Below are 72,089 nucleotides of genomic sequence, written 5' to 3'. Positions count from 1 at the left end.
TTAAATGTATATTACATATCTAATGTGGATATAGTAATAATGACATCGATAATTGTCGCGTCGATAAAAGATCGACACAGCGCGGAATAGATAGACAGAGATAGCAACAGAGCGTAGAATGAGGTAGAAACAAGCGCAGAATAGAAAGAGATAGCAACTATGCGTAGACAGAGATAGCGATACGCGCGGAGTCACGTACGCGTAGGTCAAAATCCGAACACTTCCGGTATCAAAAGTACATATAGAAAAAGCTGCTACGTCAGCAGTTCTCTGGTATAAATATGACCGTGCCGCGCAGAGCTACTTGACTTCGATTTTGATCGTATTCCGACACCGGTCCATGATACGATTTTTATTTAGAATTCAGTAACATTAGATTCTTTTGTCGGCAAGGCGGCAAAGGTTCCGCGTCGGACCCGGAGCGCTCAACTATCGGTTCGCAGCGGTTCTCCTACGTGTCAGGTTCGCAACCAAGCTTAACGAGCGAGCGAAAGCAGAAGCTCCTTGGATGCGGCCTACTAGTACACTGGCTCTAGAGCGACGATACCGTCTTGCAGTGTTCCCTACCAAGCTTAATGAGCGAGCGAAAGCAGAAGCTCCTTGGATGCGGCCTATCAGTGACGGCTAAGTTGCCCAGAAATCGTACTGCGGCCGAACGAACTAGCTCCTACAGTGTCAGAACGGATCCTAGCCAATTTTCCGACAAACAATCAATCATTTTATTTAAATTATAAATTCAAGTTATAGATTTAAAGTTTAATAATCGTATCTAGAGCCGCGTTTACTAATCAATTTATTTTTCTCTGTATTTTTATTTTAGGTTGAATTATTTTGTAACTAATAATCTGGTTTCTCGGAGTTGCCCGACCCCCGCAAGGGGCGAGGGGGACCAGGTCGATCTCGGTCGCACCAGGCCGAGCCCCAACCGAGCGCGTCTCTAGGTGGCGGATAGGAGGACGACCGGGGCTTGAAGCGGACCCCTTGAACCGCGGAACGGCTCGCCCACGGGTGACCGGGCTACGGAACGAGGCGCGTCTGTGGAGGGCACCGGCCAATGGGAGCTATAAGGGACCACCACGGAGTAAAACCCTTCGGTGGGGACCTAAGGCCCCGCCGCGGACCTGCTCCCCAAGCTAAGGTGGAAGCTATCGTGCCGAGAGCTGGATGGCACCGGGGTAATGGTGTCTCGAATGATGCCCTTGGGGTACCAGGCGATCCCCCATTGTATTTTAGCCTTACCCCCCTAAGCAGGCTCTGCGGGGGTGGACCACCCTTTTCTCTTCACTCGTGGGACATACATGGAAATACATACATTGACACACAAAAACACAAACACACATGCCGTAGACATGCAAAAGGGGGGGGAGCTCTCGAAAGAGGGACCCCTTACCACGGGGGAGGAGCTCTCAAAAGAGGGACCACTCGACATGGAGGAGGAGCTCTCGAAAGAGGCACCTCCCGCCACGGGGAGCTCAGATGTCAGGGTGGAGGGAACGGCCTCGGACGACGCAGCACTCGCTGCGGCGACTGAGGCTGGACTTTCGCGCTGACGGATGGCCCAAGGTAAGCGACAGACGAGGGCGCAGACAGTGATGCGGTGCCCACGCCTGCCTCATCGGAGAAGAGGAAGGGATCGCGCCGCTGCGGGGTAGCCAAGAAGAGGGCTCGAAGGGCCAAGTTGGCCGACGGGACCTCCTTGGAGGCACCGCGCGGAGCGACCACCTCCTCGGATCCAGCATCGGGGGACGGGACGGGCCCAAATCGTGGGCACGTCGCGAAACCGGGGCAAGCTGGTGGTGCAGCAAAGGGAAAAGGAGCCGCGGGCCTCAAAAGGGGACGACCGGTGGACGGCTCCCTAACGGACCACCAGGCAAAAAGGGGCAAAATCTTCCCTGCCCCGTCCAGTTTCAGGGAGGCGCTCGTGGCTGGCAGGAAGGTGGCAATCGCACCCTCAGGCTACCCCGAGGCCACCCTGACGACGGAGCAGGGGGATTTGGTGCTTAAAGCCCTCGAAGCTGAACTGGACGCCATACCAACCGGTAAAGAGGTCCCCCGTTTCGAGGGAAATAAGTATTGTTGCGCCGGGAGTGGAGCTCGCGCTTTCCATAGTTAAATGAATACACCAGGAGCAAACTAGACTGTCTATATTTCAGTTACACAAGTGGTTTAGTAATAGATCCGTACAGGTTGGCTTCCCGATACAATCTGATATTCAAAAGACGCGCGGTTGTCTAAGAGACTTCAAGCATCCGGTGACGTGTGTCCGCTCGAAACAAGGGATAGCTTCACGTTATGATTCGACGACAGCTTCGGACGGGGCAGTCGATGGCTCTTTCGATATATCAAGAAGCGGTCGATGCGTCGAAAGAGCGGGAACTTCTCACCGTCGCAACAGTATGAACAGGGGATAATATGGGTCACCTGTTCGGACGAGAAGGCCAGGGAATGGCTGAGGAGTACGGTGGGCAGGGTGAGGCCATGGGAAGGCGCCGCTCTCCAATTATTGGAGAGGGAGTGCCTTCCTAGGCTTCATAAGCTTATCACGGTCATCCCTGGACCACTTGCGGAGAGGGGTCTAATTCTGAGCCGTCTCAGAAGACAAAACCCGGGTCTCAACACCCAACACTGGAGGGTGTGGGACCGGAAGGAGGAGAAAAGGTCAGTGCAACTGGTCATTGGAGTGGAGAATGAGTCCCTCCAGGCCCTCAAAAGCTGGGGCTACGTGGCGCACGTTGGGCTTGGCTGGGTGTTCTTTAGAGAGCCCCGTGCGAGGACCGACGTGAGCCGTGAGGAACCAGCGGCAAAAGAGGGCCCAGTTAAGGAGGGCAACTCAAAGACCGCGGAGGCCACGGCGAGTGGGGGGGACTGCGGGGCCCGAGACACGGAGGTTCTATCCACGTCTACGGGCACCAAGGTCGCCCCTCCCGTGACAGGAGCCTCGGGATCTGGAGTGCCCGCCGAGACCATGGAGACGGCCGAAAAGACCGCGGAGGCGGTAGAAAGGGTGAAGGGCCCAGTCTTAACGACGGGGACCAAAATCCCGGGACCGGAGGCATCAAGGGACTCACAGACAGGAAGAGGCGGCCAAGGGCCCTCCGGAAAGGACCAAGGGGCAGGCCTCTGAAAGCCCACGCGATGGGTAAGGTGGGTCTGTCGGAGACCCGAAGTGGGGTTCAAAGGACCATCACTACGGGCCTCCGCGCGGACAGAGGAAGGGGGAGCGCCATGGGTGCCCCTCAATATAAGCGCGGAGCCAAAAGATGGGCCGATCACAGGACACACCAGGCGCAGGCGCGAAACATACGAGAGGAGATGACACTGCAGTTCCCATGACTGCAGGATGCCTCTCCATCTCGCAGATAAACTTGCAGCACTGCAAAGCGGCCACGGACCTGCTCCGTTGGCGACTTGCGGCGCAGCACACAGATATATATACATAAATATACAGATATAGCCCTGATACAAGAACCCTGGCTAATCCAAGGGCAAGTAGGGGGGCTAGATCTGAAACAAGGCTCCATCTTTCATGGAGACCTGGAGACTGGACCCAGGGCATGCGTCTACGCGAAAAGAGCGCTCGGGGCAACGAAACTGGCAGAATTCTGCACAAGAGACCAAGCAGTAGTCTTATTCCCAGCCGGGGCAGGAGGTAGCGGGGCGAACCTGGTGGTTTGCTCGACCTACCTGCCCTACGACTCTGAGGGACCCCCGCCCACGAGGGAACTCAGAGAGCTGGTGGATTACTGCAAGGTCAAAGGGCTGCAACTACTGATCGGGTGCGACGCAAATGCGCACCATATCGTCTGGGGTAGCAGCGATATAAACAAAAGAGGCGAGGCGTTATTACAATACTTCGCAACCACGGACCTGGAAATTCTAAACAGAGGCTCCAGTCCAACGTTTGTCACCTCCCGGCGACAGGAGGTACTTGATATCACGCTGGGCTCCGTAAAGGCGGCCAAGCCATACAGGATTGGCAGGTGGAAGATGAGGCTACGCTCTCTGACCACAGGCTAATCACATTCAAGCTAAAGACGGATGCAAACCTAAGGGCGTCGGAAACAGACAGGAACCCCAGGACCACCTGCTGGCCTCAATACCGTGAGAGCCTAGAGGGAGAGCTCAGGGGGCACTGCGTGAGACCGAGGACCACGGAGGGGATCGAGATGGAGGTCGCAAGACTGCAGACCTCGATCATCGGCTCCTACGGAAGGTCATGCCCGTTAAAGCAAAAGAGAGAAAGCAGAAGGGTTCCCTGGTGGAACAATGAACTGAATAAGCTCAGAGCCAGGGCCCGGAAGCTTCTGAACAAGGCGAGGAAGGCAAACACTGTAGAAGCCTGGGACTCGTATAAAGAGGCCCAGGAGGCCTACAAGAAAACGATCAGAGTATCCAAAAGGAAGACCTGGAAAAACTTCTGCCAAGAAACCGAGGCCCTACCGTTGGTAGTTAGGCTTCGGAAGGTATTTGTATCAGGGCCTCCACAAAAACCGGAAGGTCTAAAACTTCCCAATGGAGAAGTCACATCTGACTCCCTGCAGACGCTGAGGCACCTTGTGGAGACGCACTTCCAGGAGGAACAGCGTACGGGACTGGGAACTGGCCTCCAAGGTGGTCACGATAGACAGACTAAGATGGGCTATAAACTCATTTAGTAGATACAAAAGCCCGGGTGTGGACGGAACCTTCCCGGCTCTTCTTCAGGAAGCCGGAGAGGACCTGCTGAGGCAGCTATGTAAGATATACAGAGCATGCCTAGCACTGGGTTACGTACCGTATCAATGGAGAATAGCCAGGGTGGTCTTTCTGCCTAAGCCTGGATCGTCATGTTACGAACCAGGACTATAATAACCTCCTCCGATGGATCTTCGTTGAGGGCACGCATCGCAAGGGGTTGTCCGCAGGGGGAGTCCTATCTCCCCTGATGTGGACCCTTGTGGTAGACGGGCTACTCCGCAGGCTCAGCGAGGAAGGTTTTCTGGTGATAGGGTATGCGGATGACATCTGTATATCGGTCAGAAGCAGACACCCGCACTATATAGCGAGAAGACTGCAAGAAGCACTCACACTCGTGCAAAAATGGTGCCTATCCCACAAACTCATGGTAAATCCTACCAAGACAGAGATGGTACTGTTCTAGAGGAAAAGGTGCTTTGAATTCAAGGCCCCCTCACTGTTCGGGGTGAAGATCAGTCTATCCACCTCAGCGAAATATCTAAGGGTCACCCTAGATATGAAGCTAAACTGGAAACTCCACATCGAAAAGCAGGCACAAAAGGCAATTGCAACCTACTGGGCCTGCAGGAGGATGTTTGGAACTACGTGGGGACTAAAACCAAGAATGGTCAGGTGGATATACACCGCAATCTTGGTACCCCAAGTAACATACGCCTCCGTTGTATGGTGGACCTCTATGAGGAAACAATGCAACAGGAGGCACCTGGAAAAGATCCACCGCCTAGCATTGCTCGGGATGACTGGGGCCTTCCGCACCACACCGACAATGGCAATGGGGGCACTCATGGACCTGGCACCACCACACATCATGGTAGAAGCAGGGGCCAGGAGCACAGCCGCAAGACTATTCCTAGCAGGCAAATGGCAGATGGCGTCAACGGGCCACGCGTCAATCCTTAGGGAATTCAGGGAACCAGGAGGGGCCTTAACTCTAAGGGGAGACGCGTGTGACCCGACATACCATTTTAATAACAGCTTCCGGGTAAGTATCCCATGCAAAGAAGCGTGGGAAGCAAACCGGGAGGAACTCCTCACTCCGGGAGGGCTGATCTGGTATACAGACGGCTGCAAAACCAAGTGGGGTACCGGAGCAGGAATCTGGGGGGAGAGGTCCAGAGCGGAAATAGCAATGTCCCTGGACCCGCACGTATCCATCCTTCAGGCGGAAGTGTTTGCCATATGGGTCTGCGCCAAGCTGTGCTTGGAACGGGACTACAGGGACAAATACATCTACATCTATAGTGACAGTAAGGCTGCGCTTGGATCCCTACGTGCTACGATAGTGCGATCCAGGCTGGTACAAGACTGCACGGACATGTTGGAACGGTTGGTTAATAAAAACAACCGCGTCAACCTAATCTGGGTACCTGGACATGCAGGTATCCCGGGAAACGAGAAGGCGAATATGCTGGCAAGGGTAGCAGCCAGAAGGCCCGGCCCAGACACAGCATACCGCATAGGTGTCGACAGAGGAACGGTAAAGGAGATGGTGAGGGAGTGGGCGAGCACCCAAACCCACCTGACCTGGAACGGTACTCAAGGAATGAGACACACTAAGGCCATGTTCAAAGGGCCATCGTCACGGCTAGGCAGGACTGTCAGCCGCCTAGCCAGAAACCAACTGCGTTTACTCGTGGGGCTCATTACTGGGCACTAGTATACGAGGAAACACTTGATGCACCTAGAAACCGGCAGCGAACCAGGGTGCCCTAGATGTGGAGAGGAGGATGAGACTCCTCTCCACCTGATATAGCGTTGTAAAGGACTGGAGGCCCTAAGGCGATCCAGTTTTGGGGCTGCCGTCCTTGACGACGCACGTGTGGAGGACATTGGAGTGAGAAGGCTTCTGGGCTTTCGCAAAGAGGCCGGCCCACACAATATACCTCAATTTTAGTACTGCCCACAGGGGCTCGGGCACAAAGGTCCCGGGAGGACCGAGGGCCCGGAGACTGCGCAGTAATAATAATAATCTGATTTTCTTCCATAGTACTTTAAATTTAGCACAAACGCGATTGTTATTTTCTTTGTATTTTCTAATCCAGGGCGTACTCATTGTACTCAACTAATACAATTATTTTCTTTTTGTATTTCAAAAACAGGGCGCAACTTTTGTTAATTAATTACATTAATTCATTATATTATTTAATTACATTCAATACTTTTTATATTACTTACCTTTTTATATATTAAAAACAACACATTACATTTCTTGAATAAATACACATATTTTTGAGCAAGTAATTAACGTTGTGTTTTACTCCTTTACAGCGTGCCACCCGAACCTATAATCCCTCCTTTATTAATATATATAAAAATACGAGTCGCCTTCTCATAGGGAACCGCTCTCCATACGCGTCGGTGCAGTAGCGTGCTGGCGAATAACGAACGGAACGATACAGTAATAATGACATTGTTGTTAAATGTATATTACATATCTGATGTAGATGTAATAATAATGACATTGTTATTACATGTACATATAGTAATAATGATATTGTTTTTAAATGTATATTACATATCTGATGTAGATATAGTAATAATGACAATGTTATTAAATGTATATTGCATTATATCTCATGTAGATATACTAATAATGACATTGTTATTAAATGTATATTACATATCTAATGTAGATATGGCAATAGCAATATTGTTATTAAATGTATATTACATTATATCTCATGAAGTTATAGTACTAATGACATTGTTATTGAATGTATGTTACATATCTGATGTAGATATGCGAATAATGATATTCTTGTTAATTGTATATTTTGGATTTCAGGATCTGGCAGGCTTTATAAATAATGAAATATACGTAACTTTACTTATATATATATATATTTTGCGTTTATCTGTATCACACGTGTTTCTCGAGCTAAGACTAGTCCTATAATGGACGGCTAGTTTCTCTCCTCAGCGCCGCGCGTTCTACGTCTAGAACTACGTCATGGTAACCTAGAGAGGCGACTCTAGGGTAGCAATTGTCCGGTACTCTAACACTCCCTCCCAATTGCATCTCGCCTCTCGCCTCCTTCGGTTGCACCTTCTTTGGTTTTGTTGCTCGTCAGTCTTATCTCTCCTTTTATTGCTCGCCGTCCTCGATTCTCACCTATCACTCGCTCACCTCTTGCCATTCAGTTAGTCCCTGAAAATCAACGCCATATTTAGATTTAAAGAACACTATTCATTATCTCACCTAATAGACTCTTGTGTGTGCTGAAAGCAAGGGGTTTCGTGAATATGTCCGCTATTTGTTCCTTAGACTTAACCCACTTAACCGTCTTGATACACTTATTCACGCATTCTTTAACGTGGTGCTGTTTTACTTCCACTAACAATAAGTGCCTCAACTTGTTTCCACCGAAATACTCGCCGCTTGGTTGTCGCACCACAAAGTCATGGGTAGAAGTGGTTCCACCAGAATTTGCTTTAGAGAATTATAAGTGGACAGCATTTCCTTGCTGCTTTCGCTTATAGCCATATATTCCGCTTCACACGTGGACAATTGTCCGGTACTCTAACAGTATATTACATTATATCTCATGTAGCTATAGTAATAATGATATTGTTGATAAATGTATATTGCATTATATTTAATATAGATATAGCCCTAAGGTTATTGTTATTAAATGTATATTACACAACTGATGTAGAAATAGTAACAATGCTATTGTTATTAAATGTATAATACATATCTAATGTTGATACAGCAATAATGGTATTGTTATTAAATGTATACTACATATCTAATGTAGATATAGCCATATGGTTATTGTTATTAAATGTATAGTACATTATATCTCATGTAGATATAGTAATAATGACATTGCTATTAAATGTATATTACATATCTAATGTAGATATGCCAATAGTAATATTATTATTAAAGGTATATTACATTTTATCTCATGTAGATATAATAATAAAGACATTGTTATTACATGTATATTACATATGTGATGTAGATATAGTAACAATGATATTGTTATTAAATGTATATTACATTATATCTCATGTAGATATAGTAATAATGATATTGTTATTAAATGTATATTACATATCTGATGTAGATATAGTAATAATGAGGTTGTTATCAAATGTATATTACATTATATCTCATGTAGATATAGTAACAATGACATTAGTATTAAATGTGCATTATATTATTTTTTCATGTAGATATAGTAATAATGACATTGTTATTAAATGTATATTACATATCGAATGTAGTGTGACCCTTTCGGGGGTTCACTCTATACAATATCGTTCGTTATTAACTCTTTCACAATTATGAATGTTGGGCGCCAGCCACTCGCGGTGGCAATCGAAATTTGGAAAATGGGGCAGAATGGGGGTCGTTACAAGTGATGGGACACGGGCACTTTCGTCCTTACAATATCGCGGGGGAGTACGCAAGGAGGATTTGTCGAGGGTTAGGGAAGACCTCAGGGTGAGGAAGGGTTTCTGGAAGTTCGTCTACGTTACGCGTAGGAGGATTCTTGTGGACGGGATCAATAGGGGCTGGACAAAAGGGTTTCGCAAACGTGGAGACGTTGAATCGTCGGTACCATACGCGGACGCGAAGATACGCAGGCGAGAAGATTGCCGTTGCCGAAACTCAAAACAATATAATCGAAAACTAACGAAAGGGGCTTACCAAACTTCCCACGCTTCGCTCACAAGCTCGCAACTGCAACACAACTCTCTCACAAGGCTCTCTAGACGCTTTTTAGTATTTCGCTACTACAATTTTCGCTCGTGACAAAATCTCTCTTTTCTATTTAGATAGCCTAGGCTCAATGACGGCTCGTCGTCGCTGCCGCGACGACGGGACCGTCGCGGGATGATTTTCGGGGAGGGGATGGGGAATAGGAAGGGGGCCTTTTCTGGCAACGGAATAGATTGGTTATCGATTGTCGATCTGCCGGTGTTCGGGGTTGATGGGGCTGGCGGATCTCCGGCTGTGGCGGGTGGACTGAGGTCTTCGGGCTCGGCGACAGATGGCTCCTGGTGGACGTTCGTATCAGCTGCTGGGCCGCTTCGTCTATTTTTCCGAAGTCCCGCGTTGCTTTTCCCTTCTGGACGGGTTGAAGATCTGTCGCTGACCTCGGAGCTTCTTTTTGCGGGTGATCCTGGTTGCCTCCTTTCCGTCGCCTCCATCGGCCCGACACCGGCGGGCGGGGGAAAGGGGTAAGGTGTTGGAAGGGTTAAGGGTCATATTTAGGTGGGATGTGAGGTGGGAGAAGCGCAGCGATTGTAACGGGGGGGCACAGGTGTCACCACGTTACAGTAGATATGCCAATAGTAATATTATTATTAAATGTATATTACATTTTATCTCATGTAGATATAGTAATAATAATATTGTTGATAAATGTATATTGTATTATATTTAATATAGATATAGCGATTAGGTTGTAGTTATTAAATGTATATTACACACAACTGATGTAGAGATAGTAACAATGATATTGTTATTAAATGAATAATGCATATCTAATGTTGATACAGCAGTAATGGTATTGTTATTAAATGTATACTACATGTCTCATGTAAATATAGTAATAGTCACATTGTTATTGAATGTATATTACATTATATCTCATGTAGATATAGTAATAATGACATTGTTATTAAATGTATATTACATTATATCTCATATAGATATAGTAATGATGATATTTTTATTAAATGTATATTACATATCTAATGTAGATATGCCAATACTAGTATTGTTATTAAATGTATAGTACATTATATCTCATGTAGATATAGTAATAATGGCATTGTTATTGAATATATATTATATATCTAATGTAGATATGCCAATAATGATATTCTTGTTAAATGTATATTACATTATATCCCATGTAGTTATAGTTGTTACGCCCCGGCGGAAAATTTGAAATTTATCCGCCTTGCGTCCCTTATCAAACCCTTTTGGGTTACGAGAGTATCTCATGTAAGGGTTGTGAGGTGGGTGTTTCACTTTTCCGTCAATCTTCTCATTCCTCCTCTACCTTGCACATTCTTGTCAATCCTTTCGAGGTTCCGTGGATTTCTCATGCAGGGGTGTGCAGGGAAAAGTTTGAGTTTAATTCTTTCTATTTTGACTTCTTCTATCGCTTTCCCTTCTTCGCAATAGTTTACGTGACCCTCCTTGAAACTACCGTCGCCAGCCATAATAACATAATACAGGTTAATATCATAGAGTGCACAAAAACTCGCGTTTAGCTCGTAAGAGAGAGAGAGAGCCGTTAGCATAACACCAGCGCTACGTAGTTAGACAGTGCTTCGCATTCCGGGAATTTCCCTTGGTAACTACGTAGAAACGGGAAAACCGTAATAATTTCTTTGTTAAGAAAACTCTTTCTCTCTCATTTGCACAGAGCGTCAGGCGGTCTAGCCAGGATCATTATTACCTGATCGGAACGATATGATAGTGTGAAAGGATGGATGTATGAATATGTATTTAAACGACGAAACTAAGGAATGAGAACCCTTATGAAATTAAACGTCGCGAACGTTCGACCACCGTTCGAAAATCAAGGGGTCGTTCAAAGCAATAAACACTATTGTATTAGAAATTCTAAGAACTGCCTAGCGACAACGGCAAATTTTGAACCAAGGAACGTTCTCGAAGGAATGTTTAAATTCATAGGAAACGAAATGCCGAATCCACCGAAATAATTATGCGAATAGATTGTAAATGAATGCATAATCGGCATTGCGATTATCGTAAATGCATCGTCCGCTTTTGCACTGCTAAGATCTTTGTTATAAATCGGGAAAGTAAATAATTTTGATCCTGTTAAGGGAAAATATACGGATGACGGTTTCATCTATTGAAAACTATATATTTTAATCTCAAGTCTCATTTTAGATTTCAACTAAATCAATAGCCGCATTTAAAAATTATACATATAAAGAGAAATACTGCGTAGTTTCTGAAAACCGTTGAAACTATCATGGCAACGAAATAGAAAGGAAGAGGAACACCAAAGAAAGGGCATGAAAGATTTTCGTCTAGCTCGCGCGTCTTAACCAATCATCGGGCACGCGACACTACCGAAAACGTACCGCGATTTGTCAAACTGTCCCCTCCAAGGACGATGATCGCGCGACGGGCCCTTCGACCGTCGATCTCGCGCAAAATTTGTCAGTCTTGATCGATCAATCGTCGAGGTACGTGATCGGGAGCCCGTGTGTCCGAGAGACAGAGTTATTTGGAAGTTCGCGATATCTTCTCTGCGGTAAAGCCCTCCGCGTAGCGAGGCAGAGTGCGGGTTAAAATAATCGGAATTCTGAATAAGGACTCACTGACGCGTACGTAAAACCTTCCTTCTACCTAAATTCTCTATCTTTTCTTTCTCATTTTAAATCGTTTGCTCGCGTAGAATTTCGTATTAACTTCATCTCGCGTAATGAAATATATATATATTCTTTTTCCGTTCGTATTCGTCTGTCTCTCGTCGATGTCCTCGTCCGAATAATTCATTTCCGCCGCGACAAGTGCAGTGATCGCAAATCTTACCGTTCTTTGGTGTTCCAGATCATCAAGCGAATACACACAGCGAAATAACAAGCGAATATATTATCTTGTATTAATTATACAGCGTTTCGGTAAGTCGATACTATTACCATTTTTGAACACGTCGTCTAACTATTGGCAAACCGGCGATCTGGTCCAGCCTTCGGGGTTCCGAGAATTTCTCCGGTCAGATCGTTCCATCATACGAGGTATCGAGTAATATTTACGACAATTATTGCGTTGCAATTTCGTTTTCTATTTTCTATTTTCTAATTTCTATTTTCTATCATACAAAAGGGACACCTTAGTCCAGCCCTTTCGAGGGTGCCGAGAGTATCTCCGGCTGGGGTGTACCCTCACGGCGGAAATACGCCGATTTCACGGTAAATTGAAGGAAAACGAAATAGCAACAATCATTTCCCGCGACCGTTATATCAATCGTAAAGTTTCAAGTGTGATCTCATTGTCAGAACGTTTGCATATTATTATTATATATTTTGTCAAATTACATTAAGCATCTTTACCCTTGTTAAACGTTACGCATGAGCTGGTAATCTCAATAACGAGCTTTCAAAATTAATAGATTTCAATTTTTGGCATTTCATATTTTGTTGGTTTCTTGACTTTTATTCATAATTAAACCAGTTTCACCAGTTAAACAGTTTCAAAATTCATTTTAAACACACCTCACACTTTTCAGTTATACACGTCTACCATTCATATACAGATTCAAGGAGGAACCCGTACGGGACCTAAAGCGTTGAACGAACCCAACGAAGGACTTAAAAGTTAAATTCTAAATTCTAACATCTTAATAAACTTGTCTTTCATCTTTTAATTGTCGAGAGCGTTAACCCGTTCAAGACTGGTGGCAGCGATACCAACCATCGCGCCAGAATAGGGAAGAAAAGAATAGGGAATTGCCTTTCAATCATCTAATTGAAACAGCAGTCACTCTTTCTTTTCATTTATCCTTTTACATTGCGCCGTCGCACGCGCAACGTAACATAGTACTAATGACCTTATTATTGAATGTATGTTACATATCTAATGTAGATATGCCGATAATGATATTCTTATTAAATGTATATTGCATCATCTATATATATAAAAAGAAAAGACCAGACTCACTGACTCATCAACGCCCAGGCCAAACCCTTGGACCTAGAAAGCTGCAATTTTGCACAGAGGTTTCCTTTATGATGTATACAAGGAATAAGAAAGGATATTTCGAAATTCCACCCCTAAGGGAGTGAAAAGGGGTTGTAACCTTTGTATGAAGAATATTTTATTTGTGGTCAGATTTGCTTGAAACTTGGTCTTAACACTCTTTGATATATTTATTTAAACACCTATTTCAGCATTTTAAAGAATTCCACCCCTGAAGGGGTGAAAAGGAGTTGTAACCTTTGTATGAGGAATACTTTATTTGTGGTCGGATTTGCATGAAACTTGGTCTTAACGCTCATTGATATAGTTAATTAAATATCTATTTCAGCATTTTCAAGAATTCAACCCCTGAAGGGGTGAAAAGGGGTTGCAACCTTTGTATGAGGAATACTTTATTTATGGTCGGATTTGCTTGAAACTTGGTCTCAACGCTCTCCGATATATTTAATCAAACACCTATTTCAGCATTTTAAAGAATTCAACCCCTGAAGGGGTGAAAAGGGGTTGCAACCTTTGTATGAGGAATACTTTATTTATGGTCGGATTTGCTTGAAACTTGGTCTTAACGCTCTTCGATATATTTAATCAAACACCTATTTCGGGATTTTAAAAGATTCAACCCCTAAAGGGGTGAAAAGGGGTTCCAACCTTTGTATGGGACATATTGTGTTCGTGGTCAGATTTACTTCATACTTATTGTTAGTCTTAATGCTCATTAATACAATTATTTCTCTTTAAAGTTGCCTTATTTCCGTAAATGTATCTAGAAACTTCAAATTTAACATGTAAGTACGTAATTATTATGTTTTCACTAAACCGTTGCTTCAAAGTTATAAGGCCATTATCTTCCAACTGTAGGCGTTTAGTGGAGGGGGAGAGAGTGTTTCGTCTCCCCGGACGCCTTCAGTTCGGGTCGGGGTCCACTAGGTGGCGACGAGCCTAGGTGTTCTTGCAAGCGGTACCCCGGCATACGGTTCGGATATATATGAGTTCCAAACGCCGGTAAGATAGGTGTCTGGGGCAGGAATCGTCTGTTGCCAGCCCCACTGACGAGTCTGACAGACGATCCCGAGACGAAACACCTTTTTCTCCCCTCTCCTTCACACCACAGTTGCGCGCGCCGCCGCCGCTTCCCGGACAGTATATGAACAGCGAGCAAAGGCGGGCCAACTTCTATTATTACTGCAACATTTGTGACGATAACGTTTGAAATCTGAGATTGCAACATGACGAAATTAAAACTCTACAGGGGTGAACAGGGGGATAAAATGTTTTATGGAGAAACAATATCAATTTCCGAGGGCATTATACGGTTTCCTGTGCGAGCGAAGCCGCGGGCAAAAGCTAGTAGAACATAAATAGTAGGAAATTTAATTTCTTACAAAAAAGGTCTCTTAACATTTTACCATAGTTCGCACCGTTTCCGAGATATTTGCAGATTTACCTCAAGGAAAGGGGCGTCACGCACATATTGCGAGATACTTCTTCTTCTTGTTGTTCTTCTTCTGCACAGCTGCGCTGGAAGTGGCATTTACAGCTCGGAATACTGAATACAGTTTAGAATAGTGCAGAGTTACCTCAAAGAAAGGGGCCACGGTGTTTCTTCATCTTTATAATGTTGGTGCGGCGTCGGAACTTTTAAATATCTCGGTATATCTCGAAAACCACGCATCTGATCAAAAAATGTCGCAGAACATAAATAGTAGGATATTTAATTTCCTACAAAAATGGTCTCTCAACATTTTGCCATAGTTCGCACCGTTTCCGAGGTATTTGCCTTTATACTGTTGGTGCGGCTTCGGAACTTTTAAATATTTTGATATATCTCGAAAACTACGCATAAGATCGAAAAATGTCATAGAACATAAATAGTAGGAAATTTAATTTCTTACAAAAATGGTCTCTTAACGTTTTGCCATAGTTCGCACGGTTTCCGAGATATTTGTCTTTATAATGTTGGTGCGGCTTCGGAACTTTTAAATATCTCGATATATCTCGAAAACTACGCATCTGATCAAAAAATGTCATAGAATGTAAATAGTAGGAAATTTAATTTCCTACAAAAAAGGTCTCCTAACATTTTGCCATAGTTCGCACCGTTTCCGAAATATTTGCTGATTTACCTCAGGGAAAGGAGCCTCACGGACATATTCCGAGATATTTCTTCTTCTTGTTGTTCTTGCCCTGCACAGCTGCGCTGGAAGTGGCATTTATAGCTCGGAATAGTGAATACTGCTTAGAATAGTGCAGAGTTACCTTAAAGAAAGGGGCCACGGTGATTCTGTATCTTTATAATGAGTGATGCCCACTTGGAAGTCGACCGATTGGACGCATTTCTTTTGGACGCCGTGCCGATTGGACGCGTTCCTTTTGGACGCCGGACCGATTGGACGCCGTGCCGTATGGACGTCGTGTCATTTGGATTCGTGCCATTTGTACGCCATATGTTTTAAAATCATTGCTTTTGGGAGTCGGCAGATGGTGGTATTGTTCGTCGATTTAAATTCCTTTGCTATTTGAATGCGTATGCATGCTGAAGTATATGATTACATATATCTACGGTCAAATAGTTATGTGTAACGTTTGACAGGTGTAGGTTATAGTGAAAAACATGTGGAAATTGAATGCAGTGACTTTCTTGCAAGATATGTCTGGAAATATGTTTAAGGTGATGCGAGCGTCGAGGCCGAACTTCGAATTCCGCGTCGGTCAAAGAGTCAACGTTTTATCGAAAATTAGGCCGAACAGAAACTGATTTCAGCGCCACCTCAGTTATTGCATCCAACTAACGGCATGCTATTCTACGTCACTTTTCGCATATACCTAAATGACACACGGATGCTACGATAGCTATATTATGTATGTCACCGCTAAAGTATAAAATACGATACTGCATACATCACCTAGGAAATGTATGAATGACATAACTCCTTCACCCAAATATTATATATACATTTCTTGTAATATAACATAAGCAAGGGAAGAATATTCCTACAAATCGAACACCTAAAGTTAGTTTTTTTTAAAATAATATGTCCCGATATTGTACTCCGAATTCCTACAAATCTTGCCCTTTTCGACAGAATAGGAGAATACTAATGTATGCACTGTTGGAGCATAGGCTTATTAGCGAGGGCGTCAAGGCAATTAGTCCAAATTGTATCATGTTTGGTATCATTTTAATCAGAAAAATCTCACCAATGCATTAGTAAAAGTTTCATTGAGAAAAAGGCAAAAGTAAAAAGGTTTTATCGTTGAATTAGTATTAGTCACACCGATACGTTTCGGCTCCACTCTTTGAATTCTTGGACCTCTATCTCATCCACTATCTGTCCCTTTCTATGTTCACGCTTAGCTGGAGCCGCATGTAAACACAGATTAGAACTTCAGATTAAAACTTCTTTATTGTTAGTTCTTTTTTTATGAAATTTTTACCAAATTGTTTGTGAAAAACTCCTGATTAAAATGATACCAAACACCACATAGTTTAGTGCCACGGAACTGATTGTTTAGAAGACAGAGTTCAGAAATAGCAAGTACTGTTATAAGTAAAAATTGTCCAAACCATATCGTGTTTGGTATTATTTTACTCAGAAAAACGTCACAAATATCTTGGTAAAGTTTTATAAAAAAAAAAATGAATAATAACAAACTTCAGTCGTTGCATTAATATTACCTCACTGATATATCCGATCCCAGATGTGCCCAGATCATATTACACTACTCGGCGAGCGAACTTCCCGGCATCTCAAGGAGTATACCCTCCAGTAGTGGGGATGAGTTTTTCATTTTCATTGAATCTTTACTACATATTCACTAAAATGCCGGGGCCTATTGATTTTTGGATATATTATAGAAATCGATATTTTAAACAACTTTTTCCTGTACATATAAATGATAGTCCAAAAATCATCGAAATCGGGGAGGACGTATTTGTTCTGCAGTTTTACCAAAAAAAAAAATAATAATAGCAATCAAAAATAATGATAGAAATAATGATCTCGTGACATATGGGTTGAAAATCGCTATCCTAGTCGATAGAACGTCGCGTGGGAAAGAAATTCACGCGTCAAAGTATATCGCCTCTTCCAGGCTCGAACGTTCCATTCTCCACGATACATTATATCGTCGTCGACGGTTCGGTCGACGCACACAGATTCAGATATACGAGCTGCGAATGAGCGCGCGGTCATGCGTAGAAAACGAACGAACTGCGCTCTACAGAATAAACGAGGAACTAAATTTCTGGTCTGTTGTACCTTGTTGACGTCTTTCGCGAATGAACAGTCAACGAAATCGTAGTTCTCAAAATACTTCTTCCTGGAGACTTGTACATCATCCCTTGGGTGCTCGTTTTATTCTATCCGACCCAAAGAATATTAGTCTGGTGCCTATTTGGACAAACTATCGGCAGAAATGTTTATATTACGAATAAATCAATCTAGGTGAGTCCGATCCGCCACCCAGATAGCCAAACCTGCGCATAGCAGATTCTGTCGGATTCTTGTTACTAGGTTTTGTAAGCAGAATGGCTACAGATTTGATGCAGGATCTGTTAAATACAGTTATTGCAGCAGATTGGCGGCAGAAATGTAACAAACCCTGCGTAAGAAACCGAACAGATTCTGCTACCATAACCTGTTGCCAAATTGGAGGCAGAAACAGAACAGAGTCTGCGCGCAGAGTGTGATGGCAGATTTGCGGCAGATTGGCAGCAGATCCTGCAACTTCAGCCATTTAAATTTTAAACGGAACAGTGACTATACATATAAGTGGTATTTAAAATCTTTTTCCGAACTACATGTGTTCAGGAATAAGAACTGTATAAATTTGATAGGGGCACAGGATATTTCTTTTCAATAACATGAATTGTAATACTACGAACAAAATAAAAAGAAAATTATAAATTATAAAATAAAATTATTGATAATTAATAAATTGCAATTAATTGTAATGCGTTAACTTTATTGAATAAGAAAAATGAAAGATACCATTATACATTTTTCATGTATACAGTATATGTACATTTATATATAATCTTCTGAAAAATTGTCATGATCAGATTGTGAAAAATGAATGTATAACATATATACAATACATTCACAGTTGTCCTTTTCTGGGGGGGGATAGGAAAGGGACGGATACTAAAAGAACTGTAAACAAAATATATAACAAAAAATAAAATATTTTATTTGGCAGAATAAATACAAAAATACCAACATTTGTTGCTAGGATAAGGAAAACTGCCAAAACCTTATCAGTATTCACAACCAAAAAATGTATATTTACAATGTCAACAATATACATAACAAATCAACATATAAATGTTGATATAAATAATATATAAATTCATAAAAATAAAAACATTTGTTACATAAAGATAAATAAAATGAGACTTCTGTTTCACTTACAACTTCCGTGTAGCTGTCTTCATCAATATTTTGAAATTCCGTCATTCCAGCCAGCGATGAAATTGGTAGTAACGCTGGCTTTAACGGAATTCCATGATGCTGGTGCAGCAGCTGCTGCTGCTGCTTCGCCACCTTCTCCAATAATGAATGGGGTTTCCTATAAAGATACATGATAATTATATATACTTTAATAACATGCAATCAATACTTACGTCACCATGGACTCCAGGTTGCCAATTTTTGTATATAGATCCCTGTAAACATTAATATTTGTAAGAAAATGTCCTTAAACATGTAACAAATTGAGGAATATATTCTTATTCCCAATATTGTATAGAAGAAGAATGAACATGCAACTTACCTTATTTGTAAATTTGTAGGTACCTTGCTGCATCCCTGGTTCAGGCCTGCTCTCCGCTGCATCTGGAATATGAAAACTTTGCGTTGGTGGTGCATATACTGTTGGAGGTGGCCTGTATGTGGTTGGTGGTGTGTGTGGCGAGTATATGTTTATGTTTGTTGGTGTGTATGTGCTTGTGTATGGCGAGTATGTGTCTAGTGATATGTATGTGTTCGTGTGTTCGTGTTGTCTATAATTAGATAGAACTTCATCGTTCACGCCCTCCAAGGTAGCCCTCAGGTCTGTTATGTCGTCGACGATACTTCCGGGGGCCACCTTTAAACGCTTTCGCGGTTCTTTGTCGGAGGACGTGGTTTGATACCGGGCCGGCTTGTTGGCCATCCTCTTCGGACGGTGTTCCATTTCCATCTGTAATAAATGAATATTGTAAGAAAATTTAAAATATGTATACATTCATATCCGCGATACATGTAATTGCAATGAATAAAAGTCATACTTACATTTGAATTCATCCTTGGCAATTGCACTTCTCTCCTGTAGTCCCTATAAAGAAATTGAAAAAAAAATCGCAGTAAAATGTATCCGAATTTCGCAGTCTGTACCGTCTCCGACGAGCCTCAGAACGGATAACAATCATCTGTGCGGTCGTTCCGTTATAAAACAAAAGACGATCCATCAATTTTCGCGGGAGGTATTTACATTGGTTGCAGAAATCAACGTGACGGAAATTCGCATCCAATAAACGCGTTTCCCGCAAAAACTTATACCAGAGACAGCGTTCAATCGTCTTATATCATTCGCTTTGTGTCGCTGAACGAACGAGAGTGCAGTGCAACAGGCGTCTTATTCGAATCGCATATTAATTAATATAAATTATTCATATATTTTATTTACTATTATAACTACTAACTACCATTTTTCTATTATCTACTAACCATTTTTTTCCATTTTTAAATTATATTGATTTTTTTCATATATTAACCACTGTTGGCGAAATTCCCCAAATTGTCGCAGAACACGAAGTTGGCAACGAAAGTATTTCGTCGGTGCGTCGTTACCGATAGCGGCAGCACCTCTCGGGCCCACTTTGTCCACGCGGAACCGGCACGATCCACGCCATGATCGATTCTTGTTCTTCTTGTACGATCGCTTGGTGTGAGAACACGTGCATCACAGACCACGCTATTTTGTACAAGTACGCCATTTTGACCACGCTTCGTGTAATTTCGCTGTCCACGCTATTCGCTCATGTATTCAGCACACGCATGGTTGTAAATAGTGTAAATAAACTCAATTATTAATCTAGTAAGGTGCGTGTTTCATTCTCCGCCCTCGCAGACCACGCTTTTCGGAAACAACCACAAATTATTTTTACTTACATTTATTTTTCATATACATATATTTACATTTACATTCCTAACATACATTTAATTTAATTAGTAATTTTAATTATGAGTTCCTTTAATTTTAAGTTATCTGTGACGAGGAAGCCGATATTTAAAATATCATCGACCAGACAGAGACGCAACATAAGGAATGAGGTAGGATCCAATAGTGTTGTCCCTTCGTTGGCTTCTCCTTCTTCTTCTTGTATTCAAGAGATCAATGCCCCTGTTAATCTGGCGGATGTTCCTTCATTCTCAACAGATTACGCAGATGGTATTGATGCCATCCATGGTGTAGATGTGGATTACAATTCTTCTTCCTCTTCTTCTTCTTTGTCTTCTTCAGTGTTGTGTAGTTCTAAAGCGGTTCCTGAAACTTCATTTCAGGAAAGTTTGGCTTCATATTGTGTGGATAACAATATTAATCATGTTCAGGGTAATAATTTACTTACCCTTCTTCGAACACATAGCTGCTTTAGCCATCTACCCAAGGATATTAGGACTGTCCTGGGTACTCCACGAACTTGTGTTGCAACATATGTTGTAGAACCGGGAGAGTATGTGCATTTTGATGTCGAAGCTGAAATTGTAAAATCTATCAGGAATGCTTCTTTTTCACCAGATAGTGAATTAGAATTAGATTTCAGCACAGATGGATGTGCTTTAGATAGAGCGGGAACAATCCATCTGTGGCCGATTCAGTGTATGATTAGGAACATACCTGATGCAAGGCCAATAGTTGTCGGCATTTATAGAGGATTGCAAAAGCCTAGTGATCCTAATAGGCTTTTCAATATGTTCATCATGAACATTACCCATATGCTTTCCAACGGTGGTGTTGATCTTGATGGTACTAAGATACCAATAAAATTAAGGTGCTTTATTGCTGATGCACCAGCAAGAGCTTTCATCCTTAACCACCGTGGACATACATCCAGCCGGCCCTGTTCTAAATGCAAAGTGTCTGGTACGCACAGCGAAGGTAGATATGTCTCCAATGGCATAAAGCATCTGCTTAGAACTGACAACCAATACTCTCAATGTGTAGATGAGGACCATCATAAAGAAGGTTGCAGTCCCTTATCATTACTACCTTTTGGAATGGTTTCCCAGGTTCCATTTGAATATATGCATTTGGTATGCTCGGGCGTCAGGAAAAAAATATTATCTGCATGGATAAGTGGAAAATTTTCACGTTTGTCCAAATTGCCAAGTAGCCATCTTGCTTGTATGTCTGCAAGACTGGACAAACTCAGAGAATTTTGCGCCTCTGAGTTTGGAAGACGCCCAAGATCTCTGGTGTATAATACCAAGTATAAAGCAACAGAGTTTAGGCAATTCCTTTTATACACAGGGCCGGTTGTGGCATATGGGCTCCTCAATGACAATTTATATACTCATTTCCTTTTCCTTCACACCGGTATTCGAATTTTAGCGTCACAATCTCCGTCGAGTCACTTTTTGAATTTTGCAGAGCTTGCTCTGAAAAAATTCGTCCATCGTTGTGAAGAGTTGTATGGCCCAAATTTTTGTTCCTATAATGTACATGGTTTTCTGCATTTGACCAATGATGTAAGACGTCTTGGTCCTTTCGATTCTTTTTCTGCTTTCCCGTTTGAAAGCAACATGCGAATTTTTAGAAAGTATTGTAGAAAGCCGGGCCTACCTCTGCAACAATTTGTGAACAGAATGGCGGAGATTCAGGCTCATGGAGCAAATAGGGTGAGGGTCGTTCCATCTTCTCATATTGAAGTATCTGTGCCTCTTGGTTGAGGTACTGATTTCCTCCAGTATCGTAGGATACACTTTAATGGCATGTCGTTCAGTCTTGATGTATGCGATAATTGCTGCATCTTGCGCGACGGTGCCATATGTATTCTGTCCTCCATTGCCGAGCACAGTAATACATTCCGCTTAGGTGTCAAGAAATTCACAGAGGTCGATGATATTTTTGATATCGGCATAAAATCCTCTGCGGTAGGTCTGTATAAATGTCGATATTTGAGCCCCGAATTTAATATTAGTCCACACGATGTTTGTTCAAAGTGTTTCAGAATGCCGTTTCCTGGAGACAACATGGACGACAATGAAGAGGACGAACAAGAAAGAAGAGAATACGCCGTGGCTGTGATGCTACATTCCGACAACATGTAAGATCGATATGTATATATATGTATTTTCCTACTGTTAGCGTTTCGAGTGTTGGCAGTGGGAAGGAATGCGGGCTTGATCGGTCGTGCCCCATCTAGGTTCATACGCATTTTCGGCCGTACTGCCAACTTTTCAAACACGAACAGTATTTATTTGAAATCATTAAATAAATAAATAAATGCAACATGTATTCATCTCTCTGCATTTCTTTCAATATTGCTATTGGTTTTACAGGCTACACTAAAGACGCGGGAAGGAGATGGCATTTAAATAAGAAATATATCCAGGATGAAGCGGCTTTAATTTTTAGGTATGACCCACTAAATGTTTTTGTTATTATAGTATTATTCTTACCATTATCCTATATGACAGGTTTGAAAAGTAACTACTTTTTCTGACCAATTTTCAGAAGCTACAACCTACCCTACGAATCAGGGTAAAGCAATGCTGACACAGGCGGTTCTGGTGTATATATAGGTAAGTACGAGGAGTAGGGTTTTTAGTGGGTATACGGAGTCCCACACTACCGGGCTTGCGGTCTCTGCCCGGTGTGCATAAAGCATTTTCCCCCTCCTCGCAAAAAAAAAAAACCCCTAGGAACCAACCCTCGTCAAAATGTTTTATCCTAACCTAACCCTAACCTAACCTCAACCTAACCAACCCTCGTCAAAAAGTTTGAAAACACCTCATTTAAAATTGGACCAAACGACGAGATTTTTTTAGAAGTTCTACACATGAATTTACTAACATATGTACTTTTGTTGTTTTAAAAAATTTCATTGTTCATAGTAACTTCTTCATTGCATTAATACTAATGAATTGTATACTTTCTTTTTTCAAGTACGGTAACCGAGAGGTTTCAAGAAGAAGCAACTGGATACGCGGTGCATACACCAGCACGCTCGCTTCAGCCCAAATGCAGTGGAGAAGAGGAATCACCACAACAAAGAAGAAATAAATAAAATACTAGCAGTCACAATTTTGGAATTCGATTACAAGTAATATAATTTCACATTTCTTCTCTTTGTTTGCAGTACTTACAATCCTGATTTCAAATTTTTGACTGACAGTATACTTCACAGAAATTGATAATATAAAAATGAACATCGAAATTATAAATATCTATTTTAAATTAATAAATACATATATATATGTCGGTTATTATGAAAGTGGTGTAAATAGAAATGTAAAAAACATTGAACTTGTCAGTTCTTATGTATTATGCCGTTCAATAGAACTGATAAATTTTGACTTATACCACATTCATAATAACTAGCACATATGTATATTAATAATAAAATAAAAATATTGTAATATTTCTTTTTTTCCCTTAAAAAAAAAGTAATAATAAGAATTTAAAGAGCTCATTTAAATGCCAGTATATGCACGTCCATTTAAAATTTAAATGGCTGAAGTTGCAGGATCTGCTGCCAATCTGCCGCAAATCTGACATTACAGTCTGCGCACAGACTCTGTTTTGTTTCTGTCGCCAATTTGGCAACAGGTTATGTTAGCAGGATCTGCTCGGTTCCTGACGCCAATCTGCTATATCATTCTGTACGCAGGTTCTGTTTGCAGAAACGCAGCCAAATGCGGAAACAGATGGCTATGGATTTGTAGACAGATTCTAGCAGAATCTGCTGCCAATCTGCATGCAAATTGCTATCTGGGAAGATATAGTGATAATGATATTGTTATTAAATGTACATTGATCTGTAGGAGGGAATCAGTATATTACATTATATCTAACTATCACTACCCGGCAGGTACAGCGAGAGGGAAAGATCGAGCTCGGGATGCTGTGAAGAGCGAGCGCGAGAGAGGGGATCAAAGAAGAAGCCGCGGGTCGGAATCCGGGAGAGAGCCGAGACGCGAGCGTAATGCGCCCGAGATTAGAGATCACTGGTTGAGGATCGCGCGTCATGTTAATGCGATTTTAATTGAATTAATTAAATTGATGAAAGGAAATTTAAAATGTAATAAAATTCAAAATTTATCAAAACCTAAAGTTTACAGAAAACTAGAATTGATGTTTCGTGTTTGAACAACCACATTAATATTATAATTCAGAATTCATACGAACCAAAATCTTGAATCTAAATTTGTCATGGAAATTAATTTTAAAGGTAACTAAATACAATTTTCGCGAAAGAAAGTTGGTGCAGATTGCTTTCAAGATTAATTATCGGAGAGAGAGGTAGATGTTCGGAAAATGTAACATGTATTAAAATTAGATTGTCGAAATTTGAATTTTAGATTAGTCACGAAAGCTAGCAGTTTTAAGCGCCTCGTTGAGCGGGTGGAAGGCTCGATCAAACGGGTGATGAACGGATTACGTCACCCGCTCGCAGGTAGCGGCCGAAACTGGGTCAATGGGTCAGCCGTCGGTAGGCGTCTAAAGCAGGGTATCCACCAGTATCAAACGCCCGTATCGTATCACCGTTCCGAACCCTTTCGAATAGGCAGACGTTGCCTCGTTGCATGCAACGGCATGCTGCGGCGCGGACAACATTTCTTCGTTTCTTGATATAAACGGTTAGGCAATAGGACTGGGCCACTACAGGCGAGGAGTTTCGTTTTGCTGCGTGACGTTCCAAAGGAACGGAAGCAACGGATCCATCCGAAAAATTTGTCGATTCTTTGCTGTTGCATCGAAGGAAAGGTTCATGCGTTGGCACTTGACATAGCGTTTCGTGCCGTCACTTGGGTTTCAATGTATTTGAAATCTTGCGGTATTATTGGATTCATTTCAAAAGCGATGAAATTATTTATGAATTTAATCTAATTTAATTTAGACAAATTTTATCGTCTAAATATATTTAAACAGATCAATTATCTTCGGTGCTACGCTGTACATAAAAGAGCAATGTTAATAATCACCTGTGTGATTATTGAAAAAGGACAATGTTAATTTTCCAGAGATTTTTCCGTTGCCGAGTATCGAAAGTTCTATTGGTCTGTGATACGGAGGCGAAGGAACGGGCCGATCCGAAAATTGTCGATTTCTTGTCGTTCAAAGGATTGGTTCGGAAACCACTTGAAACGTAAAAACAACATACCCAGACGAAGGCCCGAAATGCTATGTCAAGTGGAAACATGACACTTGAGGCACGAGATAATATGATTTGGAATTGGATACATCAGTGAGATAATACTAATGCAACGACTGAACTTTGTTATTTTTCATTTTTTTCTTAAAAAACTGTTACCAAGATATTTGTGACGTGTTTCTGATTAAAATGATACCAAACACGGTATGGTTTGGATAATTACACTAAAGAAACAGCATGCAGCAAATCGAAACTTCTCGCCTGTAGGAGTTTATTTCAAGACACGAAGAACTATTGTCCGAGCCGTAGCACGCCGTGGCATGCAACGAGGCAACGTCTGCCTATTCAAAAGGGTTCGGAACGGTGATACGATACGGGCGTTTGATACTGGTGGATACCCGGCTTAAAGGGGGTGCGAACGAACCGTGTTCGTGTACGAAGGGTCCGATGCTGCCGATCTGAAGGGGCTTCGCGCGCGATTCCTTTTTAGTCGCCTTTTACGACAAGCCAAGGAGGCTGGAGACCTATCCTGTAACCCCCCGCCTCCAGGGGAGAAATGTACATTGATCTGTAGGAAGGTATGAGTATATTACATTATATCGAATGCAGATATACTAATAGTGATATTGATATTAAATGTATATTACATATCTAATGCAGATATAGTAATAATTGTATTGTTATTAAATGTATATTACATATCTAATGCAGATATAGTAATAATGATATTGTTATTAAATGTATATTACATACCTAATGCAGATATAGTAGTAATGATATTATTACTAAATGTACATTGATCTGTAGAAAGGTATCAGTATACTGCATTATATCTAATGTAGATATGGTAATAATGATATTGTTATTGAATGTGTAACGACCCAGAGTGAGTACGTCACTGCACCGACTTGTAGGGAGAGCGGTTCCCTTAGAAGGCGACTCGTAATCAAAGTGTTAAGGATTTTAGGTTCGTGTGGTGTGCGGTTAAGGAGTGAAATCCAAACACTAATGTGCTAGAAACTGAATGAAAATATGTTTATTCAAGAATGAAAGGTAAGTGAATATTGAATTATAATACAAAGTTGCTAGTATCACAATAAGTGCGGCTAGAAATAGGAATACAGTAAGAAATTATAATTAGTTCGCCCTAGATTGGGAATACAATTGAAAAATATGTAATTAGTAATTAATATGTAAGTAAAAATTAATAATTGTAATTAATCGTTAGCGCTAACGCAAATGCGGCGTGGTCTTCTTCTACAGTCAACACTCTGTTTGTTTTCAACAATAATTATGGAAACTAAACTCCAGAGGTTTGTGCTAGACTATTGGAATCAAGTTAACCCTTCCTACAGGTCGCAATCGGTTTCTGGTTATACCAGAGCCGTGTTAAACGCAGGCCGTTCAAGGAGCTCCGCTCCTCGCTAGCTCTTTACACTTGAATGTTGGCTTAGCGTAACACCTGTGTAACACGTTGCGCACCGCGAATAGGAGGTCCACTGTTCCGTAGTCCTGCACGCCACCAGTGGAATAGTAGAAATTAGCTATAGCTCGCGCTCTATCGCTGCCTAGACAGTTCAGCGCAAGCTCTTCTCTACTAATCAGAGTGTTGTCTGTTTCAGACCGAGGTCTGAGAAGATCTGCGATGAAACTGTGCGGAACGCCTCTATTTATACTCAGATTTTGCTGAGTCGGCACTTTTTTTCCGCATAGAGTTCTTGGGGTAGCTGGGTTTTTCCCGTCACGTGGTGGTCCAGCATCCCCACTCTAGAATACTACCCCACCGTATGGTTACTGGGGTTGCGCTCGCGCGTGCGCGGTCGGACGTCGATAATTTATCGGTAAACTGTTTTACCGTCCGACTTATCGACTAAACTTTTATCGATTAATTCAACAAACTCGGTTATCGACGAAAAATGAAAATGTTTATTACAAAAACTTATACATTAAATATTAACAATAAAAATAAAATAAAATATTCTGTATAAAAAAATTGGTTATAATAAAGAAAAATAAAATTAAAAAGATATTGTGTTAAACTCCTGGGTCGTTACAACTTCCCCCGCGCGTTTGTCTCTTGTCCTCAAGAGACAAATGTTTTTTCTTTTTATGTTGCACAGGGCGCAACAGCATCTCTCCTCACTGTTTCTTGGAGAGGCTGACAGGACTCCGAAGTAGCGCATGACTTGCCCATGTTCTCGTCTTGGGTCCTCCTTTTTTGATTTTCCATAAGTTTTCCAATTAAATTCTGGAATATCTATTAAAGTTAACCTCCATTGTGGTGGTGGTGGTGGTGGTGGTGGTGGTGGTGTTGTTGTTTCTTTTTGTACTATATCTTCCTCCTGCACCGCTATCTTTGAAATTTTGTATAAAACAGATAATTAGTAAATGAAATAAATCTTTGATGATACAATTCTACCTCTCTGAATTGTTTTAAGGCTCTTCTTAGCTTTTTCAATCTTTCGCGTCTTCCAGCGCGCCGTACCATTTTTACTTTCTACGAGTTGAATTTAGCTGCGCGTGCGTAGCATCGCTCTCTATATCTCTCTTTCTCGCTCTTTGTTTCTGTCTCTTTCTATCTTTTTTATGCAACATGGCGGACTTGCGAGTCTGCGCATTAATATATCGAATAAAAATAAAAATGTTCCGAGCGAATTGAAAATGTTTTGTAGGATTTGAAATAAATGAACCTATTTGTTAAGAATAATAAAAATAATTGTACGTATATTTTAAATAATTAATATTATAATAATTTTACATTAATAAAATTTATTCAAAAATTTTGTCTAAACAAAATATTTCCGGGTCATGGGCAGGTAAAAGATATCCCTCATTAAAGGTTTCAATTAACTCTTGGTCCATATTTACAATCGCGTTTTGACAGTCACTACAGGCTACTGCTGGCTGCAGATTAGCGATTATTTGCCTGCACGAAACGCATATTGACTGTCTTATGCCCTCTTCTGTTTTTACGAAATGGTGAAGTCCTATATGGATCCAGTGTTTGCTGGCTTGTGGAATTACTTTTAATGCACATTCTGTGCATAGTCGTCCCATTCTTGGGTTGAATATGTATTCAAATGCTATTGAATTATCTTTTACGCATAACACATTTATGATGTTTGGAGTTTGGTGTGTCATATTTCTGTAACGTAAGTTATTTTTTTTTGTTATAATATATCGAAAATCTTAAATTATATCATGTATGCTTACTCTTTTTCCTTTTATTAAACTTTTTCTTTCTTTTTCTTCTATTTCTATTCTTTTTCTTATAATCTTATCAGATAGCGTCACTTTTACGAGTTTTACTTTAGTGTACTTTGCACAATATGGCGGTAGGTTCGAATTTTTGTTTGTGCGTATGCGCATTTTCCGAAAATCATATAGACTGGTATATCGATTTTCATTTTTGATCTATGTTGTAGATTGGCCGGTAGGCCCTCTTTAGTCTATCTTTGTGAACTATCCTAGTCTTTTTGGGACCTATCTGCAATTCTATGTTATTCTTTTCTATGTTTCTTAAAACTTTGTACGGTCCTGTATATTCTTTTTGTAGTTTACTTTTTCTTGGTGGGTTTAATAACATAACTTCTTCTCCCGTTTCATAATTAATTGGTCGTATTTTTCTATCGTAGTAGTATTTCTGTCTGTATTTTGATTGTTCTAGATTTGTTTTCGCTGTTTGCCTAATTTTGTGTAAATTTTGTAATAGTTTGTCTACATAATCTGGGTATGTATCTAAACTGTCAGTAGGTGTAAACTTTGATGGTAGCCTTGCTTTTTTTCCATATACTAGTTCATGAGGTGTGAATTTTGTCCCCTCATGAACGCTAGTGTTATATGAAAACATTGCTTGTTGTAGCCATTCATCCCAGTGTTCTTGTTTAGATATATAGTGTTTCAAGTATTCAACTAGAACGTGATGGCTTCTTTCCAGGGACCCGTTTGACTGAGGATGGAAGGATGATGTACGGTACGTCTGGATGTGGAAGATTTTAGCTAGCTTCTTAATAAGTGAGGATGTGAAGCATGTTCCCTGATCGGTGAGGATAGCTTTAGGACTGCCGAATTGGCATATGAACGAGTTGGTGAATGTTCTTGCGACGTCCTCTGATGTAGCTGATACAAGTGGAACTGCGACGGAGTACTTGGTCAAGTTGTCCTGTATGGTGAGGATGTAACTGTATCCTTTTTGCGTCATAGGTAAGGGTCCAAGAATATCTAAAGACACCTTATCGAATGCGTCTGAAGGAGTGTCTGTGATAACCATAGGCTCCTTATTCTTCATCCTTACTAACTTGGTTCTTTGGCAGCTGATGCATGATCTGATATAATCGGTAATTTCTCTCTTCATGTTTTTCCAATAATACTTGTTCCTGATCCTGAGGTAAGTTTTTCTAATTCCTTTGTGTCCTGCAACTGTGCTTTCATGATTTTCTTTAATTATACTTCTTCTTTCATCCTTAGGTGGAGTTTGGATTGTCCCTTTGCAGATGATGATGTTGATGTTTGAATCTGCAAAGATTACTTGAAGAATTGCTTTTAACCCTTGCTTGTCTGGCATGCTGCATTCCTGGATTTCTTTTTGAACTAACATGTGATGAAGAGCTTTAATTTTGTGTGGTAAATTTTCTTTATAATCTACTAATACTCCAAAAATTAACTTATTTTTAATTTTATATTCTGTGATACTGTCTTGTGGTTTAGAAATTTTAATCTTTTCATTTTCTATTAACTGTTTTGACTGGTAATCTTCAGGTTGTCCTTCTTTATTAATGAATATTACTGCTGTACCTCTTTTCATCCATAACTGGTCTTCGGTTTCTTCTATTTTGAATATGACTGGTTTATTGCTAATTATTTTTGGTTTAATTTGTTTAATCGTGGATGGTTGTTTAGGTCTGTCTTTTCTAATTTTGATAGGTGTGATAGGTGCTGATAATGTGTCACTTGAGGTTTCTTTTTCTACTTTTCTTTTTATTATAGGAGATCTTTCTCTTGTGCTTGAAGAGGAATCGATTCTGGGTGGTTCTCTGAAGATATGTTTAGGTAATATCGTTTCTTCATTGTATTCTTCAATTTCGTCTCCAATTATTACAGGTTCTTGAGTTACAGGTCGTTTCTGTGGAATAATGTATTTCTTTTCTTCTGGTGGTTGATGTACATCAACTGTAATTTGCTGTTCATTAGGTTTTCTTTTTTTCTTGATTTCTTCAGAAGAGTATGTTTTTATTCGTTTTCTTGGTTTTGATTTTGGTGGTTCTTCAGATATATCAGTTTCGTAATATTGAGACTCGTCTGAACTTGTATAGTCTTCTTTTATCCTTTTTCTTGCAGTTCTTCCTCTTTGAGATGGGCTTCTCTCTCGTATGTTATCTTTTCGGTATCTTTTCCTTATTTCAACATCTGTGGAGTCATCTCGTGGTCGTATTAAATGTTTGTGGCTGATTTTCTTCTTTTTAATTTCTCGTGAACTTGACGAGGTTGTTGGCCTTGGTCTTCTTGGATATTGATGCCATTCTTTCTTCCTTTTATGATTTTCAGACTCCGTTGTAGTTGTTGGTCTCGGTCTAGTTGTATACTGATGTGCTTCTTTTTTCTTTTTAAATTCCCTAGATTCTGACGTCGTTGTTTGTCTAGGGCGAGTGGGATATTGATGCCACTCCTTCCTTTTTTTGTGCTTGCCTGATTCTGAGGTGGTTGTTGTTTGTCTGGGGCGAGTGGGATATTGGTGCCACTCTTTCCTTTTCTTACGTTTCTTCTTTGATCCAGACGTAGATGAGTGCAGCCTTTTCGCATTTATTTGTAGAGCATTTATATCTTCGACAGGATTTCTGGATAGAGCATCAGCGTTCATGTTTTGCTTGCCTGGTTTATATTTAATCTCATAATCATACTCGCTCAATCTTAGTTTCCATCTCATGAGTCTTGATGTTGGATCTGAGAGACTGTTTAACCAGATTAAAGGTTTGTGATCTGTGATTAAATAGAATTTTCTGCCAAAAATATATGGTCTGAAATGATTTATTGCGAATATTACAGCAAGTAATTCCCTTTCTGTTGCGGAGTATTGTGTTTCCGGCTTATTCATTACTCTTGATGCGTATGCCACTGGCTGATCTTTTCCTATTTCTCCTTGACTTAGAACCGCTCCTACTGCTGTTCCGGATGCGTCAGTGGTTATATTAAACGGTCTCTCAAAGTCAGGATATTGTAGGATTGGCTTTTCGCATAATACGTTTCTTAAGAATTCGAAAGCTTGCTGTTGCTGGTTGGACCATTCGAATTTTTGCTCCTTCTTCGTCAAGTCAGACAATGGTTTAGCTATTTTAGAGAAGTCTTTAATGAAACGTCTATAATATCCGCACAATCCTAGGAACTGTCTGATATTTTTGACAGTTTTCGGAACGGGGAATTTTTGGACCGCTTCAACCTTTGCTGGGTCAGGTTTTACACCGTCTTCTGTAATTATATGGGCCAGGTATGCCACCTCTTTCTTTAAAAATTGGCATTTGTCAGGTTGTAAGCATAAATTTGCTTCTCTAAGCTTCGTCATCATCCTGTTGACCTTTATCTCGTGTTCTTTTAGTGAACTTGCATAAATTCCGATGTCATCGATGAACACGAATAGTTCCAGTCCTTGTAATCCGTCTAGGACGTTGTTCATCAGGCGCTGGAATGTGGCTGCAGCATTTTTTAAACCAAAAGGCATTCTATTGAATTCGAAATGCCCGAATGGTGTTGAAATTGCTGTCTTGTGCTTGTCTTCCGGATGCATAGGTGTTTGATGAAAACTAGATTTTAAATCAAACACGGAGAAGTATTTTGCGCTTCCCACTTGATCCAGGATATCCGTAATGTTGGGTAGTGGATAGGCATCGCTGATTGTTTTTTCATTTAATTTTCTAAAATCAATCACTAATCTCCAGCATTTATTTCCTTGTGAATCTTGTTTCTTTGGTACTATCCACAAGGGGGAGTTAAATGGTGATGATGAATGTTTAATGATTCCTTTTTCTAGGAGATCATTAACTTGGTGATTAATTTCATCTTTCAACGCATGAGGATATCTGTACTGCTTAACATTTACAGGCACCCCATCCGTCGTGATGATTCTGTGGTAGATTTTATTTGTTACTGGAAGTTTATCTCCGTCTATATAAAATCTGTCAGCGTGCTCTTTTACTATATCCTCTACATTAGTGAGTTCTTCTTGATTCAAATGATCTGTTTGTAATATTTTAAGAATTTCCTGAGCTCTTTTAGGTTCTTGATGGAATGTTTCTTCGTTCTGCGGTGCCTCTTCATACTGTTGCAGCTCTACTGCTGGCATTTCGATTTCGATGTCTTCTGCTCCAACGTTGATCGCATATAGAAATGCTATACCATCACGATTCGTAACTACAGCATTTCCCATATATATTTGTGGGTGAAGCTGTAATTTTGGGACAAAACCAGTTTTTATTTCAGTGTTTGATACTCTTATAGGTATCATGGTTTTTGTCCTAGATGGTATTACCACTGCTGGTTGCTTGAATGGTATTATATTGTTATTTATGATTAGTATAGATTTGGCGTAATTGATGCTGGCTCCACTGCTTTTGAAATACTCTGTTCCTAAAATTCCGTCTTGTTCTATTGGTAGTTCTTCAATGATGTGGAATATGGATTCAGTTTCCAATATCTTTACTTTGATGTATCCTGTTGTATAAATGGAGCTTTTAGTGATTCCATTTAATTGAAAAATTGCATCTGTATTTATAATAATTTCTTTTGAAATTGCTTGTTTTTTAATTATATTAATGTCTGACCCCGTGTCGACCATGAATAAGGCTTGCTGATTTTTGAAACTTTCGCTTACCAGCTCGACACTGGGAGATTTATTTATTTCTCCTAAGTTTAGGTACAAATTTGCCTTTTTACGTACCTGTTGTACTTGAGGAGTTTGCTGGGGTCTCTGGCTCTTGATACGTTCTTGATATGCCTTTTTCCGGCATTCATGAACTGTATGGCCAATGTTTTGGCAGAATTCACAAATTGGAGGTCTTGTTCGTGTCCAATTTTGACCTTGTCTCTGCGTAGGTTGATTCCTATAGGTTTGAGCTGGCTGCACAAAGTCCTGGGGGACTCCCGGTCTTGCTGGTTGGTCCTTAAACCAGCAAGTTTCCAAGGTGTGCCCGGACCTTTGGCAGTGTTGGCAGTGTTTTGCTGGCCAACGGGCCCTCGACATTGATTGCCTTTGGAACCGCTGACTGCAGCATACACTTGCGTTATGCCCGTATCCATAGCAGTTGTCGCATTGTTCGGCCGTAGTGAATCCCTGTGATAGCTTAGCTTTGGTCTGGCTTTCTATATTTTCTGCCTCGGCTACAATTGCTGCACTGATTGCTTCGTCGAGGCTGTTGAAGTTCTGATTTTTCATTCGGTTATATACTTCCTGTTTTAAACCGGTGAGGAAAGCTTTAATTGTATTAGTTTCCGACGATCGGTTGTATCCTTCGATGTTATCTGGGAATTCTAACTCGTTGCAGCTTTTAATTTGTAGTAGAAGTCCTGAGACGCGGCTGCCGTAGTCCACGACTGCCTCAGTTGGACCCTGTGCGATCCTTGCCATGTCGCCGCATAGCTGCATCGAAGTGAAGAGTGGTGCGAACCGTGATTTTATTACGGCAATCAGTTCCTCGATGGTGTCGTAGTCTCCGTTTAGTACCACTCTTGCTGCTTGCCCGTAGAATTTGTTCTTGATTAATTGTACCAATCCATACTCAGCATTCGGAGAGATTATATTCTTCGCTTTGAAACAGCTCTTTGCAAACTGATAGACTGGTATGTTGCGGCCGTTGAATGCTGGTACGATGTCTGCTGCATCGCGAATACTGATCGGTCGGCTTCCTTCAGTCGATCCGTTGGCTGATCCGCTGGCTGATGCGCTGGCTGGTTGATCGGCTATTCCGTTTGGCACCTTGATTTTTGCTTATTGATATAGTATATATGTATGTGTATTATGTATTATATATTTGTTTTTTTTTTTCTCTCTTTTTTTTTTTATTCTTGTACTTTACTTTTTATTTGTATTTGTCTGTTTCTAGGCTAACCATTAATGTCCGCAGAGATACGATTTCTCCTTACCACTCGAACAATCCCACCGCTGTCACCAAATTTTTATTTACTATAACTACGTGTAACGACCCAGAGTGAGTACGTCACTGCACCGACTTGTAGGGAGAGCGGTTCCCTTAGAAGGCGACTCGTAATCAAAGTGTTAAGGATTTTAGGTTCGTGTGGTGTGCGGTTAAGGAGTGAAATCCAAACACTAATGTGCTAGAAACTGAATGAAAATATGTTTATTCAAGAATGAAAGGTAAGTGAAAATTGAATTATAATACAAAGTTGCTAGTATCACAATAAGTGCGGCTAGAAATAGGAATACAGTAAGAAATTATAATTAGTTCGCCCTAGATTGGGAATACAATTGAAAAATATGTAATTAGTAATTAATATGTAAGTAAAAATTAATAATTGTAATTAATCGTTAGCGCTAACGCAAATGCGGCGTGGTCTTCTTCTACAGTCAACACTCTGTTTGTTTTCAACAATAATTATGGAAACTAAACTCCAGAGGTTTGTGCTAGACTATTGGAATCAAGTTAACCCTTCCTACAGGTCGCAATCGGTTTCTGGTTATACCAGAGCCGTGTTAAACGCAGGCCGTTCAAGGAGCTCCGCTCCTCGCTAGCTCTTTACACTTGAATGTTGGCTTAGCGTAACACCTGTGTAACACGTTGCGCACCGCGAATAGGAGGTCCACTGTTCCGTAGTCCTGCACGCCACCAGTGGAATAGTAGAAATTAGCTATAGCTCGCGCTCTATCGCTGCCTAGACAGTTCAGCGCAAGCTCTTCTCTACTAATCAGAGTGTTGTCTGTTTCAGACCGAGGTCTGAGAAGATCTGCGATGAAACTGTGCGGAACGCCTCTATTTATACTCAGATTTTGCTGAGTCGGCACTTTTTTTCCGCATAGAGTTCTTGGGGTAGCTGGGTTTTTCCCGTCACGTGGTGGTCCAGCATCCCCACTCTAGAATACTACCCCACCGTATGGTTACTGGGGTTGCGCTCGCGCGTGCGCGGTCGGACGTCGATAATTTATCGGTAAACTGTTTTACCGTCCGACTTATCGACTAAACTTTTATCGATCAATTCAACAAACTCGGTTATCGACGAAAAATGAAAATGTTTATTACAAAAACTTATACATTAAATATTAACAATAAAAATAAAATAAAATATTCTGTATAAAAAAATTGGTTATAATAAAGAAAAATAAAATTAAAAAGATATTGTGTTAAACTCCTGGGTCGTTACAAATGTATATTTCATATCTAATGCTGTTCGGGATTAAGTGCACGTCAATTTAAATTAGGCAAAGTTATGCCAAACGCCGAAAAACCTTCGGCGTTATCAGCGCGCTCACGATTGTAAAAACCGCCACGCGGCGATGATCGAACTACTATTTCGCTATTCACCAGAGCAAACAAGTTATTATTACAAAGTTTTTGATCACGCGACTAACTCGCACTGTACTTCGACTGAAAGTACATTTATAAAACCGCTTGCCTTTATTAATTAAAGACTTTGTAGTGTAAAGTGACTAAACACTACCCCTTTTGTTATTAAATTATATTACGTACATTAAAAGTGTTTATAAACGTTATTAAACTCCTTCCTTCCTTACTAAAATTACCAGTATTTTGCCCAGACGAAAAATTTATTCTTTGCGCGCAACAAATGGTTCTTCGAGCCGGATAGTAAGGAAATAAAGGAAGTGCAGTGCCGCATAAAAACAATTAGATTAGTGTGGTGAACATTAAAATCGCGAAAGTTCAAAAATTTAAGCCGGATTAAATCGGCAGAACAAAGGATCTTGCACCTGACGTTCGAACTCAACCGACATCGCGACCTCCGCCGATAAACATCGGAGGACGTTCACGCGCTTCGCTACGCGAAAACAGTGATGTGTTTGTTAAAGTTCACCTTGCGGTTAAAGTACGTTTATTTTTCAAAATCGTAATATAACAATATCATGGATCCGTTAATCCGTGAAAACAAAGTGCACGCACGTTTAATAAATAATGCACTCAGCAATTTTAAAAAACTGGGGAAGGCTAATCACACCCCTGCTGTGATTCGCGGACGTCTCTCTTTGCTGAAGGACTACTGGAACAAATTTCAAGCCACGCACATTCAGATTGAGGTTGCTGCAACTGAGGAGGAGATCAGGACAAATTCCTACTTCCCCGAGGACATCTTCGGCAATACGGAAGTGGCTTTCCTCTCCGCCCTCGACGCTCTGACGGCAACCTTACCTGCGGACAACGAAGCAGCAAGTAACCTGTAACTTGTAATATAAGCTCCGTTTCTTGTCATCGCGAATCTGCGCCGTCTGTCAAACTCCCTCGCATTGAATTGCCTAAATTTTCCGGGGATTATACCGAGCGGGAAAACTTTAGAGATCTCTTTCACGCATTAGTGAGTTCAAATGAAGCGTTGTCCGACGTGCAAAAGTTGCACTATTTAAAAGCAAGTTTGACCGGTGCAGCGTCTTTATTGTTAAAAAATGTTTCCACTTCCACGGCGAATTACGAAGCAGCGTGGAGGTTATTGACAGACAGATACGCGAACGAGCGCGCTCTCATAAACGCTCATTTAAAAATGTTATTTGACTCACCCCCGATCGGATCTGCCGTTTTAAACGATCTAAGGAGCTTAAGTGATAGATCTCGCGCCGCTTTAACGGCATTAAAGAATTTATCGCGTCCGGTCGAATACTGGGACGACGTGGTCATTTTTCATTTCGTCCGTAAGCTGGATAAAGAGTCCCATCGGGGGTGGGAGATGCATATGGGCGAAGACGAGTTGTATCCATCCCTCGCTGATTGGGATGCGTTTATTAACGTTCGAATTCGCACCTTAGAGTCGTTGGCGTCTTCGCGCGGTGAAGAAAACAGCGCCTGCAAAAGTAAAACAGGGCCAATTAAAACAGTTAAATCTCATTTAAATGTGTCTGAAACGCAATGTATTGCGTGCGGTTCTGATCACGCGTTGTTCCGATGTAACGTGTTTCGCGGACAATCAGTCGAGCAGCGTTTGTCTCTTGCGCGCGAACACCGGCATTGTTTCAATTGTTTGCAAAAGGGTCATTTTCCGGCTGCCTGCTCTAGCAAACGTCGTTGTTCTATCTGCAAGGGGCGGCACCACACACTTTTGCATTCTGAACGTAAACCCGCGATAAATCAAACGGGGAATAAAAGTCGCGAATCGACTAATAACGCGGCATCTCAAAGAATTCAAAATTCGAGCACGGCAACGAACACCGACGATAACACGGATGACACTTCAGTGTCAGAGCCGGTAAACACGCATTGCGGTTCCGCGTGTCGGGAAAAAAGAGTTGTTCTCGCTACTGCGTGGGTCAAAGTCGACACTCCTGGAGGTCGACACGCTATAATTCACGCGTTAATTGATCCCGGTACAATGGCAACAGTACGTTCGTCGGCAAATATATTATTGCAGCCGTGCCAGGGTAAAGGGCCTGTGATTCCTTTACGCGCGTTTATACTTAAAAAACTGACGAATTACCGCACTAATTCGGTGTGTCAGTCCGATAAATGGACGCGTTTACGCGATCTCGAGTGGGCCGACCCACTCTCTAACAATGATGCTCCCATCGAACTTATTATCGGGGCAGATTATTACGGCGCGATTCTACTTGAAGGGCTTCGTAAAGGCTCTCGTACAGAACCGGTCGCGCAAAATACTATGTTTGGATGGGTGTTGACTGGTCCCATTCCGTCAACTGATTCCCAAGCAATGCAAGTGCATGTGCACTACGGCGACATTAACGCCGAAATTAACGACACATTAAAAAAGTTTTGGCAGGTAGAGGCGCCTCCGCTCGTTACTTTTCTTTCCGACGTAGATAAGAAATGTGAGGAGCATTTTCGTAGCACTCACTCGCGTCAACCAGATGGTAGATACACGGCGAGATTGCCCTTCAAATCAGAACCGCCTATTGATATCGGGTCTTCTAGAAATTTCGCGGTCGCTTACTTTTACAAATTAGAAAAACGATTTGCTCGCGATTCGGAACAAGCCTCGGCGTACCACGCGTTTCTCGAAGAGTATTTGAAGTTAGGACACATGCGGGAAGTCAGTGAAACAGAAACGACTTCCAATCAAACCGTGTATTTTTCACATCACCCGGTTATTCGGCAAGAAAGTAGCACGAAGCGCTTGAGAGCGGTCTTCAATCAAACAGGTCGACTCTAGATGATCACCTACTGGTCGGTCCTAAATTGCAAGCCGACATTACGGCAATCATTTTGCGCTGGCGTACGCATCGGTTTGTTTTCGCGGCCGACATCGCGAAAATGTTTCGTCAGATTTGGATCGATGCTCGGGACATCGCGTATCAAAGGATCGTCTGGCGATCGAACTCAGACGAAGCGCTCAAAACTTATGAGTTACTTACCGTCACTTATGGTACGGCGCCAGCTTCCTTTCTCGCTAATCGCGTAATTAAGCAGCTCGCATTGGACGAAGGAACTAATTTCCCGTTGGCGGGAAATCTTGAATGACTGCATTTACGTGGACGATGCACTTTTCGGGGCGGATGATCGCGTACTGGCGCTCCAATTACGTCAGCAGGTGACGGAACTCCTGCAAAACGGGGGTTTCCATTTAAGAAAATGGGCGAGTAATTGTCCGCAATTATTAACAGGCATTCCTGATGATGAACACGAGCTGGCCGCTAGCCGCTCATTTCAAGATTCTGAAGGGTTAAAAATGCTTGGCCTTCTTTGGCAACCGAATACGGACGAATTCCGATTTAAATTAAAAATCGATCTCGCGAATACGGCTAATCCGACTAAGCAAGTCATTTTCTCTAGCGAAAATCTTCGATCCGTTGGGTTGGATCGCTCCAGTCGTAATCGTAGCCATGATTTTTATTCAAAAGCTATGGGTGGCCAAGCTTGATTGGGACGACCCGTTACCACTGGAGTTGACCAAACAATGGCGCGAATATGCAAAGGAATTTAATGAACTACCGAACGTTTTCATACCGCGATGGGTCGGGATCGATAATGATTCCCGGAGTTACGAAATTCACGGCTTCGCTGATGCCTCTCAAGACGCGTACGCAGCCATAATTCATTTATGCGTAATCAACGTCGCGATTGAGACCACGGTACATTTATTGCTCTCGAAGACTAAAGTAGCTCCATTGAAGCCACTCACAATTCCGTGTCTCGAGCTATGCGCTTGCCTAATAATGACGCGCTTGATTGAACACGTGCAAGTTACATTAAAACTTAATAATTGCCCGGTGTACTGCTGGACCGATTCAACAGTATCACTCGCGTGGATACATAAAGAACCAAGCGAATTAAAAACAATTACTGCGCATCGGGTCGCAGAAATTCAAAATCGCGTGTCTAACGATAATTGGCGACATGTACCTTCGGGTCATAATCGCGCTGACTGCGCCTCACGTGGTCTATCGGTGTCACAACTGCTTCAACACGCCCTTTGGTGGCACGGCCCTTCCTGGCTTATACAAGCTCCTAATGAGTGGTCAGAAAGTAAGCCTGCGGTCCCGGGGGAAGCTGAAGCAGAGGTTAAAAAGAATATCAGCGTGTTGCACGTTCAATCGGAGACGGAATGGGATCTGCCAATGCGCACATCTTCATGGCGAAAACTTTTACGCATCACAGCGTACGTTTTCCGATTTACCTCGCGAAATAAAGGGAATCGATATCCAGACACGGTTATTACCGCAGCTGAGATCCTCGCGGCGCGTAAATTCTGGATCACGTACGTCCAGACTCGGCATTATCGACGGGAAATAGCGGCTATGCTTAAGGGCGAATCCCTGTTAAAAGCTAGCCCGTTACTTCGGCTTAATCCGTTTCTTGGCGAAGATGGTACTGTCCGTGTTGGCGGGCGGTTGCGCAACTCAGAACTTCCGCAACGCTTTCCGATAATATTACGCAGCAAGGTACGAATCACCGAACTCATCATCGCTGATTGTCACGAGAACACGTTACATGGGGGCATGCAGTTAATGTTAAATGTATTACGGGAAACGTTTTGGATCGTCAACGCCCGACGGCTAGTTAAAGGCCACATTCATAAATGCGTCACGTGCGTGCGTTGGCGGGCAGTCACCGCAAGTCAACAAATGAGCGACTTACCTGCGGTTAGAGTCACTCCATCTCGAGCGTTCGTCCATTGCGGCCTGGATTATGCAGGACCGTTCTCTGCTCTCGCGTATCGTGGACGTGGGCAAAGGGCGCAAAAGGTTTACATCGCTCTTTTCGTTTGTTTGGCGACTCGCGCTATCCACCTCGAATTGGTGCGCGACTACTTCACTTCAGCGTTTCTAGCGGCATTTGAACGCTTCACATCTCGCCGCGGATTGCCTACGAATTTATATAGCGATAATGGGACTAATTTCCAAGGCGCTAATAAAGAATTAATGAACGCATTTAAACAAGTAACGGCAGACACTGACCTTCGTTCACGTTTAGCTGCCGATTATATCACGTGGCGCTTTATTCCGCCTGCAGCTCCTCATTTTGGAGGAATCTGGGAGGCAGGGGTCAAAAGCGTTAAGACCCATCTGCGACGCATGCTCGGCGATCGAACATCTACTTGCGAGGAACTAACTACGCTCCTCTGTCGCATCGAGGCATGTTTAAATTCACGCCCTTCGACACCTTTAAATCATGACCTCGAGTCATGTGAGGCTCTCACTCCAGGTCACTTTCTCGTGGGCGCAGCTCTAAAATCGGTTCCGGTGCCATCTGTACTGGAAATCAACGAGAATCGATTATCTAGATGGCAACTCGTTCAACAGCTCACGGAAAAGTTCTGGAAAGCATGGGCTAACGATTACTTACACACATTACAGGCGCGATTGAAGTGGTGTAGTCGCGTCCCCAACCTCAAAATCGTGGACTTAGTTCTACTTAAGAGCTCGACGCTTCCCCCGGCGAAATGGGAACTAAGTCGGGTGACCGAATGTCATCCTGGTAACAACGGCCTCATTCGTGTAGTAACCGTAAAGACTGCACATTCGCAATATGTCCGTCCGATCGCTAGGTTATGTAAATTACCGATTAGCCATTAAGATTTATTAATTTACTTGTATTATATTATTTTTCTATTTTTCTATTTTTCTACATTAATTATATATATTAATTTCTCATTATTGTAGATGTAAGATTGTATAAAACACTTACCGGGATAGAAACTACGCAGCAAGATACGACGCATCAATGAAATGTACTCGTCACTACGTTCTATTCATTAGTATTGTAATGACGTCATCTGTCGCGGTCGCACGACACCGCGAGGCGGGCGGTTTGTTCGGGATTAAGCGCGCGTCAATTTAAATTAGGCAAAGTTATGCCAAACGCCGAAAAATCTTCGGCGTTGTCAGCGCGCTCACGATTGTAAAAACCGCCACGCGGCGATGATCGGACTACTATTTCGCTATTCACCAGAGCAAACAAGTTATTATTACAAAGTTTTTGATCACGCGACTAACTCGCACTGTACTTCGACTGAAAGTACATTTATAAAACCGCTTGCCTTTATGAATTAAAGACTTTGTAGTGTAAAGTGACTAAACACTACCCCTTTTGTTATTAAATTATATTACGTACATTAAAAGTGTTTATAAACGTTATTAAACTCCTTCCTTCCTTACTAAAATTACCGGTATTTTGCCCAGGGGAAAAATTTATTCTCTGTGCGCAACAAATGCACATATAGTAATAATGATATTGTTATTAAACGTATATTACATATCGAACGCAGATATAGTATTAATAATATTGTTATTTAATGTATATTACATATCTAATGCACATATAGTAATGATTATATTGTTATTAAATGTACATTGTTGTAACGAACCCCTCTTAGTTTGGGACTCGAAAATTGTTACGTTTAGATTAAATGAAATGATCACTTAAATCCATCGTGTTAATGGGCGGATATCTGATTTGTTTTATTTGGACGAACGCAGTTTACACAATTAGTTACGAATGGATGACGACGTGCTAACCCGATGGGTCGTTTTTTAAACAAGGAACTGTTGATCTGTTATCGAGAATTTGAAACGAGAAATTTTCACCCTTTACTGATTTGAGAAATTGCGCCAACCCTGCCGGTAGAACACAATCGTATGGTCCCAGATTTTAACTTATCTTTTTCTTTGGGAAAACGCCTCCTCTATGTGGGCCCTTCCAGTCGTCGATCGTCCTCGATTTTGCTTTAGCAATGATTTTGATGTTTGAGTTCCCTTGGATACGATCCTTAGCGGAAGAGAGCGATTAGTCGCTTGGCATGACATTATATGGGTCTTCTCCCACCACAATAAGGTGCGTGTGCCGTGATTTCGGCACCTCGACGTCGGTGGGCGCCAGATTTCAAATGATACTTTACATTCTCCCCCTTTCTTGTTTGACATGAAGAGGACAAGAATCCATGAAGACCAGTTGCAGCGGCATCATCACCGTGCTGATAGGCGTGAACGGCTTCTACTCTTCCCAGGGCATGTCGCAGTTTACTCTAATTACCCGCAAAATATACACTTTTACTAACCACGGACTCTAACTATTAGAATTTAAACCCGAGAAGAACTCTTCCCGATTGATTATCACGTCATCATCCAGCCACTCAATTCCTGAATCCGTCAATCTTAGATCTTGGTTAACAAACATGTTTATCATTTCCTAACTCACAATAGCAAAGACATCTCCATATTTTCAACTTCTGTTTGTAATCCGCACTAGTTATAATTCATAGTAAACTAATCAAGTAAAGAATATATACGAATCTTACAAAACGCCTGGACCGTTACATATTGATAATATAAAATTTCGATTTTTATTGCTAAACGCCTTCATTGGAGGCTCGCATAATGAAATTATATAAAACAGAAATTAATTATCGACGCTACGTTTCGTCGTATACTTCTATCCTTTTCAAAACAGTCGCCAGAAAATTTCAATCTACTCACGTCGATAATAAGTCACATGAATCAGTCCTTTTAATGAATTTCGCTCGTGTATTACATGATACGTATCATTTTTAGATGTGTATGTCGACATTTTCACATAGTTATTCCACACGAACATTTCGTTTTATCGGTGCGTACGATCACCTACTATTTTAACAACTAAGTTATATACACTATATACAAAATTTCGATTGCGTCTCAACATTCTAAATTAACGTATTTACAATATATACACGAAAACTAGTTACTAATTATTCCCGCAACTTGCGGTCGTACAGGCAAACGATCCAAAATATTTTCGTACGTTCGCTCGATTATAAATCCCTACAGGTACGTTACCCTTTCGTTCGTCAATTAACATCAATGCGTTTTTCCCCACAAATCTCGATATAACATACGGATCTTCATATAAATGAAAGAACTTTTTTGTAACTTTATCCAGCGCATTTGATAAGTGCTTCACACGGAGTAACACAGAGTCTCCCACAATTAGTTCCACTCCAGAAGGATTTTGATTCCTTCTCCGAGTCTCAAAGTGCCGTTTAACATTTTCTCTTGCAAAAGTAATCATATGCTCGCGATTTATTCGTCGATCTTCGGGAAATTTAATCACTTTCTCTATTTCGTCTCGAATTGGAATGCCGAAATGTAATTCATGGGGGGTACACCCTGTACTAAAATGAGTGGTTACGTTTAACAGACCTTCGATATGTCTTACCTGATTCGGCCATGTTGTATGATTGTGCTGACAAAAGGTGCGAAACATACGCCCTATCTCTCTCATCACTCTTTCAGCCGGATTTGATTGAGGATGACGTATGGAACTAAAGATAGACCTAATACCCTCCTTTTCCAATCGATTTCTCCACTTTGAAGATGTAAACTGAGTCCCATTGTCGCTCAAAATTCGATTGGGTTTGCCACATTCTGGTACATAATAATCAAATAATTTTTTAAGCGAGATAAACGTCGTAGCATTCTTAACTGGATACATACGAACTAATTTGGAAAACACGTCCAGAACAACAAATATATATTGAACTCCTCCTCTACCACGAGGAAGTGGACCATAATAATCCACCGTAACCAGATCGCCTGGACCGGTCGATTCTACCATTTGGAATTCACCCTCCATCGACACTGATAAGTGTTTTACGCGCTGACACAGATCACACCCTAAAACGCACAATTTAACCCATTTCTTTAACCTTCGCCCACAATAAAATTTCTTCAAATACGACAATGTCTTAAATACACCAGGATGGCCTAGTCTCTCATGAGTGGATACCACCAAAGGTTTTATCAAACTATCAGGGATGACAATACGCCAATAATTATCCCTTTGATCTCTTTGAAATAAGATATTTTCGTGCAGATGATAATTCGGTATTTTCGATCCAGAATTCGCTAACAGATCATCGATTATCATTCGCAGCTTTGAATCCTGCGGCTGCTGGTCCTTTAATCTGCTTACAATATCTCTCAACGAAACATCATTCCCGTGCAACGTCATGATCACCAACGGTGTTAAGGAATGATTAGTTTCGGTTGGAAAGCAATAATATTGCAGCATAGAAATCAGCAATTTGTTCTCCACTTCATCAAGAAATCTACTTTCAGGATTCCGACTAAAAAAGTCTGCCACCACGTTGTCACTGCCCTTACAGTACGAGACAACAAATGAGAATTGCTGCAACAATAGACTCCAACGAATCAATCGGTTATTATGATACATGGTGGAATTCAGGAAAGTCAACCCCTTATGATCAGTTATAATTTCAAACCGAACACCTATTAGATAATATCGTAACTTATACACCGTATATACAATGGCTAAAAGCTCCTTCTCAGTTGTTGTATATTTGGACTCGAATTTTGACAAACAACGACTTGCGATTGCTACGATTCTTTGATTCCCTTCATCATCGACCTGACATATAACTCCCCCTATCCCAACGTCACTAGCATCCGTTTGTACCTTGAACACTTTATTTGGAATTATGTGACTCAAGCACACCGTCCTGACAAAATGCTCTTTCAATGCCTGAAATGCCTGAGAGTGTTTCAATTCCCAGGTCCACGTCGAATTTTTTCCAAGCAACTCCCGAAATGGGTCGATATAACCGTGGTACATAGTATAAAATCGTCGATAATAGTTACAAACACCAAGGAATCGTTGCAATTGCTTCTGATTCTTCGGTTCCTCAAATTTATTTATAGCAGCTAATCGGTCTGGATCCGGGGTGATCCCCTTGACTGATATCAAAAATCCCAGAAATGAGATCTCCTCCTTAAAGAACTCACACTTCGACAAATTAATTGTGAAATTATGATTTAACAAAATTGAAAATAATTCTTCGAGTATCATTAAATGATCTTCAAACGACTTCTGACCAATTAACAAGTCATCTATATAGTTACAAAGCGCATTCTGTAATTGTTGAGATCCATTCGCCAACGCCACTCTGAGGGCACGCATAAATGCACTGCCCGCCGTTTTCAAACCGAATGGTACCCTAGTGAATTGGTACATTGAAGATTCAAATAAAAATGCAGTATACGACCTCGATTCATCTTCTAACAACACTTGCCAGTATCCATTAGTTAAGTCTAATTTCGAGTATAAATCGACTTCAAAATATTCTTGCAACATCTCACTAATTATTGGGGGCGACTCATGATCATCTTCAACAAATTCATTCAAATACCGGGCGTCCAAACAAATTCTCATTTCCCCGTTAGACTTTTGGACTACGCGGAGGGGATTGCAATACGGACTTACTGACCTTTCGATTATTCCTAACTCCAACATTTGCTTGACCTTTTTTCTGACCTTATCCCGCAACGCCAAAGGGACGGAATACGTCTTTCGAACGGCGCAACTACCTTGATTCAATTTTATTCGATGCCGATAACCTACAGCACAACCCGGTTTGTCCGAAAATAAGCGTCGTTTTCGAATAAGCAAATCAAAAAACCGTTTCTTCTGCTCATCAGTCAAGATATTCATCTGAGACACAATATCTCTGAATTTCTCAAAATCGCTTGGCTCATCGACTTGACAAAGCTGTCCCGATTCGCGACTATCATCCTCGTTAGCACCTATTTCATTAACTAATGCAGAACATTGAATCGCACTACTCGGCGCTTCCTCTCCCCGCAACACATTGTTCTCGTCTTCAACAATATCATTATAATCAAATGCTTCGTCCCTATTTTTCTCGCTCTGATCCCCCACGAAATCGACAGTATCACTCTTATCCTCGTTCTTTTCATTCCCTTCATTGTTCGCTCCCATGTATACCTCATCGTCCACATCCTGCGTTTTAAGAACATAAATAAACGTTGTTTCATCTTTCTTTGACAATATCAACTTATCGGAAATCTTAGGATCGAATAGTACCAAATCACCAGAAATCAGCTTGTTTCGAATACTAACTGTTCGTTTGTTATAATTCAAAATTATCCCGCTACTCAAACTCCAATCATTTCCTAAAATAAGATCACTAGAGAGATAAGGAATTACTAAGCAAACATGCGATTTCTTGTAACCATCACATTCAAAATCTAACAACACTTGTTTCTTCATCGCGGTACTTTTCTTTCCAATTGCCGTAAAGACGACTACTCTTGACACGGGAAGTTCTAATATATTATTATTCTCTTTGATTTTATCGTATAAACGTTCAGATATGGCAGTGACTTGGCTCCCCGAATCGACTAATGACCAAACATCTATTCCGCTAACCCTTAACAATAAGTGTGGGCAGGGTGACAATTTGTTAACATCCCGATCCCTATCACATTCAACACGGTCCTTATTTCCTGCGATTCCATTTTCGAGCTCCTCAACAAAATCACACGTTCCTAGACACGTTGACGGACCGCAACTCAACGCGCCCGCTCTTAGTTTAAATGATTCGAGACCCTGCTAGAATTCGAAATTTCCCGCGCCCCATTTCGATCTACCTCTTCGTTATACCCGGGCGGTGGAAAACGTGTATCAGGCAATTGATTACGGTTACCTTCATAGCGTGAATTTCGAAAATTTGTATTAGCCGATTCTCTGCCGTAACCTTGTCGAGAATAATTATCACTTCGGTTATCGCGACGCGTATTGTTTCCATACGTTCCACGTATATTCATTTGTCTCACTCGCATTTCTTGTCGGTTGTCCGGACGAATGAATTGTTTACGATCTCTCTCTCTTTGTCTTTCCACGTGGACAGAGTCTAGGTAAGCTAACGTATTACCGATCAAACTAGAATTTTCGAAATCAACTGATGCTAACGCTTCCTTTACCCAAAATGGGAATTGTTGACTGATTACATAATTTTTCTCATAATCGGATAATTTCGGCAGCAAATAATTCGCTTCTTTCATTTGTTTGTAATAATAAGTTTGTAAATTTCCTTCCTGATCGCGATATTTTCGACTCGACCATCTGCTTTTAACCATTACTTGAATAGGGATTGAATAAAACTCATTTACAAAGGCACTTTGAAAATCGTCAAAAGAATCAAATTTCTTCAAATTATACCATATTCGGGCTTTCCCTTCTAACGCAATTTCTACTCCCGTCAACTTTCGATCCTCGTTTAAGTTTTTAACGCGGAAAAATTTATTTAAGTCCTCGAGAAACTCTAACGGGTTATAATCGTTTTCGTTCACAAATTTTGGTGGTTTTATCTCCAATTGCGCGATACCCAGGTTGCTCATCAAATTACGCAAGTCAGAATTATTTACATTTACCACTGTATCTGGCCGGAAGGATGGTGGAATTTCCGTGAAGATTCGTGAGTCGCGTTCTTTCCTCGTGTCGTCGATTTCTTTATATGCCGCTTCCAGATCCGCTCGTAGTTTTCGAATTTCCTCCTGTTGTCCATCATTTTCGACTCGCCTCGTGTTTGTCGCCTCCTCCAAATTCGCTGAACTCAACTCGTTTTCTCTCGGCATTGTCCTTTTGCGCGTTTTTTCCACCTTCGAATTAGTTTTCTCGTTAACAACACGTTTTTTAGATATCCTGCCTGACCTCGTCACACAAAACAAATCAGAAGAGTCCATACATGTTTTATCTATCTTTCCTATAAATATTTATTTACATCTATTTCTATTCAAATGGATTCTAAAGTTAATTAATTATCTTTAGCCACTAGGTTGGGCGCCAAAAATGTAACGAACCCCTCTTAGTTTGGGACTCGAAAATTGTTACGTTTAGATTAAATGAAATGATCACTTAAAACCATCGTGTTAATGGGCGGATATCTGATTTGTTTTATTTGGACGAACGCAGTTTACACAATTAGTTACGAATGGATGACGACGTGCTAACCCGATGGGTCGTTTTTTAAACAAGGAACTGTTGATCTGTTATCGAGAATTTGAAACGAGAAATTTTCACCCTTTACTGATTTGAGAAATTGCGCCAACCCTGCCGGTAGAACACAATCGTATGGTCCCAGATTTTAACTTATCTTTTTCTTTGGGAAAACGCCTCCTCTATGTGGGCCCTTCCAGTCGTCGATCGTCCTCGATTTTGCTTTAGCAATGATTTTGATGTTTGAGTTCCCTTGGATACGATCCTTAGCGGAAGAGAGCGATTAGTCGCTTGGCATGACATTATATGGGTCTTCTCCCACCACAATAAGGTGCGTGTGCCGTGATTTCGGCACCTCGACGTCGGTGGGCGCCAGATTTCAAATGATACTTTACATTGTTCTGGACGAAGGAATAAGCATATTACATTATTCCTAACGTAGATATAGTAAAAATGATATTGTTATTAATCGTGTATTACATATCTAACGCAGATATAGTAATACTGATATTGTTACTAAATATACATTGATCTGTTGGAAGGTATCAAGATATTGCATTATATCTAATGTAGATATATTAATAATGGTATTGTTATTCAATGTATATTACATATCTAATGCACATATAGTAATAATGGTATTGTTATTAAATGTACATTGATCTGTACGAAGCAATCTGTATATTACAATATTTCTAAGTTAGATATAGTAATAATGATGTTGTTATTAAATGTATGTTACATATCTAATGCAGATATAGTAATAATGATATTGTTATTAAATGTATATTACATATCTAATGCAGATATAGTAATAATGATATTGTTACTAAATGTACATTGATCTGTGGGAAGGTATCAGTATATTACATTATATCTAATGTAGATATAGTAATAATGATATTGTTATTAAGTGTATATTACATATCTAATGCAGCTCCAGTAATAATGATATTGTTATTAAATGTATATTACATATCTAACGTAGATATTGCAATAATGATATTGTTATTAAATGTATATTGATCTGTAGGAAGGTATCAAGATATTACATTATATCTAATGTAGATATAGTAATAATGATATTGTTGTTAAATGTCGCCTCGCAACGCGCAACGTAAAAGTTAATGAGATAGTTGTTAATTGTTCATTTATTTATTAGTGCGATGAGAAAGGTCTCGCTGCCACTAGTCGTGATCGCGTATGACGCATTAACGTCCTCTACGATCAGAACAATTTTAAAAGACGGAAATTAGGTACTTATTCCCGTTGAGCTCGTCAGTGTTCTAGGTCCCGCACGGGTCCCTCCTTGAAACGTTGTGTTGGTGTGCGTCGATTAGAAATATAGAAGATATGAGAATGGTAATTGAAAGAAATGTTAATACTGTTTAGTGTGCAAGAAAATAATATAATGCAAAAACTATTAAGATAATACAAACTGAAAATGACTATTGAATTTAATGCTGTTAATTTCTGGCAATACTGATATTTACTATTAAATAAATTCAATTTAAAGCAATACTGGTTTACAAGGGTAAAGATGCTTAACCTATTTTATAACGTGACTCGATCAGAAAAGATGTTTTTCCTTTGATTTACAGTTGGACTTTCAAATATAATTTCGAACGGATTTTTATTGATACATTAGTGTTAGACGAATCGCTCGACCAAATATAATAGGAAGATGGAAAAATTAGCGGTATCTATCCGCGAGGTAGTGAACTGAATGGAGAGGCTCTCACAACCTCGAAAGGCTTTACAGGTTGCTCCTGATAAAATAACGTAGTCGAACAATCGTCACACACACACACACACACACACACACACAGTCGCGACAATTCAAAATTCAGAATATTCATATATAATATAGCGTGTTATTTATAATTCGGTACCTGAACGTGAAAATCGAGACGATCTAAAATGGAGAGACTCTCATAACCCGAAGGCTTAATAGATCGCCCGTTTTGCCTTGTTGAAATAGATTCGCAATGCCGTACTCAACGAATTAGTAATTGACAGGCTTACCGTGACAATGTAGAATATAAAATACGATAATGAATCGCTTTGAAATCGCTGGATGATCGTTGAAAAATCGCTGTTGATCTGGAACACCAAGAGAGATGAGAGGTTGATGTCGCACTGGCACTTGTCGCGCACCCGATTGCCCTTTTATTGCGAATGAGAAATTATACTAGACGATAGACAAGACGATTACAACTTTCGGAAAAATAATTATTAAATGCGAGTGAATTTAATACGGATACTACGCGATCAAACGGATTAAAAGAAACTGAAAATGATAGAATTTTAATAGTGTGAAAAGGCTTAACGTGCGCGTCACTGAGTCTTTGTAACGTATTCCGAATTTCACCCTCGCGACACTCTGCCTACGGTTAGGACTTGCCGCGCAGCTAAATTACGTGAAGTACAATTACAACTCTATCTCTAGACGCACGGGCTCCCGTCACGACTTACTCGATTGTTCGACGAAGAGTGATCAAAATCGATCGCGATCCTGGCCGGAAGGGCCCGTCGCGAGGACGATGTCCTGCGTGTGGACATTCCAACAAATCATAGCGCGTGACGACAGCGTCGCGCGCGTCGCTATTGGTTGAAGACGCGTGCTAGCTAAATTCCTCTAGACTATGTTCTTTCTCTCTCTTGGCGTTCCATCTCTGTCTAACCGCTTTTCGGTGTTTCTACGCCGTTGAATTTTTCTGGAATATTCCATTCTCGCTCACCGTTTCAATATCAGATTTAAACGATGCGAATATCAACAAACATTTAAATCAGAATTGCTAAGCGATAAAAATGCAAATACTTATGAACATGAATTATATCCGTCGTTCTATTATGTATATAATTAATTGATCGGTGATCACGAGATTCTTTGATTAGCAATTGGCGGTTTCGTAATTATTTGTTCGTAGGTCGCAACACGAATTTCGCTGGTACGCACGTTGTAAAGCATTCGGTGTTCGTATGAAATCTTCGATTATTTAATATATTTATTGTCTTTGATTATTAAGTCGAATATTCGCTATTACATTAGCAGCGCAGTTAGTTCGAGAACGTTCTTGCTATTTGAAAATTACCGTTGGGTCTTGGCTTCAGGCAAATTCTCGGAATTCGATACAAAGACTTTTATTGCCCCGTTCGACCCTTCGCCCTTAAACAGTCTTCGAACGCTTGCTAACGCTTGCTTGCGAGGGTTCTCATTCCTCATTCTGTCTTTCAACCAAATATTCAAATAGATAGTTCATTCCGCGATTCCATTTCAGCACTCATTTCATGCATACGGTGAGATTAGGGACCGACTGGCGCACACGCGTGAAAAAGAGAAGGGTATCAGTTGAGAATCGAGAGTTAAATTAATCTTTACGCTTTTGCGCAGTTAACCTGAGGAGACCCCTACAATACGAAGCACTGGCTAACTGCGCAGCGAACGCTGTTTATGATACCTCTCCTCGGTCGAACCCGAGTTTCTGTCTAGTTCGAAATCTGTTACTACGCAGTTGAGCACGCCGATAGTTTCAAGGAGGGGTAATAACTAAAGAAAAGAATTAAGAAATGTAGAGAAAATAAACGATAGAAAAGACAAAATAGAATAATTATAGGCTCAAACTCTTCCCTGTGCATTTCTCACATGAAGAAGTCTCTTATATCCCGAAAGCTTGATGAGAAAACACAGAGTCGAGGAGAAAATTGAGAAAGGTGAAGCAGTAATTCGCCCTCCCAACGTCCCTTACCTGAGGAGACTCCTATAACCCGAAGGATTGATAAGGGAACGTGCGGGGACAAATTTGTAAAATTTTCCCAGACGTGACAATGTATATTACATACCTAATGCACATAGAGTAATAATAATATTGTTATTAAATGTACATTGATCTGTACGAAGGAATCAGTATATTACATTATTTCTAATGTAGATATAGCAATAATGATATTGCTATTCAATGTATATTACATATCTAATGCAGATGTAGTAATAATGATATTGTTGTTAAATGTACATTGATCTGTAGGAAGGTATGAAGTCATTACATTACATCTACTGTAGATATAGTAATAATTATATTGTTATTAAATGTACATTGATTTGTACGAAGAAATAAGTATATTACATTGCTTCTAATGTAGATATAGTATTAATGATATTACTATTAATCGTGTATTACATATCTAACGCAGCTACAGTAATAATGATATTGTTATTAAATGTATATTACATATCTAACGCAGATATTGCAATAATGATATTGTTATTAAATGTATATTGATCTGTAGGAAGGTATCAAAATATTACATTATATCTAATGTAGATAGAGTAATAATGATAATGTTGTTAAATGTATATCACATACCTAATGCACATAGAGTAATAACGATATTGTTATTAAATATACATTGATCTGTTGGAGGGAATCAGTATATTACATTATATCTAATGAAGATATAGTAATAATTATATTGTTATTTAATGTATATTACATATCTAATGCACATATAGTAATAATGATATTGTTATTAAATGTACATTGATCTGTAGGAGGGAATCAGTATATTACATTGTATCTAATGAAGAAGTAGTAATAATGATATTGTTATTAAATGTACATTGATATTTAGGAAGGCATCAAGGTATTACATTACATCTAATGTAGATATAGTAATAATGATGTTGTTATTTAATGTATATTACATATCTTATGCACATATAGTAATAATGTTATTGTTATTAAATGTACATTGATCTGTACGAAGGAATCAGTATATTTCATTATTTCTAATGTAGATATAGTAATACTGATATTGTTATTAAATGTATATTACATATCTAATGCAGATATGGTAATAATGATATTGTTATTAAATGTATATTACATATCTAATGCAGATATAGTAATAATGATATTGTTATTAAATGTACATTGATCTGTAGGAGGTAATCAGTATTGTTACGATGCGCGTGCGACGACGCAACGTAAAAGGATAAATGAAAAGGAAGAGTGACTGCTGTTTCAATTAGATGATTGAAAGGCAATTCCCTATTCTTTTCTCCCCTATTCTAGCGCGATGCTTGGTATCGCTGCCACCAGTCTTGAGCGGGTTAACGCTCTCGACAATTAAAAGACGAAAGACAAGTTTTTAAGATCTTAAAATTAGAAATTAGCTAATTAGTCCTTCGTTGGGTTCGTTCAACGCTTTGGGCCCCGTACGGGTCCCTCCTTGAATCTGTATATGATGGTAGGCGTGTATAACTGAAAAGTGTGAGGTGTGTTTGAAATGAATTTTGAAACTGTCTAACTGGTGAAACTGGTTTAATTATGAATAAAAGTCAAGAAAACAACAAAATATGAAGTGCCAAAAATTGAAATCTAATTAATTTTGAAAACTCATTATTGAGATTACCAGTTCATGCGTAACGTTTAACAATGGTAAAGATGCTTAATGTAATTTAATAAAATATATAATAATATGCAAACACTCTGATATCACACTTGAAACTTTACGATTTATATAACGGCCGCGGGAATTGATTGTTACTGTTTCGCTTTCCTTTGAATTAACTCGAAATCGGCGTATTTCCGCCGTGAGGGTACACCCCAGCCGGAGATACTCTCGGCACCTTCGAAAGGGCTGGACTAAGGTATCCCTTTTCATATGATAGAAAATAGAAGATAGAAAACGAAACCGCAACACAATAATAGTCGAAAATATTGTTCGATACCTCGTATGATGGAACGATCTGACCGGAGAAATTCTCGGAACCCCGAAGGGCTGGACCAGATCGCCCGTTTTGCCAATAGTTAGACGTCGTGTTCAAAAATGGTAATAGGATCGACTTACCGAAACGCTGTATAATTAATACAAGATAATATATTCCCTTGTTATTTCGCTGTGTGTATTCGCTTGATGATCTGGAACACCAAAGAACGGAAAGATTTGCGATCACTGCACTTGTCGCGGCGGAAATGAATTATTCGGACGAGGACGTCGACGAGAGACAGACACAAACGAATTACAAGAATCAAGAAAAATATATAATTCCGCGAAATGAAGTTACGTCGAAAAATATGCGAGCAAACGATTTAAAACCAGAAAGAAAGATAGAAATTTAGGTAGAAGGAAGGTTTTACGTGCGCGTCAGTGAGTCCTTATTCAGAATTCCGATTATTTTAACCAGCACGGCACTCTGCGTCGCTACGTGGAGGGCTTTACCGCAGAGAAAATATCGCGAACTTCCAAATAACTCTGTCTCTCGGACACACGGGCTCCCGATCACATACCTCGACGATTGATCGATCAAGAGTAACGAATTTTGCGCGAGATCGACGGTCGAAGGGCCCGTCGCGCGATCATCGTCCTTGGAGGGGTCGGTTTGACGAATCGTGGCACGTTTTCGGTAGTGTCGCGTGCCCGGTGATTGGCTAAAACGCGCGAGCTAGACGAAGATCCTTCATCCCCTTTCTTTGGTGTTCCTTTTTCTTTCTATTTCGTCGCCATGATAGTTTCAACGGTTTTCTAGAAACTACGCAGTATTTCCTTTATATGTATAACTTCTAAATGTGGCTATTGATCTAGTTGATTATTAAATGATGAACTATTATTATTAAATGATACTATTAATTTGATTGAAATACGAATGAGCTTGAAATTGAGATATACAATTTAACAAATGAAGCCGTCTTCCGTATATTTTCCCTTAACAGGATCAGAATTATTTACTTTCCTGATTTATAACAAGATCTTATCAGCATGAAGGCGGACGATGCATTTACAATAATCGCAGTGCCGATTATGCGTTCATTTATAAGCAATTCGCATAATTATTTCGGTGGATTCGGCATTCCATTATCGATGAATTTAGACCTTCCTTCGAGAACGTTCCTTTGTTCAAAATTTGCCGTTGTCGCTAGGCAGTTCTTGGAATTTCGGATACAACAGTGTTTATTGCTTTAAACGACCCTTGATTTTCGAACGGCGGTCGAACGTTCGCGACGTTAGACTTTGTAAGGGTTCTCATTCATCTTGGTTTTATCGTTTAAATACATATTCTTCCATCCATTCCTTTCACACTATCATTCGATCAGGTAATAATGATCCTGGTTGGACCGGCTGACGCTTTGTGCAATATGAGAGAGAGAAAGAGTTTTCTTAACAAAGAAGTTATTACGGTTTTCCCGTTTCTACGCAGTTACCAAGGGAAATTCCCGGAATGCGAAGCACTGCCTAACTGCGTAGCGCTGGTGTTATGCTTACGTCTCTCTCTCTCGAGCTAACCCGAGTTTTTGTGCGTGGTATCAACTGTATTGTATTACTATGGTTGGCGACGATAGTTTCAAGGAGGGTCACGTAAACTACTGTAAAGAGGGAAACAGAAATGACCTTTCCTCGTGTACCTCGCATGAGAAATTCTCGGAACCCAAGGGCTTGACAAGATACACGATTCCAAGGTAGAGTAGAATAAAGAAGAGAAAGCGATAGAAGAAGTCAAAAGTAGAAAAGAATTAAACTCAAACTCTTTCTTGTACACCCCTGCATGAGAAATCCTCGGAACCTCGAGAGGCTTGACAAGTATGTTGTTACGTGCGGAACAGGCGTAGTGGTAGGTGACTACTCTGCGGTATGTTATGATCCGACGCAACGCTTAAACACCTTCTTTGTGAAGGAAAGATAATATAGGATTCGGATTCGGTCTAGGCTTATACAAGCCTTTCGCTCGCTGGATACAAGGTTGGAAAAGTACGCACTAAATTATGATCAAATTTTGAATAAATAACTATTATATATTTTGATAAAAGAATGAATTGTTACAAAAATCTGATTGGTACACAAGTATGAAAATATAACGCGTATTCAAAGATATTATGATTCCTTTAATTGCTGAGGACAGAGAATCCTGATCTTGATTGGACTCACCGGATGTTTAGATGTACAGAAACGGTAAACGGTTAATTTGTTGAGTTGCTCCCTTCTCTCTCTCTTCCTCTCGACGTACGGATGTTGGACAATGTTCTTGATGAGTGAAACTATGGCCTTACACTAAGAGTTTTTTTTATTGTAGATGGTTCGAAAACTTGAGTCTTTATTTAACGAGTGAACTGAGTCTTTTCGTGTGACAGTTGATTTTCACGAAACTCTGCTCGACGTATTTCGCAATACTAAACGTTCCTCGGACAGAGAGACCGCGCACCTCGCGACTGTATGGCCGACTGTGTCTCTATTGTCCGTAATCGGGTTTTTTATTAGAGTCGAAAATGCTGATTTCGCATGGTTTGGAGGAAAGAGTTCATTAGTATATTGACCTGTTGGAATGTCTATCATTGCTACATATTTTCGACGCAGCGTTTCGAGAAGAAGAGAGAATTTGTTGACGCTTGTGACTCTAAGGAGGTCAGTCAATGAACCAACTTCCTGATTGCTGACGCTTTCGTAATTTTGAAATTGAAGACAATGGAATTTTTCTTAGTCGGGACGTAACATCCCTCCCCCCTTAGAGTCATCATCGTCCTCGATGATGTGAATTACATATATGGATAGTCGTAGGAGCGTTTATCTAATGTTAGATGTGATTGTTTTGATAATTGGTAGTTGCGTCGTTAACTAAAACTAATGACTTTAGACAGGGATTACAGTGCCATATTACCAAAAATAAACATCGGACGATATTCTCCTGTACCCTCCCTTGTTGGTTCATTTCGGATCGGTGAGACCCAGAGATTTCGTTTGGCGTAGGTATCCACTCACGCCCTGCTGCCTGTTTCTCGGACACTCGTTCCATCTTTGCGAGATCTATGAATGGTGGATGTCTCGTAGCTGTGTAGCGCACTCCGGGCAGTGGTATTGACCATGGTGGCTCGTATCTAGTATCATTTCGAGGAAATCCTTTTGCCTGGTGTAATGGGCTAGGCGCGTGACGAAGACCCTCCTAGATTCAACTCGTACTGCTGATTCCTGACTTGGTGATGCTAGTCTTCTTTGTTTTATTTACCGGAGGATGCAGGAGATTAAAAATACTATAATCCTAATAAAATAACGAAAATTACAAGTACATGAAATTTTAAACTTATGACAGAACACGTGTAATCCCTGCGAGGCTCGAAAGAGAAAACGGACAGAAAATAAATAAATTGTTACAATAAATAATTTTTCCTTAATTTACTAGTGCCCGCTGCTGAGGTAGTGACGGCAGTGGTTGTTGCGCAATTGAAGGTGGTGTGGTTGTTGAGAGCTGCTCCGGGGGTGTAGGTTGGTTTTGTGGTTCGGTCCTTTTCTTCTGACAGATTTTCGTTATCCAAATTTTCTTCGTGGCATGTCGTGTACAGTATACAAAGATTGCTATGGTTAGAATAGCCAGGTAGGCTAGGCTTCCGTGCAGCACGTTGGTAGTAAGATTCCGGCTTCGATGGTGTGTATCCATTTCGGCTAATTTGGCTTCTATATCAGTTAATGAATCATCAATGGGTGTGATGACGCCTGAGGTTTTTGATGGCATGGCTAATGGCTTAATTTCTTTATAACGATGAATCTGTGGAGAAAATTCTGAGATGTTTAATAGTAAATTTGGTTGGTAAAAATATTGTTCCAGGCTTTCTAGATGTTGCATTCCAATTAGTGTCTCATGAGTAGTTTTAGCGATGCACCCCGCTCTCAGCTGGAAAATTCCGGTACCCTCTATTGTTAGAATATCGTCTTTCATTCCGTTACAAATGAGTTGTACTGATTCTGGTTTTTCTAATGAATACAACCAGGCTTGCATGGTCCTTAAGTGTGCCCAAAATGGTGTGTGCTGGGGTTGTATCCGCACCTCACATGTTTTAAATGCGTGGGTGGTAGGTCGCAGCAGTAGGGTAACTTCGCAAGCGGTGGACGAGGCAATTTCAGACAACGGTCGTCCCAGTGGGCAAAGGTGTGTGTACGGAGTCTTGTGGCAATTATTGATGTAGGACTCGTCTGCTTCGAAGTAGAATCGATGATCGTTGCTTATTGCTAAATATGGTGTTTTAGGTTGAATGTAGCCAGATGCTGTAGTATTTTGTCCTAACCTTTGGGGTATTGGCCAAGAGTAAGTGCGGTAGAGATGGTATGTTGCTCCATCTGAAAGAGGTAGCTGTAACACTATGAGGATTCTTCCCTGATGAATTATTGCGTTTACGGTGGTAGATTTTGTTAATTCTTTAAGTGATTGGTGACCCGGTGGTATTGGTAGATCGAAGTTCCTCTGTGTGTTCCGTATATCCGAAATTATGCGGCGCGAAATAGATCTGTCCAATAGTGCATGTGGCACCTCACCGGATTTTACAGCTCGTATTACGGCGAGGTATGTTTCAGCTGTTTTTATGTAGTGGTCCAAAGATATCTCTATACCGTGTACGAATCGTGATAGAGCCATCATGTATTGAAGTGTGGTTACCCTATTCTCCTCCTGTTGGATGGCTTCGGTAATCTCGTTTAGTCTATTGCGATTTTCCGAAATTAGTGCTGTGTTTTTCTCAAATATTTGGTGAAGTTTATGTAGTCCGTTCCTAACTATGTGTGTCTGATTTTCCATGATATGTGCCAATTCGTGTTGGTTATGGTACAGTTTATCTATCTCCGAGTTATAATATTCCGCGTCTTCTGTGGTGAGTGTTCCGAAAAGTGTATGACTTATTGAACCAATAAATCCAAAGGGAGCGCTTCGTCGCCTTATTGTTCTTGGGCCATCGTAAGATTCCGGTGTCTGAAATTCTGTTACTGTTTCGTTTAGTTCATCCTGTAAGGTTAGTGCTTGTTCTGCTTTTCCATACACGTGGGATAATCGCACGGTTGCTGCGCAAGCGGTTGCCGTCTCTAGAGTGAGGCATTTCCCGTAGGCACCGTCTAATTCTGTATATTCGCGAGGAAATTGTGTCTTCAGCTTATTGGTGTCTATTGACAATGTCACCCGCCAGTCGGCTGCTATCAAACGGATATTGTGTAATTTTTCGAAGTACATGCCTGGTGTCGCGTCAAGTTTTGTTATTTCATATGTTTTCTCCTGTTCCGCCGAGTGCGATCCGCTCCAGAGAGTGAGAGTGAGAGAAATGAATGTTACCAATTTCATTTTGCCCTGTTGCAACAATTAATTAGGAAGAGTTATTTGATAGCTATTTCTGGTGATATAGTAGTAGCTTGTCCGCGTGTTTAATGAGACGTTTACCCGTTTCTGTTTCTAAAATTACGTTATTCTTTTCTAAGATTCCAACAATTTTGTAGGGTCCATGATATCGATTACCAAGTTTTCCTTTCTGAGGTTCAACCAAGACTCGCGCCATGTCCCCTATTTTTCCTTGAAATGGTTGTACCTTTTCGTCATAATAAAGTTTTGATTTCTCTTTTGCCTGAATTAAATTCTGTCCTGCTATAGTTTGCATTTCTGTTAAACGTGAAATTAGTTCCTGGAGGTAATTATTGTAAGTCGGTAGTGGTTCTTCTGACGGGAATGCACTAGGACAGCGCGCTATTTTTCCAAATACCAGTTCATATGGGGTGAAATTCGTTGCTTCATGTACGGAAGTGTTATAGGAGAACATTGCGAACGGTACTATTCTGTCCCAATCATCGAAATCGTCTAAATAATGTTTTATGTATTCAGTTAATACTATATGACTTCGTTCTAATGATCCGTTAGTTTGTGGTCTGTAGCCGGAAGTAGTTACGTGATTAATTTTGAAAACCTTTGCAATTTCTTTTAATACTTTATTAATAAAACTGGTTCCCTGATCGGTTAGTATTGTACGTGGAGTTCCATATTGTAAAATCACATGTGTCACTAATGCATGTGCTATTGTTTCTGCCTTTATGTTTGGTACCGCTACTGCAATACAATATTTTGTCAGATTGTCTTGCATAGTCAAAATGTGTCTATTACCGCTAGGAGTTACTGGAAGGGGTCCTACTGTATCCAATGAGATCTTATCGAATGGTTGGAGAGGAGTGTCTGTTATAAGCATTGGCTCACGGGTTTTGGTCCTAACTAATTTGTTTTCCTGACATTTTTCACAGGTTCTAATGAAATTTTGTACATCGTTACGCATTCCTGGCCAATGAAATCTTTCTCGAATTCTGTGATAGGTCTTTGTTACACCCTTGTGTCCTCCTACTAAACTTCCATGTAATTCTGAAATTATTTTCAGACGGAGTTCTTCGGGTGGGACTTGTATGTTTCCTGTGCAGATCGTTACTTCGACATCGCTATCTCCAAGAGTATCCCTTAGCACGTTCACTAAGGTAATCTGGGGAAGCGTATCGGTAAAGTCGCCAGATCTCGAAATTCGAATTGTATTTATTTTTAATTTGGAAAGAATCAATCTTAAATTATGTAAAGCAATTCTAAAGTTTGAAATTGAGATAACATCGTAATGTTTCTGTTTAACTACTACGCTAAAAATTTTGTATTTACCTCGTGGTGTAACAAGTACCTGTCCCAATTTTGGATTTGCTGCTTTCAGATTTGCAATGCTTATAACACCCATATCTACGAGTAACCTACTGATTGGAGTGGTTAATTCTATGTCAGCCGGGATGAAATGAACATAATGACTGCGTATACTCGTCAAATTTTCTCGTGTAAATTTAATTGTTTTCCTGGATGGATGTTCGGGTTCTAGGTCTGGTAGAATACCTTCAGTTATCTGAATGCCTGGTCGGTACTGGGTGATTTTACTTGTATCGTATGATTGTGAGGTAATCAGTCGTTTTGGTAAAATGGAAGGATTCGATTTCGTTTCTGAATTAGTAGTCTGTGGAAAAGGGGTGGAAAGGGCTAAGGGTTTATCTAAAGATACTGGTGTGGGTAATATGGATCTGTATGGTTGTCGAATTACTACGGTATCTTCAAATTCGGTTGGTGCGTTTAATTCGTTTCCTTCATGAATTGTGTCTAGTGTGAATTCCTTGGATGTAGGTCGTATCATAGTCTGTTTTGTCGCGTCTTGTTGGTCCTGTTCGTATCGTGCCAGTAACTTGTCTACTCGTTTGTTTAGCTCTTCCTCGTCTAGTTCTTCTAATTCTGGTTCTGCTTTGTCGGGAGATTCCTGAAGAATTTCGCTATGTTCGTGGAGGGATTTGTCAAAACGGTCGAAAGATTCATGTAGTTCGTCTAGGTTAATAGGTGGTTGTTCGATGGTGTTAGGGAGAAATACTTCATCGTCGCTATTATCAAGAGGAGCTGAAATTTCTATCATTACATTGTCGGGATGTGTCTCTGTGGTTTCGTCCTTGTAATTGTCAGACTCTGCATCAGGAATGTTCTCAGGGTTTTCCAAGATAACTGTTTTCCTTGGTAAATTTTGTGGTGATACAGTGGGTGGACCGAGACTAGGTAGTACGCTTTTCCGTCCTCTGAATACTGGTAGGTCAGACGTCTCAATGGGTTCCTCATCCTCATCGGTATTTTGTGATATTTCGGAAGTGGAAGGTTCTGTATAGTTTATAGGTTTGGGCGATCCCTCAGTTTCTGACTTGGAACGCGTTCTTGTTGAAATGGCACTTTTATCTAATGTGGGTTGATCTAGTTTTGGTTGTGTCTTTCTGCCTGGTGGCCTGCCCACAGGTCTCCGGGGCTCCACTGCAGGTTTTGTACGGGATGCGGATGGGATTGTTACTTTTGGTTTGACGGTTGGCTTTCGAATAGGAAGAATTTTCTCATATTCCTCTTCGCTATCGGAAGTTTCTTTTGAGCTTGAATCTGAACTTGTATCGTCTAATTCTTTAATGGGATTCCGTGAAAGTGCATCAGCGTTTATGTTCAAATGGCCGGGTTTATGGACGAAATCGTATTCGTAATCGCGCAATTTTAATCTCCAACGCACTAATCTTTGTCCAGGATCCTTTATAGAGTCTATCCATTTTAAGGGTTCGTGATCACTAACCAAGGTGAATTTTCTTCCGTATAAGTATGGTCGGAAATGTAATACGGCATACAGTACTGCTAAACATTCCTTTTCTGTGGTGGAATAATTTTGTTCTGCTTTTATTAACGATCTTGAAAGGTAGGCTACAGGCAAGTCGTGTCCGTCTACGTCTTGGCTAAGTACTGCGCCTATTGCAAAGTCAGATGCGTCTGTCGTCAAAGTGAATGGTTTGTCAAAGTTCGGATATTGCAGTATAGGGCTCTTGCACAATGCTTTACGTAAAGTTTTGAAACTCTGTTTTTGTTCCTTTCCCCAAATGAATTTGCTATTTTTCTTTAATAATTCCGTTAATGGCTTGGCTTTTGCGGCAAAATCTTTTATGAATCGACGATAGTAACCTGCAAGTCCTAGAAACTGTTTTATGTTCTTTGCGTTTTGCGGTCGAGGAAAATTCTTTACAGCGATTACTTTCTTTTTATCCGGTTTTACTCCTTTGGAACTAATGATATGTCCTAAATAGGTTACTTCGGTTTTCAGAAATTCACATTTATCCGGTTGAAGACTTAACCTTGCTTCGCCTAATCGCGTAAATAGACGCCGAATTTTCTTTCCGTGTTCTACCAAATTTTTCGCGTAAACTACAATATCATCGAGATACACTAGAGCCTCTATTCCCTGTAATCCGCGCAATACTTGATCCATTAACCGTTGAAATGTTGCGGGAGCATTCTTGAGCCCTTCAGGCATGCGAATGTACTCGTAGTGACCGTGAGGTGTTGTAAATGCGGTTTTGCTACGATGTTTCGGATCCATTTCAATTTGCTGGAACCCACTTGCAAGATCAAAGGTGGAAAAATATCTGGCTTCGCCCAAGCGGTCTAGAATGTCCACAATGTTGGGTAATGGATATGCATCGCCTATCGTTTTTTCGTTAAGTTTCCGAAAGTCAATTACCATTCTCCACCTTGGATTTCCCTTGGAATCAGGTTTCTTCGGTACTATCCATAGTGGTGAATTGTAAGGAGAACTTGAAGGAGTTATTATTCCTGCGGTTAATTTCGTAGTGATTTGACGCTCTATTTCAGCTTGATGAATTGGAGGAAAACGGTATTGTCTAGTGTTAACGGGTACGTCGTCTATGGTATGTATTGGGTGTTGTATCAACGGAGTGGATCTTAACCTGTCACCTGGTAAATGAAATATTTCTGGAAATTCCTTGATTAACTCAATTACATGTTCCCTTTCCTCGTTGTTTACATGGTCTAAACGGAGTGTGGTCAAAATTTCTGCTACGCGGTCTACCGATTCTGATGGATTCTCGTGTTCCGAATCTAAGTTGAGGTGTTCTTTTTCTTCAGGGAAATTATGATATTTGAATGGCAAAATTTCTTGTGGTGGAATTTCTATTTCTACGTCTTGGTTTAAAGTATTTATCGCGAGAACATGGCACACGCCTTGATTGACGCTTACGGCTGCTTCTCCAATATATATTCCATCTTTAGTTTGAAGCAAAGGGAGGTAACCTTCTTTTAGGTCACAATCAATCGTATCTATGGCTATTGCTTGTCGCGATCGACTTTGAATTCGGTAAACTCTAGGTTTGTATTGCCGTGATTTTTCTTTTGGAGGATTTTCACCAATAAAACGGAACGGTCTGACAGGTTCACTTTTCGTTACTAACGTATTGTGTGCAAAGGAGATTTCAGCCTGCTCTTGTCTTAGATAGTCTTTTCCTAGAATTCCGTCACTACTGATTGGAAATGATGATCGTACTACGTGAAATTTTACGGGTTGGCCTAAAATTGTTATTGTGGTTGTTCCTAAAGTTTCAACCTTCTCTGAAGTAATTCCTGACATTTCGGTTGAATCGTGGGTATCTATCGTCAGATCCTCATGCAATGCTTTCAATTTAACTAGATTAATGTCTGCGCCTGTATCTATTAAAAATGTGGCTGTTTTTGACCTGAGTTCGTCCGCGGATAATTTGATAAGGGGTGAATCGCGACGAGAATGTATATCTAATACTATTGGTTTCTCTCTAAATGTCGTACCGTTGGATGACGCATTGAATCTTGGTAACCCTCCATCGCGTCCTTCTGGAGAGCTACTCTGGAGTTTAAATCTGAGCTGGTTGACGATTGAGGTTGTGGTGAGGAGAAACGGACACGATTCGGTGAAGTGGATCTATTGTCGTTGTAACGAGAAGGTTTTCGCTGTTCTAACCTTGAGTTTGACGGTGTAAAGGATGTGTGAGGACCCGGGCTTGGACTTCGCGGAGGTCCCGAGGGAGTCGTTTGATACTGGAAACTATTAGCGGAATAAGAATTATATGGGCTATGAGAGTCATACGGATTTGGTGGATAGTAAGGAGGATAAGGCATCGGGTAATATGGTGGGTAAGGAAAATATGGATGAGGTGGGTACTGAGGAAGATTGGGTTGTTGGTATTTATATTGTTCGGAAGTGTTTCGTGGTGATTTGAGAATCCCCGTTGGTGATTCTGAAATTTCGGTAATTCTATGGGGAATCGGACTTGGGCTTCGAGGTCGATTACGATGAATGGAAAAATGTGTCTCTGTTCCATGTTGATTAGGAGAATTTGATCGGGAATTTTGGTATGATTCGTTTTGTCGAGACAAAAGTAATTTATTGGATTCATCACGAGAAGAGAATATTCCGGATTTTATGCGAGTTTCAAATCGGACGGCATATTTTGCTGCCTCATCTAGATCCTTAGGATTGCGTGCGTCCACATAACGCGCCATATCGTCAGGCAAACCTCGGAGAAATGCATCACAAGCACACTCTAATACAGGACGTATCATAGGTTCGGCTTCTTTACCATAAGAATCTTCTAACGCATTTCGAGCACCACTAATTAAAATATTTAATCGATCATGGAAGTCACTTACGGATTCGTCTCTCCGCATTCGAATTTTTCCTATTTCATGTTGATAGTACGGAAAAGATTTTCCTGGAGCGAATTTAGTTTTTAAATGTTTGATCAATTCGTTTAACGAGCCAAATGTTTTCCCGTACGTACTATCACGTGCGGATCCCTGTAACTTGCCTATAACTGCTCTAACATATGCTCCTTCACTAGCCGGTGGTACATAAACTGCACCGTTTTGAATGTCTTGCAGGAAGTCTTTTAATGGTATATTCTTTCCATCGAAAAAAGGTATATTTAGTGTACCGTATTGTAAGGTAAAGCATTCTGCCATTGATGTTAGCATCGTGTTTGTGACGTTTAAATCGGGGTTACTTGAATTTGTATTCATTGTGTGGTTCGATAAAGGCATTTTGTACGTTACTAATATTTGATCAGATAGAAAATAGAATAGCTCGGTTATCAATTATAGCCGAATAGAACAAAAAAAAATATAAGGGACGGTTGACTTACACGTCTTACTATAGCCAATCGATACGTGGGGGTTCCCTTTTTCAAAATTGTTGGAATTCAAAGCGAAAGATTCAATTATTGATCTGTCCTCAGGTTATCGTTGAATTTTATAGTTTTCTTAAATTTTGACTTCCCAAAATTGCATCAACGAACAAAATTGACCAAATTCGCATCCCACCGCTGCCACCAGTTTAGCTGTTACGTGCGGAACAGGCGTAGTGGTAGGTGACTACTCTGCGGTATGTTATGATCCGACGCAACGCTTAAACACCTTCTTTGTGAAGGAAAGATAATATAGGATTCGGATTCGGTCTAGGCTTATACAAGCCCTTCGCTCGCTGGATACAAGGTTGGAAAAGTACGCACTAAATTATGATCAAATTTTGAATAAATAACTATTATATATTTTGATAAAAGAATGAATTGTTACAAAAATCTGATTGGTACACAAGTATGAAAATATAACGCGTATTCAAAGATATTATGATTCCTTTAATTGCTGAGGACAGAGAATCCTGATCTTGATTGGACTCACCGGATGTTTAGATGTACAGAAACGGTAAACGGTTAATTTGTTGAGTTGCTCCCTTCTCTCTCTCTTCCTCTCGACGTACGGATGTTGGACAATGTTCTTGATGAGTGAAACTATGGCCTTACACTAAGAGTTTTTTTATTGTAGATGGTTCGAAAACTTGAGTCTTTATTTAACGAGTGAACTGAGTCTTTTCGTGTGACAGTTGATTTTCACGAAACTCTGCTCGACGTATTTCGCAATACTAAACGTTCCTCGGACAGAGAGACCGCGCACCTCGCGACTGTATGGCCGACTGTGTCTCTATTGTCCGTAATCGGGTTTTTTATTAGAGTCGAAAATGCTGATTTCGCATGGTTTGGAGGAAAGAGTTCATTAGTATATTGACCTGTTGGAATGTCTATCATTGCTACATATTTTCGACGCAGCGTTTCGAGAAGAAGAGAGAATTTGTTGACGCTTGTGACTCTAAGGAGGTCAGTCAATGAACCAACTTCCTGATTGCTGACGCTTTCGTAATTTTGAAATTGAAGACAATGGAATTTTTCTTAGTCGGGACGTAACAATGTACAAGGCAGTGGAGGAATGAAAAGATTGGCGGAAAAGTGAAACACCCACCTCAAGACCCTTACATGAGAAATCCTCGGAACCCAAAAGGGGTTGATAAAGGACGCAAGGCGGATAAATTTCAAATTTTCCGCAGGGGCGTAACAGTATATTACATTATATCTAATGAAGAAGTAGTAATAATCATATTGTTATTTAATGTATATTACATATCTAATGCACATATAGTAATAATGATATTGTTACTAAATGTACATTGATCTGTAGGAAGGTATCAGTATATTACATTATATCTAATGTAGGCATAGTAATAATGATATTGTTATTAAATGTATATTACATATCTAACGCAGATATTGCAATAATGATATTGTTATTAAATGTACATTGACCTGTAGGAAGGTATCAAGATATTACATTATGTCTAATGTAGATATAGTAATAATGATATTGTTATTCAATGTATATTACATATCTAATGCACATATAGTAATAATGATATTGTTACTAAATGTACATTGATCTGTAGGAAGGTATCAGTATATTACATTATATCTAATGTAGGCATAGTAATAATGATATTGTTATTAAATGTATATTACATATCTAGCGCAGCTACAGTAATAATGATATTGTTATTAAATGTATATTACATATCTAACGCAGATATTGCAATAATGATATTGTTATTAAATGTACATTGACCTGTAGGAAGGTATCAAGATATTACATTATGTCTAATGTAGATATAGTAATAATGATATTGTTATTCAATGTATATTTCATATCTAATGCACATATAGTAATAATGATATTGTTATTAAATGTACGTTGATCTGCGTGCACAGCATCTACGTGCATTTTGGGGTAGAGAATTTGGATTGATCCATTAAACAAATTAAACTTTGTGGAATGAAACACTAGGATTAATAACAGAAACGGACTCCGAAAACAGATGCAATTACTTTCTCACAGGATATATCTGGAAATATGTTTGAGGTACAAGAAATATTAAACCATATTTTCTTCAATACATTCTTTATTTCAAATTAATGATTTTGAGTACAATGTATCAATATATTGTAATATGATTTGTGTTTCTTTATTTTCAGCCTTTATTCAGACATTGATGAGGAACTTACAAGCAAAAAATTATGAGGTACAAAAGTTGAATAGATACATTAAAGATATTTTCCAGCGTGGAATGAAATACTAGGACAAATAACAAAGACGTACTCTGCAAACAGATGCAGTTACTTTCTTGTATGATATATCTGGAAGTACGTTTAAGGTGAAGACATATTAAACCCTATTTTCTCTAATACATTCTTTATTTCAAATTAATGTTTTTGAGGATAATATATCAATTTATAATAATATGATTTCTTTTTCTTTATTTTCAGCATTTATTCAGACATTGATGAGGAAATTACAACCAATAAATTATGCAGTAGAAAAATTGAATAGATCCATTAAAGAAATTAAACAGTATGGAATAAAATAGTAGGACAAATAAGAAAAATGTACCCTGAAAACAGATGCAATTACATTCTCGCAGGATATATCAGGAAATATGTTTAAGGTAAAAGAAATATTAAACCTTATTTTCTTCAATACATTTTTTATTCCAAATTAATGTTGTTGAGTATAATGTAGCAATATATAATAATATGATTTCTTCTTCTTTATTTTCTGTGTTTGATCAGACACGGAGGAGAAAATTGCAACAGAGATATTATAGAGTAGAAGTATTAAATAGATACAGTGGAGAAATTATTCAAGCAAGAGCAGTATTAAATTAGATAAGTTTGTCTTGCACGTTACAGACTTTAAATACAATGTAATACCAGCATATTTCAAAAAAATAGTTTAATAAAAGTAGATGAATCCCTTAAACTTTAACTTCCTATTCTAATTTACTTAATATAGAGTTTAAGTTACAATTCACAGTGTTTCCTTCTACTTTCAAATAAATAGTTTTACCAAGTAATAATTTATAAAAAAAATAATTTGAAACAGAGAATTCAAAAATATCGATTGTATGCCATTGTTTATGCTATTATGATATTAAATCTATTAATCTAAATGCACATCCATATATATTTATTCCGCGACCCGATCTCATCAACAGTATTTAACACGTAAATTCCAAAAACACTAATTTCATGCTTTGGAATCCACTGCTTCTTTTTAACCAACTTCGAAAAGAAGGAGGTTATTCAATTCGGTCAGTATGTATTTTTTTTTTTGTGTGTGTTCACCGATTACTCCGAGATGGATGCACCAATCGGAACGAAACCTTTTGCATCTTGTAGGGTATGTCTTCCGGTTGGTCCCATTGAAAAAACATTTTTCATTTTTTCATTGTTATTGCAAAATACAGGAAGTTTTCAATGTCAAGATTTCAATGACCTTTTAATATGTTGTCGGGGACATGATTCTGAACAACTTTTTCATTATGCATAATTAACGGAAAGTTTTAGTTTCCGAGATATTCGTGAAAAACTATTATTACTGCTACATTGAATTCTATGTATGCCTACGTGTCTCTACTGGTGTATGAGTCAGCATGCAGTCGCCGATTCTCTACTGTTTCTTATATACATGGGTACTCTGCAAGGCATGTACCGATTGCGATGAAACCTTTCACATCTAATAGGAGATATTTCCGCGATATTTCACTTGCAAAAATTTATGTAATTTGTTATTGTTAATAACTATTCTGATAACTTGTACGGAACTTGTTATCGTTAAAAACTATCGTTATTGCAATTAACCAATAAGAACGGTAAACCACCTTACGTCATCCTACAAATACTGCTCGTTCCACTAAAAAGTGTGAAATAAAATAATTTTTAACAAAAAATACAACCGACTTCGAAATGCACTAAAAAGTGTTACGTCGCGAACGAGATACGGCGCGCGACGTACAAAAATAAACAAAATAAAAATTAAAGATTGATACGCGGATGAGAACGGTATTATCGCTGCCACCAGTCCCAGTCGCGCTCAACGATGTTGGGTCGATAACGATTGGAACAATTTAAAAAAAGAATCGGAAATTTAAAATAAGATTCTGAATTTATTAATTGAGTTCGTCAATGCTCTGGTCCCATACGGGCCCCTCGTGTGAATTCGTGCAAAAAGGTAGGCGTGTTAATAAAGGAAATGAAAAGGGTATGTGAATGCAAATGATTAGAAATAGAATATAGGTAAGATGTGTATAATTCTGAGAAAAATAATTACAACAAAACGGTTCGGTTAACAACATGTGCGAGCTGTATGGAATATATGAATAAAATGTTAGAAAATAATATGTTAGTACGGATATTAAATCAATGTGATTGAATGGAATGAACTTTTAACAGAAAACTAACAAGAAAAACAATGTTGCCTCTAAATCGTGATTCGAACTTCGGTGTTTTATTTTATTATATTTTTACGATCCGAAAGAAGACGGTCCCAGTAGGATACTTCCAGGACTAACAGTCTCGTGGGCCGTCTTCATGCGCGTATAGACGGAAAATTAATTTAATATATAGATTCTTGGTTACCTCGAATTTTTGCGATTAGAACGGAACGATCTAGTTGGATACTTCCACGACTAGCAGTCTCTTAGATCGCCGTTTTGCCCTCACTCGACACCAGATTCGTTGTGTTAACAAAGATATAGAATGCAACTCACCAATTCGATGTAATATGAACGTATAATAATTGCAATGAATTTTGTATACGGATGCCGTGGTGATGGTCTAGAAATCTGGAAAAATCGAAGAGAGGATGAGAACTAATTGCACACGCACTACGCGTTCGCGTTTGAGCCTTGTTACGGTGTGACGGACACGAAATACGATTACTAATATACGAAATACGACGCGACGCGGAAAAAGAATATTAATTATTAGCGAACGATTTAAAATGAAAGAGAAAAGGATAGATAATTGAAAAGTGTGAAATTTAACGTATTCGTTTGAGTCCTTGACACGAAAACCGCGAATCGAAACACTCTCGACACTCTGCCTCGTTACACGGAGGAACTTTGCCGAGCAATCTAATTACACGATCCCGTAGACAACTCTGTCTCTACGCGAACACGGACTCCCCGTCACGTACCTTACGATTTTTCGACGAAGAGTGATTTGCCTCAGTCAAGCGATCGCATCTCAGGGTTCGACCCGCGATCATGGGCCCAAAGTGGGGACATCATTTGGCAAATCAGGGTACGTGTCGAAGGGGAAGGCCCGCGCGTATTGGTTTTGTCTAGGCGCGTTTCCCGAGTTCTCATCCCTTCTTGACCTTCTTCTGACTCTGTCTAATGGTTGACCATCTTTCTCTTTTACCCCTACAGCGCTTCATGAATTTCGTGCGTCTTGAATCTTCGAAATACTTGTATTTGATCTTATTCGCTTCATAATTAACTAACGAAGCTTTTAGGAACGAACTCTAGTGTCGATTAACGTCTTATTTATGTTAATTGTTATAATATTCGCGTAGATAATA

The 72,089-nt window shown here is 40.2% G+C and overlaps 2 protein-coding genes across 2 annotated transcripts; both read left to right on the top strand.

The window, feature by feature from the left end:
• The first annotated feature begins 20,664 nt into the window (after positions 1–20,664).
• On the top strand, positions 20,665–22,371 carry LOC123988782. The gene has a single exon (XM_046289527.1). The coding sequence runs from the start codon at positions 20,665–20,667 to the stop codon at positions 22,369–22,371; it is 1,707 nt and encodes a 568-aa protein (XP_046145483.1).
• Positions 22,372–40,128: 17,757 nt separating this feature from the next.
• On the top strand, positions 40,129–41,988 carry LOC114882451. The gene has a single exon (XM_029199343.2). The coding sequence runs from the start codon at positions 40,129–40,131 to the stop codon at positions 41,986–41,988; it is 1,860 nt and encodes a 619-aa protein (XP_029055176.2).
• The last annotated feature ends 30,101 nt before the right edge of the window (positions 41,989–72,089 follow it).

The sequence above is a fragment of the Osmia bicornis genome, unplaced genomic scaffold, assembly GCF_907164935.1.
Source record: "Osmia bicornis bicornis unplaced genomic scaffold, iOsmBic2.1, whole genome shotgun sequence".
NCBI classification, from domain to species: domain Eukaryota; kingdom Metazoa; phylum Arthropoda; class Insecta; order Hymenoptera; family Megachilidae; genus Osmia; species Osmia bicornis.
Note: the sequence above shows the minus strand (reverse complement) of the source record. Positions and strands in the feature narration are given on the sequence as shown.

What these genes read in the sequence shown, in the direction of transcription:
- LOC123988782 (XM_046289527.1), top strand. Translation starts at nt 20,665, where the DNA reads ATGAGTTCCTTTAATTTTAAGTTATCTGTGACGAGGAAGCCGATATTT.
- LOC114882451 (XM_029199343.2), top strand. Translation starts at nt 40,129, where the DNA reads ATGACGCGCTTGATTGAACACGTGCAAGTTACATTAAAACTTAATAAT.